Source organism: Schistocerca americana, chromosome 11 (genome assembly GCF_021461395.2).
Source record: "Schistocerca americana isolate TAMUIC-IGC-003095 chromosome 11, iqSchAmer2.1, whole genome shotgun sequence".
In the NCBI taxonomy this organism is placed as follows: Eukaryota; Metazoa; Arthropoda; class Insecta; order Orthoptera; family Acrididae; genus Schistocerca; species Schistocerca americana.
In genome coordinates, this window is record NC_060129.1 from 187,756,091 (window position 1) to 187,828,179 (window position 72,089).

General features: G+C 41.2%; 1 protein-coding gene across 3 annotated transcripts; it reads right to left on the reverse strand.

Annotated features, from left to right (window-relative positions):
• Positions 1-12,238: 12,238 nt before the first annotated feature.
• Positions 12,239-39,995, reverse strand: LOC124554038. 3 transcript variants are annotated; one of them, XM_047128073.1, is made up of 3 exons: positions 39,750-39,995; positions 35,884-35,971; positions 12,239-12,567 (listed from the first exon to the last, which is right to left on the reverse strand). In XM_047128073.1, exons 1-3 carry the CDS (start codon positions 39,801-39,803, stop codon positions 12,299-12,301), a joined length of 411 nt encoding a protein of 136 aa, XP_046984029.1. In that variant the 5' UTR covers positions 39,804-39,995; the 3' UTR covers positions 12,239-12,298. The 3 variants fall into 3 exon arrangements, with proteins under 3 accessions (XP_046984029.1, XP_046984030.1, XP_046984031.1); XM_047128074.1 differs by lacking the exon at positions 39,750-39,995 and adding an exon at positions 37,304-37,449; XM_047128075.1 differs by lacking the exons at positions 12,239-12,567; positions 39,750-39,995 and adding exons at positions 29,582-29,968; positions 37,304-37,449.
• Positions 39,996-72,089: the final 32,094 nt, after the last annotated feature.

Below are 72,089 nucleotides of genomic sequence, written 5' to 3' on the forward strand. Positions count from 1 at the left end.
AATTTCACAACTCATACTGCTTTTTTAGAATTGTTACCAAAAAGCGCTCTGTGAATAACTTGTCACACATTTCAATTGTTTTTTAGTTCTTTTTTTTTTAAAGGATATAGATTATGTAAAATATTGACCTGCTATTCAAAATTACATTTTTCTGCTCATGTATTGTCGTAATGATGTTATGTTTCCAAATAAATTTAAAAAAAAAAACGCCCGTCCCTCCGGCGCATAATTTTTGGAAGTCGGGATTGCGCTCGCGCTAACCTGACGAACTTGAAAAGAAACCAGCCAGCGGGAAGTAGTGTACAGGTGTGACGCGAGATAGCAGCAGCTGCCTGGAGTGTAGCCGGACTCATGTAGTTCTAACTGCCACCCACAGATGGCAGGCGTGAGTTGCAGAGCATGATTCCTTGGGTGAACATAGCATCCTCCGGGAAAGTATGGTCACCTAGCCAGTGGGCGCCATTTTCATCCCACTGCGCCGCTGGTGATAGATTTGCAGTTGCAGTATATTTAGCCATGTTTATTAAAGAAGCGCACTCAGCTGTCTAATACACTGCTAAAACTGATCAGTGGCTTCAAACGGAACATGTCGGATATTTTGCAACAAAACAACAAATTTATAGCGAAATAAGTCGAAAAGCATTTGTTGCGGGGAGCATAACAGTTTTTTGCCTGCAGTATATTTCGCAGTTCTTGATGCGGTATCGAGTTTGAACATCTGCTTCCGTAATTAGCGTGAAATTGGACCTATCCAATAGTCAGTAGGGCATAAGGGAACCAATATTAGGCCGCAAGTGCAGGGAAAAATCAGTCGTTGATGTAAAGCTCTATATCGACTTATTTTTTGTTCTGCTATGAAATGAAAGCATTGCCTTCACATGTATATGCACGGTACCTTAGTAAACAGAATTGATAAACGTGCCTATATGATTACGCATGCTTTATAGTTTTGTCAGGTCTATTCCACAAATTTTTTTCTGCAAATTCATGGCAATAGGATAATGATTACTGAAGTACAAGAAAATACAATATGTTTAAAATGTGTTCAAATAAAACTAGTCCTATGACTAAGTAGGCTGTATGACACAGTAACAACTGTATTCATATTAATGTAGGTACTACATATTCTTGACCAGGTTGCACAAGAAATAGACGTCTCCCGGTAACAATGTTTACTGAATGTGAGGTCGTAGGTTCGGTACTTGCATTGTGCATAAATGTATTCTTTTTTTACATTATATTGTATTGAACGAAGTACGATTTTATTATGAGCATCCTAAATATACGTTTAAACTATACTCTAAGATTTCTATTTTGTAATTAAATTACTATTAAACCATCCTATTAGCTCTTCTCACTCTTCTTTGATGTTCAAATGCATTGCAAACTAGGTAACAGAAATGTATAAAAAGACGAAAGGCCAGAAATGGATAAAATTAACTGAGTGTTTAAGTATAGTTCCTGCAACCTTTCCCACCGCAACTAACATAAACCCAAAAATAAGAAAATGTATAAGAACTCATGCTGCAGTAGCCAGACATTGAAATTAAAATAAACAGCCTGGAGATGCTCCTGGAAGTAGCACGAAATTAGCTGAATTAGGTATAAACAGCAGTCTCACAGGGAACTTATAAACATCATTTCTGTCACTACCAATAAAGGAACGTGGTTCTAGGTTTGCTGATAGATTTGTTCATTAAATTTACATTTGTTTTTTAATACAGCTTTCAAATAATTGATATATCATTATACTGTATGAAGGTAAATCATATGGTGGAGAATTCACTGCAGCAGAGATGAGGCAAGTACATCTCATTTAAAATAAGTTGCAATTGCAGGACCAAGAAAGGAAAAAAGAAATATGTTTTGGCTTGAATGCTAAGATGGACTTTTGTACTGCAAAGACAGTCTATTAATACAAAGGATGAATCTTTCCCAATACCTTTTAACAGAAAGGAGCATGGTCCATAATAGCAGTGAACATCTATGCTCAATATCTGAACATGTTCGAGGGAATGTATTTACTATATGGTATTACTGAAAGTGTTGTTCTACTTTGAAGACAATGTGTGCACTATTAATCGTAATATGTGTTATTAAAAATCTCCTTAAGAAATGTGTTATTTTTACATTTATATTGCCTTAACTAGACACTGTGTAGAAACAGGTCTATCTAAATATCTTTAAGCTTCAAAGTAAAGCTGCGTTACTGAACTAGAACAATTTGTATAGGCTTCTTATTAACCACTGATTTCCTTTTGGAATGGCTTAAAACTTCCCAGATAATTTTATATAGGTAAAATAATGTGTTTTCCACGACTGACCTAAATTTCGCCAGAATGGCAGTGTAAATTTATCAATATAAATTTTAAAATATCACAGCAAAAGGTCAATTTGTCTGTATTTTTACTATCAAAAGCAATCACTACCTTTAACTATAACATGGGTTGCAACAAGTAACATTTTGCGGGCAGTATTTTCAAAAAATGGTTTAAAGTGGTGCAAAGTTACCCGAGTCAACCGCATTTCCATTCACATATTCATGGTTTTCAACATAAATTTCTAGATTATGAAGACAAATAAAAATAGGTTACAATACAAAATGTGCATGGCATTTACTTTAAATGACATTCAAATTTTACCATGTTTAGAAACAAGTGTTCTTCATAACGTACTCACCAACAGATTTTGCATATGTGCTATTTCATTCTGAGCTAGGAAAGAGTACAGAGTGCAAGCTAGTGTTCTTTCTGGAAGAAGGTATACTTTTTTCCTCTCTACAATATTACATGAAATGTAGGTCCATCATATGTATAAGAAGCTATTAAAATCCAGAGAAAAGATAAAAGAAATCAAATGAATCACAAGGAAGAAACAAAGGTAGTGGCAAAGCAAAAAGTCAAATATGTACACAGGTTGAAGGACAAAGTTTTTATTTATATTGCATAATTCCAAACCCTTGACAGGGAAATACTCTACTTGCAAAATGTAACAAATATTACACGAGATAATAAGAACATTCCATACTCAGAGAAAGAAACATGGAACAAAAATAAAAATCACTGTAGATTAAACATAAATGAGATCATCTGAAGAGAACACGTTAACGACATTTTGTGCCAAAGTGTTAATGACAACCAAAAGAGAACCATCCTTATCTATCCCGTGAGATTTTTTTTTTTAAATAAAAACACTAATTCAGCTACTGAAGCATCTGTCTCTTCTGTGGGTTGCAGGGGTTACGACCTCTGGGGAGGTGGGTGGGTTTCGTTCATGGCTGTGTGACTTAGCCTGCTGCGCGCCGCGCAAGTCACGTGACCAGGGCTGTACACTGAGCGCTACGCCAGGGGTATCCACTGCGCCAAGCGAGGCACAGGGAACAAAAATGTGATTTTGGAAGTCACAGTTTCTGCACTAATTTTCTGGTGTCCGTGCTTCTACTGCCTTGTGTCACTAGACGCTGATATTTTTTATTTCCCTCCCTTCGAAGCAGATGAACTCTTGTTGCCAAGAAACTATGAATTATTTTCTCCTGTACACTGTGGCAGACTGGGAAAACTACTTTCTCCTTCACTGATGCAACCACTGAAGTGGCTATATCAGAGAGCAACAATTCACGTAAGAGTAATATCTTCTTGTTGCTTCTCAAATACACCTCTGCCATTTGAAATACACAGAAAACCTCACTTGATGGCTCAATAAGTGAGGTCTGTGTAAAGGACTTTAGATGTAAAAGCATGTTCACAGACATACAGACATTCTCTGTAGATGCCGTTAGGCTCTCCTCGAAAAATTTGCAAAGGTCATGGTGCTTCATAACTTGCCTCACATTGTGACCGTACAAGTAGTATAGATACTGTTGCTCATAATCACACACCACATTACAAAGTGCCTCATCAACTTCCTCAGCACACTTATCCTCATCTTCACTTACAGATTCCCTCACTAGTTCTGTCTGGAAACTACTGTCCTAAGTCTCATTATTACCAGTGGCAGTAGTAAAGAACTGAGAAAGTGTAATAACCCTCAGTGCTGAATTCACTTCTCGTAGTGTTGGTAGTCGATTTGTGCAGTGGAGCATTGCAAAGAGATTTTCCAAGATACCTTGTGTAAATCTACTTATTAGGAAAAATTTAAATTTCTTCTCATTCAGGAATGTGTCCTACAATTCCAAAATACCTCCAGCTGTCAAAACCACACCAGACTGAACTGGTTTCCAGGCACACTTCACACCAATTTTCAAGTTTTTAAATTAACACAGAGTGTGCTCAAGACGACAGAGAGCCTCGCCGTATGTTCGTTCATCAGAATGAACTCAGATCCATAACTGCTGTTCTAGATGTGATGAGGCAACCCATTTATGAATGTGCTTTAGAAACCATGCTGTGGCTAAAACTTTTTTTCTGCAGTTTCACTGTCTTGAACACGTACTCAATGGCTGCTGCAGTTTTTCAGTTAATTAGGGCAGTAGCTAAGCCAACTTTCATTTTATCATAACGGTGTGGCACCAAACACCCTCGCACAGTTGTGGTGCTAGTTTAAGACTTAAACCGTTGTCTATCTCATGCAACTATGTATCTCATTACAAGGTAGATCATGTTCCTCAATAACATTTTGTGAAAGGAAGACTGATTGCCCACTGACTAAGTGGTTCCTCATATTTCTCAAAATGGTGGTGTACCTGCAATAAAATTAGCTTCCTCTTATCACAAGGATACTGGTAGAAATTGAATAATTCTGAAAACCAGCCGCAACAATTCCAAATTCTCACCATACAACTCGATTTTGCCCTCCCGTATCTGACAACATAGTGAACATTGATACCAAGTGCCTAGTGCTTATTATGATGTTTTAGGCATGAAAAATGGAAAAAGATGGCCCTGTGTAATGGTAAACTGTTGTTTGTTTCCATCTTGAGGTAATACCACCCAGCATAACAATTAATGCATGAGAACCTATAGTTGTTGCAAGGGCAAGATTTGATGGAGGTGTTGTATCCTATAGTGCTGCCAATGCTTCAATCATATTCCAATGATGGAGTGATACTAACCTCATACATCATGAGAACGGCATGATTTTCCTCTGGTAACATGAGGTAAAGTTTGACTTTCAGGGAACTCACAAGCTCCCTCAGCACACCAGGTCTAAATTTGATGTTCTGTAGCGATCATATTGGGGTTCTGTCTGAAGTAAATGGTAATTTATTTTCCAGCAGGACTTTGTACCCCATACCACCACAAGCTAGTCTAATTTTTAGCCTTGTCTGCAGTGTTCCCACTGCATGTCCCCTTTGTTCATACTGCAAAGTGATCTGCACCGAACAAACCATGCAGACTGACAATTAGGTTGTCTTTTCCTAAATACACTCTTCTCTCCCTTGTCTGAGAGGGGTCGAGTTTTCTCTTTAAAGCTTCAATTCCAGTCTGAAGCTGTTGGACTAGGTTCTTCAGGGTGGTGACTTCATCTTCAGTTGCGCCCAAGTTCTCTGCAGGACTGATGTCATTGGTCACATTTGAAAGCTCTCCAACCTCTGGAACACAAAGTCGCAATATTACAATCTTCGAAAATAAAAAGCATTTAATACTGTAATATGTTTTTAAGTAGCCTGTAATTGTTTCTCAGTAGGACGTGGTATGTGATTTGAAGATTCATAAGATGCCAAAATCTTAGTTTCAAAGGACAAAAGCAAATCTATGACAATCTGAGTGGTAATATTCCAAGTATGCTCTTAACACCATGAAATGGTGAAGTAATGTCATATCCTAAAGTGAAATTGTAGGTGAACAATTATATTTAATTCCAAACAAACACTATAATAGTGTTCCCAAAAATCTGTAAGCTCTTTGCTAGGCACCACGGAAATCTGACAGCAATAGAATGTAAAAGAGCTTCACTTACAACACTTCAATAATTACGGAGCATGTGAGGCCCGAATACTTAAATTACAAGAGCTGTGAGGCCAGTGTTACTTCCTGATGTGGGTTGTAGTGGGGATTACAGTTAAGTGCAAGTAATTATTATTTAGAATAAAAGATTAAATAATCAGAAACAAACCAAACCACAACATTAGACATCTTAGCACCTGTTGTGCCCCTTATTGCCAACAAATGCAAAGCTATGTATAAAGAGTTTTAGAAACATATATGGTTTGGAAAAGCCACAGGCTTTCAAGTAAAATTTAGACAGCTGTGGTAACAAACCAAAGCATCGACTTTCTCACTTAGGTATAATGTTTAACTGTAAATTATAATACGGTATATACAGTGTCCAATGGCAAGCAGTAGAAACAATATAGCAAAAGGTATCAGAAAAGACATAACTGTTTATTTCATCAAATAATAATACAAGTGGACTGTGTATGTAAGAGATGTGGTCCCGTTCGCTAAATTACCTTGTGGGAAAGTATTTTGTTCCCACCAACAGACCCAGGACACGCCAGTTTGAAAAATATACAGCTGTTATAAATGAAATGTTCGAGTCTGCTTCTGTACACAACTGAGAATACGAAATATAATTTCTAAAGGAGAAACACTACGCTACATATCTACTACTACTTTTAAAAAGTATATGCTTATTTTACTCAGATGACAAACTATTTCCGGCAACAAATACTATGATACAAGGAAGACTACTGTACTGTCTGCAAGCATAATGCTGTGAAGGGATGTTTTGTGTGTCCTACTGATCAAAACAACAAATGTGAACTGTTAGCAGTCATACAAGATTTTCAGAGTGTCATAATTAAGGACCAAGTGACAGCATAACATATGTAAAAATACTGAAGCAGTGAACATTTATTTCCAGTTACCTGTATCCTCAGTACGTTTCTCTAGGAGGCCAACAGGTTTCCTCTCAGCATGAGCTTTGCATACCAGTGTTGGCTTACAGTCACCAAAGATGGTCGGCACAGCATTTGGTTTATGTTTCACCACTCCACCAGTTCTGTTGGTTTCAAACTGGTCTCGTGTAAAGTGATTCTGGTAAACAGAAACAGTACTATCAGCCAATTTTGTTACAAACTTCGTTATTTAAGCGATATAAAAATTTCAAAACTATACATTATAACTGCATAACATAATATAAAATATATGAATCCGCAATATCAATAGAACTCAGCACATGCTACTCATAACTACATACAGTACAAGAAGCTCAGATACCTATGAATTAGGTACAGTAGCTATACGTAAACAATGTAACACTCGGCTTCGAGCTGCAAACTAACTGAAAAACAATTCATTTTACATAACTAACATCTTTTAGGTAATGTGCCTCCATTCAAGTTTAATTTTCATCAGGTTTAGGTTTCCTGTGTAACAACAAATATTGTATGATGCATGTAGTCTAGACCTACCTACACTGTGTGATCAGAAGTATCCGGACATCGCAAAAAATACACGTTTTTATTACAAGGTGAATTGTCCTGTCACCTACTGCCAGGTACTCTATGTCAGCGACCTCAGTAGTCATTAGACATCACGAGAGATCAGAATGGGGCCCTCTGCACAACTCACGGACTTCATATGTGGTCAGGTGATTGGGTGTCACTTGTGCCATATGTCTGTACGCGAGATTTCCACACTAATAAACATCCCTAGGTCCACTGTTTCCAGTGCGACAGTGAAGCGGAAATGTGAAGAGACACGTACAGCACAAAAGCGAACAGGTTGACCTCTTCTGTTAACTGACAGAGAACGCTGACAGTTGAAGAGGGTCGTAATTCGTAATACGCAGACATCTATGCAGACCATCACACAGGAATTCCAAACTGCATCAGAATTCACTGCAAGAACTACGACAGTTAGGGAGGAGGTGAGAAAACTTGGATTTCATGGTCGATCAGCTGCTCATAAGCCACACATCAAGGCGGTAAATGCCAAACGACGCCTCGCTTTATGTAAGGAGCGTACAAATTGGACGACTGAACAGTGGAAGCATGTTGTGTGGTGATCCAATGGCAGGGTGTGGGTATGGCGAATGCCTGGTGCACGTCATTTGCCAGCGTGTGTAGTGCCAACAGTAAGATTCGGAGGTGGTGGAGTTGCTTTGCGTGGCACTATCACAGCACAGGCCTACACTGATGTTTTAAGCACCTTCTTGCTTCCCATTGTTGAAGACCAATTTGGGGACGGCGATTGTATCTTTCAACACGATCGAGCACCTGTTCATAATGCAAACCCTGTGGCGGAGTGGTCACACGACAGTAACGTTCCTGCAGTGGACTGGCCTGCACAGAGCCCTGACCTGAATCCCATAGAACATCTTTGGCATGTTTTGGAACGCCGACTTCGTGGCAGGCCTCAAAGACCGACATCGATACCTCTTTTGAGTGCTGCACTCCATGAAGAATAGGCTGCCATTCCCCAAGAAACCTTCCAGCACCTGACTGAACGTATGCCTTGGAGAGTGAAAGCTGTCATCAGTGCTAAGGGTGGGCCAACATCACACGGAATTCAAGCATTACCGATGCTTGGTCATTTTCAGGGATGTGTAATTATAAATATACTGTACTGTTACAACTGACGTTGCAATTCAACTATGCTATTCTTTTCATTTAATTCAGTTTTTGGCGAAACGGTTTGTCTATACTATTAAATGCAAGTAATAGGTACTTTACAGAGGCACGTCATTAACACGCCAATTATTTTCACAAAACTGACTGAAAACAACGCATTGTTAATTGATCTTTAAAGTACAGATAGCCATAATAGCGTATTTTTCGGAGGACACAACAACATATATTAAAACATCCAAACACTGCACTTTCTGTCTTCAACAGTTGGACCTTCACACTAACTACGAAACGAAAAACAAAGTTTACCTATTACATCTTTTGTGCTGCAAAACAATACGCCTTTATAGCAGTCAGTACATTACAGATTTATTATAAATTCTGTAGATTTCATTAAGGATTGTCCAAAAAAAAAGTAGGCTAGCAAACGCATACAACTTTTAAAAACAAACTTCAGCAGCTTGAGTATAACCACGTGTAATGAAGTACCAAATCTGATCACGAAGTGAGTCAAAATACAGCAAGTTTGTTACACAGCAAATCTTAAACCTGAAGGTGATTTGCACTAATGAATAAAAACTGTACTTTCCACACACAAGCGAGAGAGACTTGTGGGCTGCCAGTTGGCTCTGCTGATTTTCATCAGCCATATTCTCCTCCTTGTTGCATCTCTCACTTCAGAAGGAATTCTGTACGTTTTCCTCCCTTTTTGCCTCGAAACGGACATCTGAAAGCACAGCACTGAGGCACTATTCTATTTAAAACTTCGAAACTACACAACAGAGCCAATGCTTCACACACAATGCTTGGGCCCACAATGGCTGCTGATGTTGTAGTGTGATTTCAGTCCATCCTGAACTGCGCACGGCGACAAAAGCAGCAGAATAGGATGGCCGTACTTCCATTTATACAGAGCTGTACTGCCCTGGTAATCAGGCCACAACTCCAGCACCGCAAAGTTGAGTGCATCTCAACTTACACTGCTGCCAACTTCTGACTTTCTAGCAAAACGGCTTCCTCATGTAAAAACGAACAGGTATGTTTTAATCCCTCAATTATGCAAGTGGATAGATTGGCAAAGTTTCACAAGTGTGACAATAGTACGAGACGTGTAGGTGGAACAGATTCTGTAAGAATGCCACGTTCACCTTTGGCATTATGAACAACCCACGTACAGTATTTTATCGTATATTCTACACCAGTCTCAAAATAAATTCTCACACTTGTGCAATTAGTTGCTAATCATTTTCAACTGTTTGCACTGGCTGAATGCTACCATCAGAACTTTAATCTCAAAAAGAGCATTACCTATATCTAAATAGCAATGCAGTTTCATTAACAGTTATTTAATGTAACTCCAGTTTATAAGTTACTATGTTTAACCTGATAAAACAGTTTTTGCCCTTGCATTTGTTTTGAGTTAATTGCATGAATGAACTCTTCAATTATTTTTGTACCATACAGGTTGCGGATTCTTTGGAGCATTTGGAATTAAGTGTTTTGTGTGTAGTATGTGTCAATATGCATTCTTGTGCCCTGCTATTTAGTGAGTGTATTTATACAGTAGGCTTGATGTGACACAAAAATGAGATATAATTAAAGGGAACAGCCATGGGTACCAGGATGGCCCCCCTCGTACGCCAACCTATTCATGGGTCGCTTAGAGGAAGCCTTCTTGGTTACCCAGGCCTGCCAACCCAAAGTTTGGTACAGGTTTATTGATGACATCTTCATGATCTCCAACCTCAACTCCTTTGGTTGCAACAGATTCACCTGGTCCTACCCCAAATCCCATGCCACTTTCCTTGACATTGACCTCTATCTGTCCAATGGCCAGGTTCACATGTCTGTCCACATCAAACCCAACCAACAAGCAACAGTACCTCCATTATGATAGCTGCCACCCATTCCACATCAAACGGTCCCTTCCCTACAGCCTAGCTCTTCGTGGCAAACGAATCTGCTCCAGTCCGGAATCCCTTAACCATTACACCGACAACTACCCTCCCGACCTGGTACAGAAGCAAGTAACCAGAGCCACTTCCTCATCCCCTCAAACCCAGAACCTCCCACAGAAGATCCACAAAAGTGCCCCACTTGTGACAGGATACTTTCCGGGACTGGATCAGACTCTGAATGTGGCTCTCCAGCAGGGATACAACTTCCTCAAATCCTGCCCTGAAATGCGATCCATCCTTCATGAAATCCTCCCCACTCCACCAAGAGTGTATTTCTGCCATCCACCTAACCTTCGTAACCTCTTAGTTCATCCCTATGAAATCCCCAAACCACCTTCCCTACCCTCTGTCTCCTACCCTTGTAACCGCCCCCTGTGTAAAACCTGTCCAATGCACCCTCCCATCACCACCTACTCCAGTTCTGTAACCCAGAGGGTTTACACGATCAAAGGCAGAGCCACGTGTGAAAGCACCCACGTGACCTGCCTACACTGACCTGCCTACACTGACCTGCCTACACTGTGAAGCTTTCTATGTGGGAATGACCAGCAACAAACTGTCCATTCGCATGAATGTGTTTGTCGGTAATGAGGATCACCCTGTGGCTAAACATGCCTTGGTGCTCGGCCAGCACATCTTGGCACAGTGTTACACCGTCCGGGTTATCTGGATACTCCCCACTAACACCAACCTGTCAGAACTCCGGAGATGGGAACTTGCCCTTCAGTATATCCTCTCTTCTCATCCGCCAGGCCTCAACCTCCGCTAATTTCAAGTTGCTGCCGCTCATACCTCACCTGTCTTAACAACATCTTTGCCTCTGTACTTCCGCCTCGACTGACATTCTGCCGAAACTCTTTGCCTTTACAAATGTCTGCTTGTGTCTGTATGTGCGGATGGATATGTGTGCGTGTGTGCACATGAGTGCTTACCTGTCCTTTTTTCCCCCCTAAGGTAAGTCTTTCTGCTCGCGGGATTGGAATGACTCCTTACCCTCTCCCTTAAAACCCACATCCTTTCGTCTTTCCCTCTCCTTCGCTCTTTCCTGATGAAGCAACTGTTGGTTGCGAAAGCTTGAATTTTGTGTGTATGTTTGTGTTTGTTTGTTTGTGTGTCTATCGACCTGCGCTTTCGTATGGTAAGTCACATCATCATTGTTTTTAGATATATTTTTCCCGCGTGGAATGTTTCCCTCTATTATATTCAGTAAATTTTCATATTTACGTACGTCTCTTTGGGACCTATTAAGTGAAACAATCTTTAATTGATGGCAGTATGTGTCAGCAGTGATTTCAATAATTGCTAGCAGCAGGAATGAACAGATTACACGATTCAACTAAACTTCTCCATATCTGAATTTATAGGTTTGAATATTTCAGGCTAAATATAATTTATAGATATGAGATTATTGCATTTGCTAGTACTACTGCTAAACCTACTGCTGCAGCTACAAGTTATAGAACCATATATATCATAAATTTGTGAGTGCATTTATTGTGATGTGCAGATACTAAGTAATGAATTTTTTGCCTACACTGCCTACAGCACCATACAGGCTATTATATCTAAATCATACTGAATGAGGTGGAGCAGTGGATAGCACAATGGAATCGTATTGAGAAAGACAGTGGTTCAAAGCTGTGTGCAGGCATCCTGATTTAGATGTTCCATCATTTCCCTAAATCACTTAAGCTAAATATTGGGATGGTTCCTTTCAAAGTGCATTACCTTATTTCCTTTGCCATTCTTTGCTATTCTGAGCTTGTGGTCCGCCTCTAACGACTTCATTGTTTACGAGAAGTTAAACACTGACCTCCTCCTCGTATGTCTAAATCATTATTTTGTACATTTGGAAGAGATGGAAGCTCATGACATGAAAGTGATGCCGTAGCAGCTTCCACGAACAGTGCTGCAGAACCTGCAGAAGGAAATGGCATGGAGCTTCCGTGTGAATCAGACTGAATAGTGGAGTAGCTATGGCCACCACAAACGATGTGGAATCAGGAGGATGTGCTACACCCACATCTTCCACACCAACAAAACTAAGGAGACTGAAGATTTCTATTTTCGTGCAGCACAACTGCTTGCGCAGATACCCTGAAACAAAATGAGAATGGTGATGTGGCCAGTTTCATAACATATATGACAACACTTTGTGAAAGCAATTAAAAGGAACAGAACAAGACCACTGTAGCGCATCAATAAATTTAGTGTATGTTTCGTGTATGCACACTATTTAAGCAAAATTTGACATCTGTCTTGGAAATAAACTAAATCCTAATTACTTCCTGAGAGAACAATGCGTGTGTTTCCACATGACAGTTAGATGCGTTCAAAGTGACTGCTGTCAGCGATTGTAATTGTGTAGTTCTGTACAACCATGGACCATGCCATTGGTGGGAAGGTTCGTGTCACGTGGCAAAACAAATAGCCGTACCGAAGGTGCAGCCACAACCGAGTGGTATCTGATGGGAGGTCAGACAAACGTGTGGTTCCTGAAGAGGGACAGCAGCCTTTTCAGTAGTTGCAGGGCAACAGTCTCGATGATTGACTGAACTGGCCTTATAACATCAAGCCAAATGGCCTTGCTGTGCTCGTACAGCAAACAGCTGAAATTAAGCGAAACTACAGTCATAAGTTTTCCTGAAGGCATACCACTTTCCTTTATTGTTAAATGATGATGGCATCCTCTTGGGTAAAATATTACAGAGGTATAATATTTCCCCATTTGGATCTCCGGTCAGGGACTCCTAAGGAGGACATTGTCATGAGGAGAAACAAAACTGGGGTGTTATGGATCGGAGAATTGAATGTCAGGTAGGTTGGAAAATTTAAAAAGGGAAATGGACAAGTTAACGTTAGATATAGTGGGAATTAGTTCAGTGGAAGGAGAAACTGGATTTCTGTTCAGGTGAATACAGGGTTATAAATACAAAATCAGATAGGGCTAGTGCAGGAGTAGGTTCAATAATGAATAAAAATTAGGAATGTGGATAAGCTACTATGAACAGCATGGTGAACACCTTGCACAGTAGTACAAGTTTATAAGCCAACTAGCTCTGCAAATCATGCATTGGACAAATGTATGATGAGATAAAAGAAATTATCCACATAGTTAAGGGAGAAAAAATTTAATATTCATTGGGGACTGGAATTCAGTAGTAGGAAAAAGGAAGAGAGGGAAAAGTAGTAGATGAATATGGAGGTTTAAGAATCATGAAAGAAGGTTGTATATGTCGAATAGACCAGGAAACACCAAAATATTTCAGATTGATTATATAATGGTAAGACAGAGATTTGTGAACCAAGTTTTAAATTCTACGAGTTTACCAGGGGCAGATGTGGACTCTGACCACAACTTATTTGTTATGGAATATAGATTAAAACTAAAGAAATTGCAAAAAGGTAGGAATTTAAGGAGATCATACCTGAATAAACTGAAAAAACCAGAGGTTGTAGAGAGTTTCACAGAGAGCATTACAGAACAACTGACAAGAACAGGGGAAAGGAATAAAGGAGAAGGAGATTGGGTAGCTTTGAGAGATGAAATAGTGTAGACAGCAGAAGATCAAGTAGGTAGAAAGAAGAAGTCTAGTAAAAATCTTTGGTTAACAGGACAGATATTGAATTTAATTGATGAAAGGAGAAAACAAAAATGCAGCAGATGAAGCGGACAAAACGGAATACAAACGTCTCAAAAATGAGATCGACAGGACGCACAAAATGGCTAAGCAAGGATGGCTAGACAGCAAATGGAAGGATGTAGAAGTATATATGACAAGGGATAAGATAGGTACTGCTTACAAGAAAATTAAGGAGACCTTTGGAGGAAAGAGAACCACCTGTGCGAATATCAAGAGCTCAGATGGAAAACCAGTCCTACGCAAAGAAGGAAAAGCAGGAAGGTGGAATGAATATATAGAGGGTCTGCACAAGGGCGATGTACTTGAGGACATTGTGGAAATGGAAGAGGATATAGATGAAGAGGAGATATGACACTGCATGAAGAATTGGACAGGGCACTGAAACACCTAAGACGAAACAAGGCCCCGAGAGTAGACAACATTCTGTTAGAACTACTGATACCCTTTGGAGAGTCAGCCATGACAGAACTCTACCATCTGGTGAGCAAGATGTATGAGACAGGTGAAATACCCTCAGCCTTCAAGAAAAATATAATAATTCCATACCCACAGAAAGCAGGTGCTGGCAGGTGTGTGACCTACTAAACTATCATTTTATTAAGTCACCATTGCAAAACAGTCAAATGGAAAAACTGGTAGAAGATCACATCAGGAAGATCAGTTTGGATTCTGTTCAAATGTAAGAACACGCAAGCCAATTCTGACCCTACTAGTTATCTTAGAAGCTAGGTTAAGGAAAGGGAAACCTACGTTTATAGCATTTGTAGGCATAGAGAGCTTTTGACAATGTTGACTGGAAAAGCTCTTTCAAATTCTCAAGATAAATACAGGGAGTGAAAGTCTATTTACAACTTGTACAGAAACCAGATGGTAGTCATATGAGTTGAGGGGTGTGAAAGGGCAGCAGTGATTGAGAAGGGAGTGAGACAGGGCTGTATTTTATCCCCAATGTTATTCAACCTGTATATTGAGCAACAGTAACAGAAACAAAAGAAAAATTTGTAGTAGGAATTAAAAAGGTTTTTGACAGCACTGCAATTCTGTCCACGACAGCAAAGGACCTGGAAAGGCAGTTGAACAGAATGGACAGTGTCTTGAAATGTGGATATAAGATGAACAACAACAAAAGCAAAACAAGAACAATGGAATGTAGCCAAATTAAATCAGGTATGCAGAGGGAATTAGTTTAGGAATTGAGACACAAAGTAGAAGAGGAGTTTTCTATTTGGGAACCAAAATAACTGATGATATAATATTTAGACTGGCAAGGGCAAGGAAAGTGTTTCTGAAGAAGAGAAATTTGTTAAAATCAAGCAGAGATTTAAATGTCAGGAAGCATTTTCTGAGAGTATTTCTATGGAATGTAGTCATGTATGGAACTGAAACGAATGAAAAACAGTTTAGACAAGAAGAGAATAGAAGCTTTTGAAACATGGTGCTACAGAAGAATGCTGAAGGTTAGATTGGTAGATGGCATATCTAACGATGAGGGATTGAATACAACTGGGGAGGGGAGGAATTTGTGGCACAACTTGGCTAGAAGAGGTAAGTTGGTAGGAACATTCTGAGAGATCAGCAGATCATCTATTTGTTAGAACTTCAAGTTTAACACGTATATTTAGGAACAACACAACAACACATATATGTCACTGAGTGAGTTGACCTGTGTACATGTTGGCATTCGATTAAGCACTGAGTCTCAGTCTAGTGGCCGCTGCTCGGCTGGCCGCTTAGGTGGCGCAGCTGCTGCATGGCTGGCAGACAGCACCGCACGTAGAGGACGCGCGTAATTGCGCGGCGGCACTTTGAATAATCGGCGAGTCACAACACTTTTCCCCCCTTTGAAATTGTTGCACTGGTCTTGATGGAGGTGTCCTGGAGATGGCTAACGTCCATAGGCGTTGTTTGACTCGCCGTAAAGTCTCGAGGAGGCGGCTTCCCGTACGGACGGAAGTGTCCCCGATGATAACGGGTCGAGATGACAGGAGACGTGGGCGATGTGTCGGCGTCCATTGGAGGAGGAGGCGAGTAGATGTACTCTGACAGAGGATGATCCTCCGGTTCCTGCATGGGCACGTCTCCTGGTGGCGTCCGGTCTGGTGCTGGCATCGCGATGATGGTGAGAGGGCTGCGTTGTGAATATTGAGAGATGCCAAGATCCCGAGCATCAGGTAGAGCCAAAGGTGGTGTGGCGGCATTCGGAACAGGCGTTGCTGGCACCCGAGGCCGAAGCTGGTCCGAATGACGCACTGCAACACCCGTGTCCGTCTGGATTTCATACAGGCGTCCGCCACGGTGTCGTAAGATGTGGCCCGGGCTCCATTTTGGCCGCCTGCCATATCCCCGTACCCAGACGAGGTCGTCGGCGGTGAACCGGCCAAGTGAAGGCACCCGCGGCCGTGAGGTGGGAGGCCGCAGAAGATGAAGTAGCGTGCGGGGCTGTCGGCCATGTAAGAGCTCAGCCGGGCTGTGATCGCCCATGGGGGTGAAACGGTAAGAAGCCAGAAATTGGAGAAGTGCATCATCAGCAGCAGAAGAAGTCAGGGGTTTCCTCCTCTGAGCCTTAAATGTGCAGACCAGTCGTTCAGCCTCACCGTTGGATTGTGGATGGAACGGCGGGGCCGTGACATGCGTAACGCCGTGACGAGCACAAAAATCCGCAAAGTCGGAAGAGGCAAATTGCGGACCATTATCAGTAACAAGAGTAGAGGGGAGGCCTTCCAAAGAAAAAATGCGGGCGAGAGCACTGGTGGTTGCCGCGGTGGTAGGTGACGTGCAACGGACAATGAAACGAAAGTTAGAGTAGGCGTCAATTACAAGGAGCCAATAAGTACCTAAAAAGGGTCCCACAAAATCAGCATTAATGCGCTCCCAGGGCTTCTCAGGCGAAGGCCACCGTGACAAAGATGACTTCGGGGCAGCGGCCTGTGACGCACAAGGGCCGCAGGCAGCGACCATGTGTGCTATTTCAGAGTCGATGCCAGGCCAGTACACATGACGGCACGCCAGAGATTTTGTGCGAGACACACCCCAGTGCCTCTGGTGAAGGAGGCGTAAGACCGAAGCACGCAAAGACGCAGGGACCACAACACGCGGCGAAGCATTGTCAGTGGAGGAGGATAACACCATCCCTAGCCGTGAGGCGGTAGCGCAAAGTATAGTAGTTCCGCAACGGATCAGAAGTCTTAGCGGACGGGCGATCTGGCCAACCCGTCTGAATACAGCGTAAAGCCCGGGAGAGGGTAGGGTCGGAACCTTAGCAGCCGCCAGCCTGTCCCCAGTGATGGGGAACCCGTCCACAACCCGCTGCTCGGCAACATCCACGTGGAAACAAAAGTTCGTCCCTATCGAATGCCTGATCAGGGCCCATGGGAAGGCGAGACAAAGCATCAGCATTCGCATGTTGAGCCGTTGGCCGGAAATGAATCTCATACTTGAAACGGGACAAGTAAAGAGCCCAACGCTGGAGGCGGTGTGCAGCCTTGTCGGGACGCGACGTTGATGGATTAAACAAGAAAACAAGTGGTTTGTGATCCATAACAAGATGAAATTTTGAGCCATAGAGAAAAACACCAAACTTATGAAGAGCATAAATGATGGCCAAAGCTTCTATCTCAATTTGAGAATACTTTTGTTGGGCATCCGTGAGCGTTTTGGAGGCATAAGCAATGGGTTGTTCCGAACCGTCAGAAAAACGGTGCGCAAGGATTGCCCCAACCCCGTATTGAGAGGCGTCTGTGACAAGAACAAGATGTTGGCCAGGTCGATAAGTAGCGAGGCACGGGGCCTGCTTCAGCATAGTCTTTAATTTCTGGAAAGCCGCGTCACATGACGCGGACCAGTGAAAAGGCACGTTTTTATGCAACAGGCGATGCAACGGCTGAACCACCGAAGCAGCAGATGGTAAAAACTTGTGACAGTATGCTATGTTCCCCAAGAAGGCCTGCAGTTCCTTAACAGATGTAGGGCGAGGAAGGGCATCGATCGCAGTGACAGTTTGTTGAAGCGGACGAATACCATCCCGAGAGAGTTGAAACCCCAAGTACCTGATAGAGGCCTGAAAAAATTGTGATTTCTGAAGATTACACTTCAGACCGGCAGTCTGTAAGACATTAAAAAGTGTGCAGAGATTTTGAAGATGTTCGTCAGTGGTGGAGCCAGTGACAACAATGTCGTCCATGTAATTGATACACCCAGGGACAGGGAGCAATAATTGTTCCAAGAATCGCTGAAAGAGAGCAGGGGCGCTAGCAACCCCGAATGGCAAGCGTTGGTATTGATAGAGGCCGAAAGGCGTGTTAAGGACCAGAAACTGCCGGGAAGCAGCGTCGAGAGGAAGTTGTTGATAAGCTTCTGACAGGTCAATTTTAGAAAAATACTGTCCTCCAGCGAGTTTAGTGAACAGTTCTTCAGGACGGGGCATAGGGTAAGTGTCGATGAGGCATTGAGCATTTACAGTGCCTTTGAAATCGCCACAGAGACGAATATCACCATTGGGCTTAGCAACGACAACGATAGGAGAGGACCACTCACTGGAAGTGCTAGGAAGCAAGACCCCTGACGCAGTGAGACGATCCAACTCCCGTTTTACCCGATCACGAAGGGCCACAGGAATGGGCCGAGCCCGAAAAAACTTAGGCCGAGCAGTGGGATTGAGCGTGATATGAGCTTCAAAGTCGTTCGCGCGGCCTAACCCAGGAGAAAAAAAGGGACGAAAATGTAGTCGACAAGGAATCCAGTTGAGCATAAGGAATAGCGTCAGAGACAATATTGACAGAGTCATCTATGGAGAACTCAAAAACGCGAAAGGCATCGAAACCAAAAAGATTTTCTGCGTTGCTCTGGTCAACCACAAATATGGGAACAGTGCGAACGACGGATTTGTAAGGTACCTCAGCATTAAACTGTCCCAGGAGAGAAATCTTCTGTTTATTGTACGTCCGTAATTGCCGAGCGACAGGGGACAGGAGTGGAGAACCCAGCTGAAGATACGTCTGAGAATTAATTATAGTGGCGGCAGAACCGGTATCCACTTGCATGCGAACATCTCGACCACAGGTTTGGACAGTGAGGAATAACTTCCCTGAAAGGGAAGAAGTGCAATTGACAGACAACACAGAATCAGCGTCATGTTCATGAACATCATGTAAGCGGTCGGATTTGCAAACGGAAGACACGTGACCTTTCTTTTTGCAATTGTGACACACAGCCCAACATTGGGGACAATCCTCGCGTGAATGTTTCGTAAAACACCGCGGACATGAAGGAAGTTGCCGGGGATTTTGCTGCAGTTTCTTAGTGGGTTGTTTACGGCTAGGCCGGGGCTGCGCGTGGGAGCGCACTGCGGCCACGTCGGCCGGCGGGGACGCGCCGCTCGCGTCGTCAACAGCGCACAGAGGTTGTATTTCCCCGACGTCACCCCACGCTTCTATTTGCGCCCCAGCGGCGCGAGAAATTTCAAAAGACTGCGCAATGGAGAGAACTTCATCTAGAGTCGGATTCGCCAACTGAAGGGCACGTTGCCGAACTTCTTTGTCGGGCGCCGACCGGATAATAGCATCCCGGACCATGGAAACGGCATAGGATTCTTTGTGAACGTCAGTAACTAATTGACACTTGCGACTGAGGCCGTGAAGTTCAGCAGCCCAAGCGCGATAGGATTGATTCGGTTGTTTTTTGACAACGATAAAAGGCAACACGAGAGGCTACCACATGCGTTCGCTTTTGAAAATAGACAGACAGAAGTGAGCACATTTCAGCAAAGGACAAAGACGCAGGATCCTTCAAAGGAGCCAATTGCGACAACAACCGATACATTTGAGGTGAAATCCAGGAAAGGAACAGAGACTTACATGGTTGTTCGTCCGTGACATGAAATGCCAAGAAGTGCTGTCGAAGACGTTCTTCATAATCAGACCAGTCTTCCGCCATCCCGTCGTAAGGAGGAAAAGGAGGCAGAGACAACGACGAGAAACGCCCCGCATTTGACGCCGCGGCGAAATCGCGAATCGCCGCTGTTAGAAGCGTATGCTGATCGCGAATCGCCGCCGTTAGAAGCGTTTGCTGTTCAAGGAGATTTTGCAAGAGCTGCTCGACAGTAGCCATGGAACCCTGTGAGTCAACAGTGAAAAAGAAAAATCCACTACCTCGTCGCCAATTGTTAGAACTTCAAGTTTAACACACATATTTAGGAACAACACAACAACACATATATGTCACTGAGTGAGTTGACCTGTGTACAAGTCGGCATTCGATTAAGCACTGAGTCTCAGTCTAGTGGCCGCTGCTCGGCTGGCCGCTTAGGTGGCGCAGCTGCTGCATGGCTGGCAGACAGCGCCGCACGTAGAGGACGTGCGTAATTGCGCGGCGGCACTTTGAATTATCGGTGAGTCACAACACTATTTAGTACAGGAGGGAAGCAAGAGGGTAAAAATTGTAGAGGGAGACCAAGAAATGAATTCAGAAGTACGTTGGTTGCAGTAGTTACTCTGAGATGAAGAGGCTTGCACAGGATAGAGTAGCACGGAGAGCTGCATCAAACCAGTTTTTGGACCGAAGACAAAAACAACAACAACAACAACAACAACAACAACAGCTCTGTACTACCAAATGACAATACATGCGGCCCGTCTGAAGTCTGTGTGACATGGCGTACATTTATGGGTACAACTATCAGGTCATACTCTCTTGTATTAGTCCATGGTGAAGTGCTATATGCTACACTGGTGTCCAGAAATGCTATATTATTTGTAAATTTGAGTCACTCTATGGGAACCAGATTTTATAAGTGCACAAGTGAAATAAAACACAGCTGTGTGATTTATATGTTGATGCTCCACTGCTCTGGCTTGCAGTGCAGATTTTGAAAGGCAGTTCAGTTAATTTCTTAGTTGCCACTTGACTCTTAGAGGGATGTGTAGCTGGTACACATTTCACAGCCACATTCTTATTACAGCTGCACATAAGGTGGTTTGAATTGATTGGTGATTACTGTAGAGCTCAAAACCAATCTCCTACATTCATAAAAATGTGTTGTACACGAGCAACATCATTACACAGAGTTACTGTATAAAATTCAGTTATCTCTGTAGCCACTAGCAACGAACTGTTAGTGTTAATGCAAATAGTGTTACTATTGGCAAGTGTAACAGCAAATAAATGAGAATGCTGTATGTACAAAAATTATGACTGATAAACACTAGTATATTCAATACAAAAAGATTGTAGGAATCTGTTTTGGCTTTTGACAGGCTTAAAATTAAGTCTAAAAGTACCTTTGTAATGGCCACAGAGAATAAAAATTTTGTCACACAATTTGTGTGATGTACTATCGTTATTATCAGAAAATAAGCTGTTTTCAAGAAAAGTTACTCCTGTTTTGTCTATAATTGCTGAGTTAAGTGATAATTTATTAGGTGAGTATGCTTACTTGGGAAAATATCTAGAAGTGTGATTGGGAATATGAAATAGTGGCACATAAATTAAATACAGAAGGAACTGCCAATGTGACCTCAAGGAGGGTATGTGGTTGCTCCTACGGCAGTAGAAGTAGCGAGTTGTTTTGGTGGAGTGGTGTGTCAGTACGGCAGACTGGAATGGTCAGGTCAGCACACATGTAGGAGTAACTGGGGTGGGACTGGTTACGGGTGTTGCAGATGGATGGGGACTGAGGATTGGAACAGTGCTGGTACAGGTGGCTAGTTCTGCAGTGGGTGCAGGTAGGAGGGTTTTTGCAGTTGGGAGTTAAATGATCATTGTAGAGGAGTACATTTGTGGCAATGGTAGTTTCTGACCAGGGATCAGGAAGGCTCTACTTTGTGTTCCGGTAACAGATGAACACTGCATTCTGAAGGTGGTGATCTATGGTTGAGGGGTCTTCAGAAAGGATGCAAATGAACAGTATCAGGCCAGAACGTTGATGAATTCAAAGAGCTTTTTGGATCTGCATGTCAGGATTAGGACTTAGCTTCTACACAACTTCCCCCACTGTGATCTGTGTCCTCCCGCATCAATCGCAACAATAGAAGTCAGCAGGAGGTGGGGTGTTCGGGTCATACTGGACTGGTTTTGAGGGGGCAGGCATGTGGACCAAAGATGGTAGCAGGTAGGCATTGTTTAGGGGGGTTTGGAAATCAGAACCAGAGGATTTTACGATTACCGAGTCTTTGCTTTGTACAAGTTGTGATACGTTGCCCACTACTCTTTTTTCTTTACTGAGGTAAAGTGTTTTAGCAGTGGGTAATCTCAAATCAGAATGTGAGAGGATTAAGGATGTGATGTAGGAGATGTGTGGGCTGGGATGGGATTTGACTGCATAGGTTTGGATGTGTGGGGCTAATGTGGGGGTGTCACAGATATGTTGGGTACCTGTCTTAGGTGGATTACTGGGATCGTTTCAGGATGGGGTGTCAGAGGATATTGACTGTGGAGTGGGACAAGATTTTGAATGCTTTTTCGTATTTTTCTTACCTTCACCAGGTGGATTGAGGCCAATGCAGATGTAGCCAGTGTGGTAACAACTATGGCACAGGTTGTAGGTGTTGGCTTGTTGTTGCTGCTGGAGTAGGTGGGGACGCTGGGAAGCTGCTTCCGAACCCAGATGTAGTGATGATGATGGTGGAAATGGAGCAGCAGTGAGGGCTGAAGGCACAGCTGGCTGGTGCAAATGTGAGACAGGTGGTATGGTCGGCAGTGTTGGCAGCACTGGCAATGGAGCTGACATCATCTACAAATGAGCAGTCGGTTACATGTGGGAATTCAATGTGTGTGTGTGTGTGTGTGTGTGTGTGTGTGTGTGTGTGTGTGTGTGTGTGTGTGTGTGAAGGCAGGTGGAGTCATCTGAGTACCATGTAGGAGTGAAAATCAGTTCCTGGCCAAAATGTCTTTTGGAATAAACAACAATAACAAATTCCACTCTTATGTCAGTTGAGCCCCGTGGCAGTATTTCAGTGGCCTCCCGCCTTGTCACTGCTTTTGTGACTTCAGCCTGAGATATGAATATTGCAGTTCTGTGACACACACACACATAACATTTTAATGCTTACTTTTGCATGCTTTGCACTAGCGTATGTTACAAAGGTACTTCTCACTGTCTTTCCTTCCTTTGAGTTCCACTTACAGTGTGTATCACTGTACTTCTCGCAAGTCTCGTTTCCGTCACTGGGAATCGTTTATAGTGGAATCAATCTACACTATTTGACAGGAAAAAAAACAGTTTGTAGACATTTTAGCAGCATTTGTGTGAAGTGCGGCACATTTACCCATCATGTTTTGCTTAGAGTGAGAGGAAAATTAGCTGATGTGGGATACAAAACCCAAGACTTTTAAACAATAGTTTGAAGTGCAAAAATTTTCTTGCACTGGTGTCAAGTGCATGCCCTGTGCTCACAAGGATGATACACCAATTTTGTATATTATTTATATGTGTGAGTTGAGGTGGTTGACAATTTTATTATTTATGAATTGAGTAAAACCTGCCAGTCAAGAGTTTCTTTTTCTTTTTTTTTATTAAGCCAAGACAACTCTGTGTTTCGAAATGTAGCCTCCAAATTTGCTGCAAACAGTTGGCATCCTTTAGGGATATGTTTGCGATTCAGATATATTAGCATGTGGTATCTGTAGTTATAGGTACATGACATATTTATGGTTAATATAAATAGCAATTTCAGAATGTTTCATCTATCATTATCCATTGCATTGTATACAGAATTGATGAGTTGTTATGTGTGACACATCATGTGTGGATTTTGGTTTGGTTTGGGGGATTAAAGGGACCAGACTGCGACGGTCATCGGTCCCTTTTTCCAAAAAAAAATTAAAACCACCCAAAGAGAATAAAAACGAACAGCAGGAAAAACGTCAGACGACACAGGACAAGAAATACTCCTACAGAGATCAGACAAAACAAATTAAAATCACACAGAGTGTGACGGTGGTTGGCCGACCCTAGAGATAAAAAGGAAAAGCCAACCACCGAGAACACATTAAAAACTCAGCGGAAAATCGTGGCCTGGTAGAGCCGCAACAGGGTAAATCGGTCGGCGCCCCAGCGGGTGTGGCTCAAGCATCTCAGAGCGTTTAGATGCCGCCAACACGCCTGTTTAAGCTGCCGGATATGAGGCAGCCAAGTCAACCGGGCATCGAAAACCACCCCCAAAAACCTGTGTGATTCCACCACTGAAAGAAGTTCGCCGGCAAGATAAAGCCGCGGCTCCGGGTGGACAGTGCATCGCCGGCAGAAATACATTACGCAGGTCTTGGCTGCCGAAAACTGGAACCCATGAGCTACAGCCCAAGACTGCGCCTTGCGGATAGCGCCCTGTAGCTGACGTTCAACAGCTGCAATGCCAGTAGAGCTGTAGTAAAGGCAGAAGTCGTCAGCATACAGGGAAGCGGAGACAGAATTTCCCACGGCCGCAGCGAGCCCGTTAATAGCTACTAAAAACAGGCAGACACTTAAAACAGAACCCTGTGGCACACCGTTCTCCTGGACGCGGGAGGAACCATACAAGGCCGCGACTTGCACGCGGAAGGTACGATACGACAGAAAATTGCGGATAAAAATCGGCAGAAGGCCCCGAAGACCCCATCCATGAAGCGTAGAAAGGATGTGATGACGCCATGTCGTATCGTACGCCTTCCGCATGTCGAAAAAGACAGCGACCAGGTGCTGACGGCGGGCAAAGGCAGTACGGATGGCCGACTCCAGGCTCACCAGATTGTCGGTGGCGGAGCGGCCTTTACGGAACCCACCCTGAGACGGAGCCAGAAGGCCCCGTGACTCCAGTACCCAATTCAAGCACCGGCTCACCATCCGTTCAAGCAACTTGCAAAGAACGTTGGTGAGGCTAATGGGACGGTAGCTGTCCACCTCCAGAGGGTTCTTTCCAGGTTTCAAAACGGGGATGACAATGCCTTCCCGCCATTGCGAGGGAAACTCCCCCTCGACCCAAAGACGGCTGTAAAGAGCGAGGAGGCGCCGCTGGTAGTCCACTGAAAGGTGTTTCAGCATCTGACAGTGGATGCCATCTGGCCCAGGAGCGGTATCAGGGCAAGCGGCTAGGGCACTGAGAAATTACCACTCACTGAATGGAGCATTATAAGATTCTGGGCGGTGGGTGCGAAACGAAAGGCTCCGACGTTCCATCCGCTCTTTAATGGAGCAGAAGGCCAAGGGGTAATTGGCAGAAGTGGAATTCAGAGCAAAATGCTGTGCCAAGCTGTCGGCAGTTTCGCCGGAGTCTGTACAAACTGCTCCATTCGGTGAGAGCGCAGGGACGCTGGCAGGGGTCCGATAGCCATAGAGGTGTCGGATCTTGGCCCAGACCTGCGATGGAGAGACATGGAGGCCAATGGAGGACACATACCGCTCCCAGCACTCTTGCTTGCTTTGGCGGATAAGGCGGCGGGGCCGCGGACGCAGCCGTTTGAAGGTGATGAGGTGTTCAATGCAGGGATGTCGCTTGTGACGCTGTAGCGCCCGCCGGCGATCTTTAATCGCTGCAGCGATCTCAGGCGACCACCAAGGCACAGTCCGCCGCCGAGGGGACCCAGAGGAACGGTGAATGGCAGACTCGGCGGCAGTAACGATGCCGGTGGTGACCGATTGAACCACTGCATCAATGTCATCATTAGAGAGAGGCTCAATAGCGGCAGTGGAGGAGAACAAATCCCAGTCAGCCTTATTCATAGCCCATCTGCTAGGGCGCCCAGAAGAGTGACGCTCTGGTAGTGACAGAAAGATCGGAAAGTGGTCACTACCACACAGGTCGTCATGCACACTCCATTGGACAGACGGTAAGAGGCTAGGGCTACAGATTAAAAGGTCAATGGCGGAGTATGTGCCATGCGCCTCACTGAAGTGTGTGAAGGCACCATCATTTAAAATCGAGAGATCGAGCTGCGACAATAAGTGCTCAACGGTGGCGCCTCGACCTGTTGCCACCGACCCACCCCACAGAGGGTTATGGGCGTTGAAGTCACCCAGTAGCAAGAAAGGTGGCGGCAATTGGGCTATCAGCGCAGCCAGGACATGCTGCGAGACATCACCATCCGGTGGAAGGTAAAGACTGCAGATGATAACAGCCTGTGGCGTCCACACCCGTACAGCGACAGCCTCTAAAGCTGTTTGGAGAGAGATAGACTCGCTGTGAAGAGAGTTAAGGACATATATGCAGCCGCCACCAGACACCCTTTCATAAGCTGCCCGGTTCTTATAATAACGCCGATAGCCACGGAGGACGGGGGTTCGCATTGCTGGAAACCAAGTTTCCTGAAGAGCAATGCAGAAGAAAGGGTGAAGGCTGATAAGTTGGCGGAGCTCAGCTAGATGGTGGAAGAAACCGCTGCAGTTCCACTGGAGGATGGTATTGTCCATTGCGGAGAAAGGCGTGACGGGACTGGGAAGGCAGATTACGCCGCTGGGTCACCTGCCGCATCCGATGGAGCACCCGTGCAAGTGCTATCCATTGCGTCTGAGGGATCGGCGAGATCGAGGTCCTCAGCGGACGCAAGGATCTCCACCTCATCCTCAGAGCTTTTAGGTAGCGGTGGAGTAGGTGCCACCGCAGGTGTCTTGGACTTACGGGTCTTCAAAGTCGCTTTCTCTCTCTGTTCCTTTGGTTGCCGTTGGTGAGAGGGCTTATTGGAGTCAGTCTCTGGGACCGAAGAGGATCGCGAAGCCCGTCGACCAGCGACCTGTGGCTTCTTCAGCCACTGGCTTGTGTCTGCTGTGCCGCTGGTAGGAACCTGGGAAGGGAGTGACCCAAGGGATCCCTTCCGAGGGAGAGAAGCCGAAGAAGACTTACGCTTCTCCGGCTTAGAAGTGGGGACTGGTATCCCCAATGGTTTAGTGGGTGCTGCTCCCGAGGTAGATTGTGTGGGAGCAACAGCGAGAGAAGGGGCCCCCATTGTCAAGGGGGCAGGTGAGGTCCTCTGACTCTGATAGCTGACTGTATATCTTGCAGCTGAAGGAGCTGGAGTAGGAGTGACAGTGGAGGCATAAGATGACATCATGCGCACGGGATGTAGCCGTTCAAATTTCCGCTTAGCCTCAGTGTAAGTCAGTCGGTCCAGGGTCTTATATTCCATGATTTTGCGTTCTTTCTGTAAGATACTGCAGTCCGGCGAGCAAGGGGAATGAGGCTCTCCACAGTTGACACAGACGGGAGGCGGAGCACATGGAGTATCGGGATGAGATGGGCGTCCACAATCTCGACATGTGAGGCTAGAAGTACAGCGTGAGGACATGTGACCGAACTTCCAGCACTTAAAGCACCGCATCGGGGGAGGGATATAGGGTTTGACGTCACACTGGTAGACCATCGCCTTGACCTTCTCTGGTAAGATATCACCTTCGAAAGCCAAGATGAAGGCAGCGGTAGCTACCCGATTGTCCCTCTGACCCCGATGAACACGCCGGACGAAATGTACACCTCGTCGCTCTAAGTTGGCGTGCAGCTCGTCATCGGACTGTAAAAGGAGATCGCGGTGAAAAATAATTCCCTGGACCATATTTAAGCTTTTATGGGGGGTGATAGTAACAGAAACATCCCCCAACTTCGTACAAGCGAGCAAGGCTCGTGACTGGGCAGAGGATGCCGTTTTCATTAAGACTGACCCTGACTGCATCTTGGACAAGCCCTCCACCTCCCCGAACTTGTCCTCTAAATGTTCGACAAAGAACTGAGGCTTGACAGACACAAACGATTCCCCGTCAGCTCTGGTACAGACGAGATACAGGGGCGAATACCTGTCGCTCTCATTCGTAGCCTTTCGTTCCTCCCATGGTGTGGCGAGGGAGGGGAACAATTTGGGGTCATAAACGTTACCTTTAAAATGGGCCCTCGAACGCTTAGAGACTGCTGGTGGCTGGCCACCAGCAATAGAAGATGTGCCACGCTTCATTGCGTGTCATCCACCCTGATGCCACCTACTCCGACCAAGGGCCCTCCCCACGGGCGCCACCCAGCCACAGCAAAGGCCACCTGGCAGGATGGCCACTGCCGGGAGTCCCGATGCCCCAGGGAGATGGGCATCTACTCCTTGGCATACATGGGGAGTTAACGGCGCAGGCATCAGTAGAGCGATCCCTGTGTTGTCAGGGGGCTACAACCAACAGGGTAAATGGCAGCCCCACCACAACGGACTGGCTACCGCGCTGGATGTTAGGTGACATGTGGTCCATGGTCGCCGTCAGTGCAGAAAGTGGCCCTGCACACCGCTTGGCAGAAAGTGCACGCAGGAGCGTATCCATGCCCATGAGATGTAGAGCGGGCAGGACTGCAACGCAACGACGAAGAAGCTGGCGAAAGTTCTCAACACAACACGGACACAATGCACCAAGTAAGGCGCCCTTCCCCAATCGGCTCGCTCTTCGGAAAAATTTTGAGATATGGAGGTCAAACCCGACAGGGGACTATCACATAAGGCCGAAACGTTTGAGACTCCTTTTAGTCGCCTCTTACAACAGGCAGGAATACTGCGGGCCTATTCTTACCCCCGAACCCACAGGGGGGGGGGGGGGGGGGGGGGGGGAGAGAGATCATGTGTGGAGACACAGAAAAACAGAGTTTACAATTTGTAGCCACAACTACTTAAACAATATAAACATTTCAGTGAATTTTCTGTAAGTTTTTCCCAGACAGTTAAAGAAACAAATTTTTGCCTCTCTTGGCATATTTGTACAGATAAGTGAGGTCTTTATACTAATTATAAGCATCCTATTGTTGAGCAGCTGCAGTTGTGAGTAGCACGAGAAGAATCTAACGTAAATAATAGTGAAATGAGCAATGTGTGTGCTGCTGATTAACGTATCAGTCTGTACTGTAGGCACTTCACGTAATCATCATTTCTTCTGAATTCTCTCAACTTAAGTGAGCACAAAAGATGTTTCCAATCTCTGATATTGAGAGCTTTTATGTATATTTTTTCTGCACTATTGGATGTAAGAGTACAGCTTAAATATATAGAAGAGTAAAAATGGATCAGGGAGCTGACTGGCGGGGTGGACATAATTACAAATGTAATGGGAATGTATCGGAGGTGGGCAGGACATGTAGCCGAGGGAATTAATGGTTGACTGAACAAGGAAGGTTTTCTTGCATTCAAAGACACACGGTGAAAATATGGACATGAAGACTTCCTGTGGGACTTCCTTGTGCATTACCTGCTGTAATTTGACTACATCCCTTTACCTTGTTTTACATTTTCCAGTGGTTTCTGTTTACTTGCATCCAGAGTCCTACAGGGCATGCTGAGTGATTCAGCTAAACCCTCAACCTCAGTACTTTTGAAGCCACTACCCATAAACTACATTAATTCAAATGAAGCAATGTGTTTACTGTTGCCTGTCACTGTTTGATTATTTCCTTAATGCGTTTCAAAGATTTAAACAGCCATTATCAGGTGGATTATATGTATTAATATGATGTGCATATTGTGTTACTGTCTATAGGGAAAGAAATCAGTATTTGGAACATGGCTCTGTGGAGATCTCTGACTAAAACCTGAATGTAAATATAAATGTACAAATAAAACAGTTGCAACAGAATACCTCTGGTCCCAACAGGCTAGTTTCTGTATCATAATACATGACAATAAACTGACATACTTTGTAAACAAACATGATGTTTAGAAACTGATAGATACAAAGAACATACACTAGAAACACTATTTCAAAATACTAAGCATATACAGTAAAACAGACCATTATGTCTGAGTAAGTCTTTAAGTACTGTGCATATCTGTGGTTGAGCACATGACTAGGTATTTAGTATTTAAAATTGTACAGTACATGACTCTTCTTTTAAGTATACATAACTCATACTTTGTATTCATTTCCGTGTTCAGGTGACCTGTTGAAAACATGAAACGTTATAATTATATTGCTAAAGGTGGTATAATTATACATAAATAACAATTTGGTTTGGGATTCAGACATAGAGGATGAAAGGAGTGACAGAAAAAGAGCGGAATATTGGTTATCCAAGAGCTATGGGTTTGCTAGGTTTCATCTGTAGCATGTTATAAAAAATTAGGTTGACAAGGATCAAACTGTATTGTCATTTTAAGTAGATCTAATGAGTACTGGAAGCATGTTAGTCAAACATTCATTTGGAAAATATTAATAAAATACAAATTATGAAATTCATGGTAAATATGAAGCGGAGGAGAAAGGTATATTGTGTGTGTGTGTGTGTGTGTGTGTGTGTGTGTGTGTGTGTGTGTGTGTGTGTGTGTGTGGAAAGCAGAAATGACAAACACTTTTGTATATGTTGTGAATTAGGATGGACTCAGCCTGTTTTCTTTGATATTTGTATATCTGCAGTGGTTCAAGGATGCCTAATTTTCTTCCCAATTGTGTTATGTGTGACAAAATATATTTTTATGCCTTTACGTATCACGATATTGGCAATCTGATATGAAATACTACCCACAAATGGTACTGTACGGAAGATCTTATTTTATGTTTGTTTTGTGTGCTGTGATTCTTTTGCAACCATTTGAGGTTGGAGGTGGTGTTTTATTATTTCAATTTGTTGTTCACATTTATCTTCAGAGTGTTGTAGTTGGGTTGCTGTTCCTGTTGACAACATACCAGAATGGTGCCATTTTGGGGCTGTGGGATGACAAAAGAAGTTGTGGATGGCAGCGTGTTGTTCTAGACTTCCAATAAATTTCAATTTGATGTCAATTAGTACTTATTCTAATGGCCAGGTTTAATAAGTTTACAATGTCACCTACTTGGTTCTCAACTGCGAACTTTATACTTTTATTTGGAAAGCTGAACAATTAGGTAACTCAGTGCAAGTTAATTGTGATGTATATGACACAGATTGAAGGTATTACATTTTAGTTATTGTATTTACATATTTGGATTTATGTTCAGGTCTTAGTCAGCGACCTCTGCACAGCCATGTACTAAATAGTGATTTGTTTCTTTACACACAATGCCTCAAGCTACCCTAAAATCTTAACATAATACACACCTTTTAATATAAATAAATCCATGTGATGACAAATATTTGTCTGGACTGTAGCCTTATATGCAAGTGAATCATGAACAATAAACAGTATAGACAACAGGAGAATAGAAGCTGTTTGAATGTAGCGCTGCAGAAGAATGCTAAAGATCAGATGAGCAGACTGAACCAGCAATTAAGAGGAATTGTTTTTCAACAATGTCACACATGTACACTATCGTTTTATTTTACCAATTTCCTGTCTGTGACTAGTTTTGCCAACTGCGACCAGCAGCGATGCCTCATTCCAGATCAATAATGCGGCGGATCCCAAAATTAATCGCAAAGACTGGAATATCAACTAATAAAATAAAAACATTTTAGTATGGCCATGGCACTCCTATGCTGTCAAACAGTTTATCACTTGCTGGCCCTCAAAGTTCTCCAATGAAAATAATGGAGAAGATCATGATCGATAAAGAGGTATATAATCTGGGAGGATAGAAATTTACAGCACCCCCTGCCTAAAAGTACAGTCACGTTAACAGGAAACATCATGAGGTTTAAAGTAACAGTTAATTGGGCACTGGAGGGATGTGTTGGCAGCAAAAATCTTTGAGAGAGACAAAGCCTTCAGTACTGTAGGTAGATTCAAATGGATGTAGGTTGCGGTAGTTATTCGGAGACGATGAAGCATGACGGACTAGATTGGAGATATGTATGAAATCAGTCTTGAGTGATGACCACAACAATATTTAAGCAGCAGTAATGTTCGTACGAAAAGCAATCAAACTGATCAAAGGCGAGAAACACTCGCATGCTGGCTGACCCTCTGTTATTTTCCATTTCTCAACATCAGTGAAGATTCCAACTGCAGCCTTTGGTCCACCAAATTTGTGTATGTCTATTCTGCCTGAAAATTTCAACAACTGTTACATTCCTTCAAATAATAAGAAATTATACAGAATTCATAAACGCATAAAGCCACTGAGAAAGTAACAGAGTCTAGAATGAGTTTTGTATTTGTTTAGCTTAAATAGTTTTGTCAAGTAACAGCAGAGTATGGGAGCTGATCTGGAGAAAATAAAGGCAGTAACAGCACACACTAATGTGGAAGTTTGATGCACCACGACCGGCCATGAGGTAACACAGCTGTCAGCCATGTAATCAGGGTGCCATGAGAACTGCTTTTGATTGGAACAATGTCTCACATGTATGCCGTTCCTGTCACTCCAATTTGCAGATGTGGATAGGCTGATTATCACCTGCATCTGAATAGTGTGGGTAGGGAGAGATACTAGATGAGCACCTTCCAGGAAGTGTAAGGCAACATCTTTTGGTTAGAGTCAGACTACAGACAGAATGCTTTGATACGAATCAGAACTGCACAGAACCATAAAATATGGAATATTTTCCACAAAATTTAAATTAGTTTGTTTCGTCAGAACATTAGGATGTTGAATGAAGAGGTAGATGAGCTTCTTTTATGTCAGGAAGGTATGTGAAATTCTAATGTGCGTTTTGTGCCTCTCAGCACCATGTACTCTGAGTGATGGAGAAATGCGATATAAGGGATTACAGGCTAGCTAGCGTCATGTATGCCTACAGGGAAATACAGAAGCGTCCGATTCCACCCGTCTGCTTTGACCCATAGTGTCACAAATATGGCGGAAACGACCATACACTACGACTCCAATATGGCGCCTATGACGTCATTACGCAAACGTGACCACAAACACAAAAATATATTGAAAAACCAACACACACACATTCCACAAAAAACCTAATGAAACTAACGTGACAAGCATGGGAAATTGGGGGGTTTCTGGGTGGGGACAAGGTAAATATAAACAAATTTAGACACACACCACCATACCAAACCAAACAAAACGACGAATAAAACCGAAAACACAAAACTCCCCAAATTCCACTAAACAATATCCTCCTGGAATCGGACACTTCCCTTTACCTATATAGCTCAACAGCAACTCCCGATAGTGGAACTCCCACAGCCACAACCACACATTGGAATCGAACACTTCCCTTAACCTATATAGGTGAACAGACACTACCGATACCAAATCATAAAACCCAAAACTACAACCACGTCCACAATCATCACTGCCTCAAAAACAACAACAACAAACCAACAAAATTGGAATCAAACACTTCCCTTGATCTGTTATCCTTATGAAACCACATACAGCCTTCCCTGGTCCAAGACGCAGGTACTTTGGTAAGCCTAAGTTCTTGACGACATACTGAACACTTCACAACTTCATCCAAAAATCCGACAAAATTCTATTAGAGACAGCGCACTGTCCCCCTTCGTCGCCGACAACCAAAAACTGTTGACCTTGTCAGTCATATCCATACCTACCGAAGACATAAAAAAAGCAATTTACCAAAATTCACACACAACGAACAGAAAATAACTACAATAATGTCAAAATAACAAAACTAAAATCGTTAACTCAAAGAAAAATATTCCACTGAAAGCACAGTCCTGATACCACACACGAGCAATGCTATCACGCAAATGAACCCCATAAGCCACGTAACACGCTACCCACAAACACACCACCATAGAGAACCGCCGACCACAACAATATGCCAGCTATAAACACGCCAAACTAAACCAAAAACATCACCAAACCCACCACCTGGGAGCACCACCGATCACATCAAAACGACACCTACACACATGCCACTCTCACAAACTAAATTCCACGCCATTGTGACGTCACACACCACAACAGCCTTATGTCACAGGTCAAAGCCAATGGGTGGGATTGGATGTTTCGCTCGACCCGTCTACAGTTTACTTGGAAAAAGGAGGAGTTTTAACACAAAAGCAAAAATATAGAAGCAAGAAGTTTTTGTGTAGATCACAATGTAAAAGCATATGCTTTTCAGTTGTTACTACAGAATCACTTCTAATTATAACACGCCTCAGGGGTCTAGGAGACTTAAGTGGTTTAGGAGAAATCTAGAGGAATTATTGAGCTTTCTGTCAAGAAAGGTGAATCAGTCATTAGTTTGCGAGTATTTTAATGCGCCTTTCTTAGAAGATTCTGGCAGGTAAAAAGTGCTAGAACCATTATTTGGGTGTTTGAACCTGATTTTGGTAGTGTAGTTTGCAACTTGTGACCAGGGAGACAGTAGGACCCCAAATCGAAACATTTACTGACACAGCTCAGGTTGAACAAGTGATGTGCAACAAATTGTTAATGGAAAAGGGAAATTATTTGAAGCCCTTGATAGTATAAGTTATTATTCAACAGAACTACTGGGTTTTAATGAGAGTCTAAAATATCCTGACAAATTAATAATGCAGACATCTTTAGCGTATTTCGGCAGACTAATGCATTATGGAATGACTGCATGCTTAAGAATATAGCAAAGAGGTGAACTATTCATGCATCAATTAGCTACTGAATTTACACCACGTTTCTCATTTTTTTTTTAAGTATTGCAAACATTTCTATAGCTATCAAAGTTTCACAATCAGTAATTTTCATGGTTATCCGTATGGGGCTGGATGAAATAATTTTATACTTTTTGCCCCGTTTAAAAAATACAGTACAATGAAAATTCATCTTTAAATAGTTACTGAAGCTAGTTTTCACGCCACGGCATACACCAGCTTCTTTTATTGGAATACTCAAGTATTTTTTAATGGTCAATTTATGATCACCAGGCTGGTTCTCCAGAACATTTAACATCCTATTATATAAACCATAAAATCGTAAGTACAGTATTCCTATAGTATTTCAGGCAGTTGTGATTGAGCAGCAAATGATAGTATGAATACAATGTGCAAGATACTGAAGATACAGCACAAATTTTTCCACGCTACCGTCTCCTACGGGCGTACTTGAAAACATCTTCCTCTCAGCAATGGCCTTGTGTACCATTAGAGGTTTACAATGGCAGAAACAGGTTCCTGCAGTGCTGGTTTAAGTATCAAAAACCCATTAGTTCCTTTGGTTTAAAATGGCTCTGGAATAAAACGATTTGATTAATCAGTGAAACTATAATTGGCTGATTTCATTATGTCTGCTGTGTATTAAAGGTGAAGAAAATTCGTAACTGTCCATTACAGTTACATTTGGAAAAGGACAAGATATCCATCTGCAAAACTTCAGAAATATTACTGTTAATGACAACACAGAAAGTGCACATACTGGAGCAATACACATGACACCTCATCTGTGGCGTTCCACTTACTGAATTGCTCTAAAGCAATTTAATTTTTATTTTAAATACTTAACATCTCTTATTAACATCCGTTCTTTGGTGTGTGATTTCCATTAAGTTTAATGCATAGCAATATTTTACACACAAGTTAAAGCTCTATTTGAACTTGACATCATTTACAACAACAGCATCTCACACAAACAGTTGTAAAATAACGAGAAATTAAGAACTCAACTATACTCTTCAGATTATATTTGCTTTCCTTTTAAATTTGACTCGTTTCATTTTAATTCGTCACTTCCCGTGGTGTTACACCGAACAGAAATAAACAAATGACAAAGGCATGCTTCAGGAATGGCACACTACAAGTTGAAACGAGATTCTGTTTTGTTGTCTCCGTTACTTGTGACATTGTTTCCTATGTTTCCAACAAGTATGCACCAGTAAAAGCACCTACACTGTACGTTAAGAATTTAACCTCAACATTCAGCAGCTAGTTACGTCACAAGCTGTACAAGTTAAAATACTGCAAGTCTTTCCTACATGATACAGTAGGCAGGGAAACTAACATTTTCTAATCTACGTTTAAGTGTGAAAACTGCACTTACTCAACACAATGCTGTTTGCTCTGCAGATGTTCATCAGCCATATTCTTCTTATTGCTGCTTCCCTCTCTTCTTGGCTTCGAAAGTACACCTAAAAGCACAGCATTGTTGATTTATTCAAGACAAAAATACACAGTATTTTCTATTTTAAACAAACATGTCACGAACTGAAGTCAGATGTAAGCTGTGTGGATTCAATGACAGCCAGGCAATATGCAAGCGTCTGATTCCACCCGTCTGCTTTGACTCATGACGTCACCAATATGGTGGAAACTACCATTCGCAACAACTCCCATATCGTGCATATGACATCATTATGTAAACATGACAACAAACATGAAAATAGATCGAAAAACCATCACACACATCTTCCTCCAAAAATATAATTAACTAACAGGACAAGCGTGGGAAATTGGGGTGTTTCTGAGTGGGAGCAAACTAAATATAAACACACAGTACTGTACCACATGACACAAAACAACAAAATAAAATGAGCCCGCAACCTTCCCAAATTCCACTAGACACTATATCCTCTGCAATCCATCACTTCGCTTGACCTATATAGCTCAACAGCAACTCACGATACCAAATCACCAATACCAACAACCAACTCACAAATACCCCATCAACAAAACCACCGAAAAGAAAAACAACTTACCACAAAAAAGTTCTGGCACTGCACTCTAGGTCAGACACCACCAACTCCCCGATCCGCAGCCACCACCCACCACACACCACCACCCTAACTAACAACCTTTGGCCTATGCATCCTACTAACTGCCCTTAAAAAAACCTAAAAATACAATAGCCCTCAGGGAAGCTCTTCCACCAACAGTACTCATCTAAATGAGACCGAAGGTTAAAAGAGAGCCTCTTCTCCCTCCCAATAACTGACTTAATCCCCGCCCCCCCCCCCCCCCAAAATCCCTCTATGGTACTTGCACAGGCCCCGGTCTCATAATTTTTAATCTCAAGCCTATGATTGCCTACTGAATGATTGTATCCCCACTCACCCAACCCCCTATAAGATGAAAACACGTCTGACACTATGGTACTCCCCCTTCTATGAAATCCTCAATTAATCCTACTAATTCCCTTCTTGTTCGCCCCTCCGAAACCCTAGACACACATTCTCAAATAACCACGCCCCCCAAAAACAAAAGACTTACCCCTCCCATACTACTTCCTCCCAAACTGCGACTCGTCAACCTCTACCACCACCCCAGGCCCACCCAACTTACCCCTGTACTTAACATACCCCGAACACACTTCACGACAAAATGAAAACCAATCAATCACAGTCCTCTCACCCACACCAATCCAATGCACACAGAAACTGTGAGAGGATTAATAACAAAAATGATAAGTCATTAACACAATTTCTCGCATGCCCAACCTAGACTTATTGAACCAGGAATCTCACCTTGTAGAGCACCATAGGTTATCGCTACGGCACCTCCACATGTAGCTATCCATGGTCCAAAACACCGGAACTTTCATCAATCGCATTTCCTCCCGACAGACCCTTCACCCCTTCAGTCAACAGCCAAAAGCTGGAGACACTTGAGGGACAAGGCACTGTCTCCCATCTGCGCACACAAACATGTACTGTTCAATTTGTCAGTGATATGCATACCTAACAACGGCATTAACAAAGTAATTAAAAAAAATTCACACACGACGAACAGCACACAACACTACAATAACTTAGACACAACAAAAACTAAATTGTTAACTCACTGAAAACTATTCCTGTAAACGCACGGTCAACAGCAATACAGAACGCATCGAGGACTAACACGCAACTGAACCCAACACACCACATCAAAACACCACCTATAAACACACTAAACTCCGCACCGTCCTGACGTCACACACCACAACAGGGTGGAATCTGACACTTACGTTGACCCGTTAAATATAAGTTTGTTCTGTCAAAACATTAGGATGCTGAATAAAGAAGTAGATGTGCTTTTACATGTCTAGGTGTGTGAGATTCTGATGTGTGATGCTTTGTGCCTCTCACAACACCATGTGCTCACAGTGATCGAGACGTTAAATATAATGGATTACATACATTGTGTATGTGTACAGTTAACTTTAAAAAAGGAGGAGTTGCAATACAAAAGCAAAAGTATAGAAACATGCAATTTTTGTGTAGACTGCAATGTAAAAGCACCCGAGACTCTCCGTGATTTAGAAGAAATCTAGATGCATCACTGAGCTCTCTGTCAAATAAGATGAATCAGTTGGTAGTTCATGAGGATTTGAATGCACATTTCTTAGATGATACTGAGAGGTAAAAAGTACTAGAATCAATTAAGTCCATGATATTTCCAGAAATATGCATATTGTGATGAATTAATAATGCAGATATATTTTACGTATATCTGCACAGTAACGTATTATGGAAAAATTGCATTTTAAACTTTAATAGCAATGAGGTGAATCATTCGTGCATCAATTGTCTACTGAATGTGCACCATGTTTCTTGTTTTAAGTTTTACAAGCATTCCTGTAGCTATTAAGGATTGACCATCAGTCATTATTGTGGCTATCTGTATGGGGATGGGTGAAAATACTTTTATTACTTTTATACCTTTTGTCCCATTTAAAAATTACAGTACAATAAGAACGGATTTTTGTTTAAATAGTCACTGAAGCTAGACTTGCCACCCCCCATCCACCCCCCGGCCCTAGTATATGACAGGTAATGCAGCTCACATCTCTGGTTACAATACCCGGCTGGTGGGTCAGTATGTTTAACATCTATCAATTAAACCATAAAATCGTAATTGTTCATATAGTATTTTGGGCAGTTGACATTCAGCAGCAAAAGATAATATGAACAGGATGTGAAAGTTAATGAAGCTATAAGACTAATTTTTCTATGCTACCTCCCTCCTAGAGGCATATTTCAAAAACATCTTCCTCTCTGCAATGACCTTGCGTACCAGCAGCGGTTCACATTGATAAAAAGAGGTTGACGCAGTGGTTTAGGTATCACAAATCCATCTGTTCCTTAGTTTCAAATGGCTTTGCAATGAAACTATTAGATTTATCAGTGAAATTGTAATTGGCTGATCTCATTACGTCTGCCGTGTATTAAAGGTGCAAAAAATTTCGTAACATCCATTACAATTATATTTAGAAATGAGAAAGATGTTCGTCTGCAAAACAACAAAACTTTAGAAATATTACTGATAATAACAACACACCATCTCCACACGTTCGAGTAATACACAATGATACATTCTTATCTCTGGCATTCCACGTACAGAATTTCTCGAAAGCAATTTAATTTTTAATTTAAAAACTTAGTAACTCCTCTTAAGTAACTTTCATTCATTCCTTGGTAGGACCTAGGTAATTTGCGTTATGTTTAATATGTAGCAATATTTTACACACGTGTTAAAGCTCTAATTGCACTTGATATCGTTTACAGCAGTAACCTCTCACACAAACAGTTGTAAAATAACGCTAAATTAAGAAATCAATTATGCTCTTATTCCGTTTGCTTTCTTTTTATGTCTCTAGTTTCGTTTCCATTCATCGCTTCCCATGATGATGCACTCAACACAAGTAAAAAAATTAGAAAAACATGCTTCAGGATTTGCGCAACACATATTGAAACGAGACTCTGCTTTGGGGCTCAGTTAATTCTGACATTTTTCTGTGTGTTCCCAACAAGTGTACAACTGTGAAAGCACCGATAATGTACGTCTGAAGGCTGAATATAACCTCAACATTCTGCTACTAGTTACGTCATGAACTTGAAGTTAAGATACTACAGATCTCTGCTACGTGATGTACTCGACGGGGATTCTTAAATTTTCTAATCTACGTCAATGCGTGAAAATTGCACTTACTCCACACAATGCAGTTGCCTTTATGTTCTGCCAGTTAGCTCTGCAGATGTTCATCAGCCATATTCTTCTTCTTACTGCATCCCTCTCTTCTTGACTTCGAAAGTACAGCTAAACGCACAGCATTGTTGGTTTATTCAGCACGAAAACACACAATACTGACTACTTTAAGCCAACATGTCACTAATTGCATTCACATGCAAGCGGTGCGGATGGAATGACCATACTTCAACGTGCATTGCAGTGACTTCGACCTGCCATCTGTCTGCGACGGTTGGTAATGCCGCTGGCAGCTGCTGCCCTCTCACACCACTCCGTTACACCACAGTCTAATATAACAGTCGCGACACTCACTGCTGTAAAAGTTGTTGCCGTTTAACAGGTGGAGCGACACTAGTGCTCAAAGCGGCAGGTAAGGTGAACGTCAGATGCGTCGTAAGCATAATGTTTGTTTGCATCCATTTCCTACGTTATTTCCGAATTATTCGAGTTAGTTTCTTGCCTCCAAGAGTTTGTGTAGTATCAGAAGGCATATATGTTTCTAAAAATGATTCTAAATTAAGCGCAAGTATGGACAAAAACCATGAATATAGTGGCAAGCTACAACACATTCGTGAAGAAACACTTGTGACATTGGACAGAATTGCAGCTTACCACGTCGATATCAAAAGAATATAAACACACAGTCACATGTAAGAAGCACAGACATGTACCTCTACATGCAAAAGCGATGGACAGCTCGTTTATCGTTCTGTAGGCCTACTGTGTTTGTCATTGTCGCCTGTTGCCACAAGTACGACCTTCATCTTTATATTATTCTAAGTGGGACAAGCAACTGCCAAATAGTGGGAGAAATATGCTGAAAACATTATAATGAGCTGATTATATTACATTTCACGCAAAACCAAATATTTGAATAATTTTCAAACAATCTGTCTGTAGGCACTTTCCTTGTCCCCCTGATAGTTTCACTCGAAGTCTAGCGATCTGCACATTCTGACACTACACACGCTTTTGTAAGACACGAACAGCTGCACTTAATCTAACCACTTCATCGTCAAAGCAGGTCTGTGTTGATGATTCTCACGAATCTGCCACTAATACATGGAGAGTTGAACTGGCTGCTTCTGTGTCATAGGACTGTTTTACAGCTTTAGATTGACTGTCGAACCTTTGTGGCAGTTTCCTCTTCATCGTCAGTTGAGGTGGCTTATTTGAAATGTCAAACAGTGTGAGTACTGCATTCCACACGAGTTTGTTATTGTCTGCGTTCATGAACTGGTTTTGTTCGAAATGTATCGAACAAAACCTAATATTATTATACAGGTAAACCGGGTCTTTCTTCATAAGATCTTCTCGTCTGCTATTAACTAGCCATTTTTTCCTCCTAAAACGAAACATTCATCATTTATACACACAGAGTTTGCAAGTGAATCCTGACGATACACTTTAGTACCATGATGGTATATACCTCTCAGGATCCTTAGAAAATCTGAAAAAGACAGCTGTGGTGTCTTCTTCCTATTGCTGCTGCAATTTATTGCGCTACAAATGCTCCCGATGGTAAAAACCATTGTGTAAATCAAAATAAACAGTCACTATTCGATTTCACGATCGCGCCAGACTCACAGTTCAACCTACCGGCCGCTTGGGGCGCTGCTGGCGCTGAAGGCAACAAAATCTAGGCGAAGTGTCGCGACTGTTATGTTAGACTGTGGTTACACTACGTGTGGGTTCTGCGCCATTATACCTCGTGTCGTCTTCTCTATCCATGGTCCTCCACAGCTTAATGCAACGTACCAATTTCGGGAGATTCATTTATCAACGGACCAGATAAAGATTTGGATTCTTGGAACTGTTTCCCTAATCAATTACATATCAAAATATGCTTCAGATTCAAATAGAGTAACACCACAGTGACGCACAAGCAACAAACAGATAAAACTTATAAAACCAAGAACGAGTTTTTTCATTTTTGGGAACTGAAGACAATGATTGTCGACTGGATGGGCAGGGAAGAAAATAGTAGGGGAGTAAAAATGATTTGGGCTGCTCGGCAGTGTTTCCAACTCCAAGCGAGTATTCTTAATCTCCGATTTGTCCGAAAAAGGAAGTTTGGAAGCACTACGATTACCAGTTATGACTTTTAGTAACGAGATATGTCGGTGCACTTTATATGCGAAAACTGTTCAGGAACTGAAAGTTAGTCTCACAGAAATGTGGAGCTGCGCACTGTGAGCTGGTGTGATGAGACAGGGACCTACAGGAATGATACAGTGCAGCATATTCAAAGCTGGACGGGAAGTCAACGAATCGAATAAGGAAGATCTTTCGTTCATTCACAGACGGTGGGAAGCACATTCGAGTTACACTGTGAGCACTCGAATATACATCTTCGAATCCCTCAAAAATTTTTCTTCTTCTGTATATCTTACAACACCAGCTGTCACTTTTCTTTCTCTTTATTGTATTTCAGTGCCCCATATGGGGCGGGCTGGCAGCAGCATAGGCGTCGCTCTTCGGCCAAGAGACAGTGCATAACGGAGACATTTAAAACAACATTAAGGGGGAAATACGGCGAAGGAGACATATTAAAAGGGAAATGTGATGGGAGATAGCGTAAAAAGGGGTGACGGTAAAAATAGTGATAAAAATCTAAAAACTGTACTCAAATAAACACACACTGTGACGGTTAAAAGAACCACAAGACGAAGGACGGCCGGAGCATTAAAGTTGCGATGGGTGGCGTAGCACAGAACAACCACTGACTGGAACTCTATATACAGGTCCAGCACACGATTAAAATCAGCTCTTGACGTCACGAGAGAATAGCACCCGGGGAACGAGATGAGGGGATGTGCCACGGTGCAGCGGTGGGGGTACACCGCCCTCCCTCCTTTCTTGCAGTCCATGCCACCGGCTTCTACCCCGATCTGTGGAAAATTAGAGAATGATGCAACAATCAGAAACAGTTCTCGACTGTTTGAACATGTAACAAACGCCGAGTAACAAATGAACTTTTGTAAATACGTGCGACGTACTTTTCTGACAACTAGTGGTGGGCAGGAAATCGCGTATCTGTTAGAAATCACAGTGACTGAGAAGTCACGGATATCACAGTAGCAACTTTACAGAATCTAACTGCGATTTCAGTCGCAGTTAGCAGCCGCAAGTAGTATTTCATATTCAAAGACGTGAGCCATCTATTGGTCGAATTTAGCACTGCTTTCTGCGATTTCAGTGACAAGTCGCAACTAAGAGTCGCAAGTAGCAACTAGAAAGCGCGGTTAACAGTGGCATCTGTGGGTCAAAGTTCATACTACGTCCATCTCTGCGATACACTATTGAGTCCAACTGCGATTTCCGTGACAAGTCGCAACTAAGAGTCGCAAGTAGCAACTAAAAAGCGCAGTTAGCACTCCCATCTGTTGAGCAAAGTTCATACTACGCTATTTGCTACCGAGTCAAACTGCGATTTCTGTGACAAATCGCAACTAAGAGTCGCAAGCAGCAACTAAAAAGCGCAGTTAACATACTTTTCCTAGTGTCATCTGTTGACCGACATACGTACTTCGTTATGAGAGCCTTGTGCCTCACGAGATCGATGTGCTGTGTGTGCATATGAAGGGCTTATTTCAATAGTGGTACAAGTCCATTTTTGTTCATTTTGAGATACAGAGTCGTAAAGTTAAATGAGCGCTGACAAATCTGCATTTGAGATACCAGAAATATTCAAGCATATGGCTTCTTGCTAGAGATGAACCTTTATTTATGTTTGTTTGGGTCATTAATTTCAGAAGCATTATAGACAGAAAAGTGGAGGTAATGGACTTGTACCACTATTGAAATAAGCCCTTCATATTATATGACGACATGCACATTCAGCATCAGTTATGGTTGGTCAAATACTGCTGTGACTCTGAATGTATTATATTAATAAGAAGCAACATTGCCTTTTTCTCCTGAAAATATCAAGTAACGTAACAAATGTGTTTGATTCTGCTTCCAATATGACAGTTTTGGTTAATACTCCACATGCCTACAGGACTTTGCAATGTTAACACAGCAGAACTCTGACATCTGTGTAAGTGTAGAGAAATGAAAACAGTCATATGAATGCCTCACTTTTGTTCCGACACAGTTCAAGACTCGGGAGAAAAGTTTTACACCTGGTGTTCTACATGGCAACTTCACACAAAAGAACTTTTTGCCGACACTACTACCACCTACATAAGTAAGCTTTTCCTGTGTTACTTTCAAGTAATGCACTTAAGCTATTCCTGATTTAACTGGAAGATCTGTACTTCCCACTTTCATATCAACAGCCTCAAAATGCATATTGTAGACTTCGGGATATGTTACAGGTCAGTGTCACACCAAGATTGTGGAGAAAGGGGGGGGGGGGCGGCAAGTCACTCTCCAACAAGTGTTTACCAATAAGTAAGTGGCGGAAAATTATGGGTATAGGATGGCTTAAACATGTGGAAAATGAGATTTTTATTATTCACTCACTGTATTTGACATTTATTATTCCTTTAAAATCGCACAACAACTTCAATAAAACACAGTTTAATCATTCACACACTTATTTCACAATTATTTCACTTTTAAACTGCAAATCCTCTAAGAGCTGTCTTGAATCTTCACGAGTCTCTCTCAAAAACCAGCCTTGATGTGGATAGATACGTACAGCAACCAGTAATCAGAATCAGAACTGTGTCTGCAAAAACACAAGGATTATTAAACAATTTTTGCTGTCATTAATTACTAGCAATGTAATTGACAGAGTAGATTGCTAATATTTGCTATAATAAATATCACATTTGCAAGAACGATCTCACTGAAGTAATTAAGTCCATCGAAACGCTTAGAAACTAATCTCTCATCTGACGAAAACGGTCTAAAGACGCAGTGGCAATTTCTTCAGATCTGTTGACAATGATATTTTGAGTTATCACTTTACTGAGTGAATGAAATGTAGTTCAGGTACCTGTGAACATAACAATATGTTAGAATACATTTTCTAAGTACGAACTATTACGGTACTCTACGACTACTTACATATTACTTACACTATTAATATTTTCATAGTTGTTTCTTTAATACAAAATTAAACCCAATGGAAGAAAAAACGTAAAACACACTTGCCAATGACAGGTTTGTTGAGATGCAATTTTCTGTGTTGACAGATGTAACATACGGTGGTAAGTCGCAGAAATCGCAGGAATCACAGAAATCGCGGAAGTAGCAGAAATAGCAGTGGCGGAGGGATACACGACCTATGTTCCTTAACTGCGACTCTGAACTGCGACCAATCACAGTTAAGAATAACAGATACTGAAAAGTAGCATTCACAGAGATCACTGATATCGGAAAATCGCAGTTTGGCCCACCACTACCGACAACACATGTGCGTTATTACTGTAACGCAGCGTTAGTAATACGTGTCAACAGGAATTCTCATTTACAGCTCCATCGTATAGAGTGGTTTAATCAACCACATCTTTCAAAAATTCAACAGCATAATAAACATTTGTGATAAGCATGCACCAACACGTTTCCTTAGTTGGCCAAATATCTAAAATATATTACCAAACTTGTAGCTGGGTATAAAAAAGTTCTTGCCGCAAACACTGTACAGACATGGGCGCGTACAGCAAATTTATTAGTATAAAACGATAAGCAAAAATTTGGTTTCACGAACCAAGTGTTTATTACCTTTCAGAATTTCCTGTGACAGTTCTAAATCAGAAATGAGGTGATATACGCGTGATGCTGCCGAACGGACTGTTGCTTATCGTCGTCAATAGATGGCACACCGACTTGCTGCCTTGGTTAACACGCCACAACAGCAGCGCCGCAAAGCGGAGACCAACTCAACTTACTGTGCTGGCAACATGGCTGCCTCGTGGAAAACGAATTTTTAACTCTAAGCTTTGCAACCCGTAGGATCGGCAACAGAGTTTAATAACATCGAAATATAGTGTTAACAGTGGTGGCGAAACAGATTGAATGTCCATTAAAAATGGCGCCAAGTGAGAGTTTAGATTGTGTTAGCTCTGAATTAAGTTAGGAACAACGATAAAGACTGATCAATATGTGCAAAATTTAATGGTAAGTGTGATAGGAAGTGTTTTCCCTTTAACATTACAAAGAAACAGTGGAGGAAGTATGCATAAAAAATATAAATAATGGAAGAGAAACCAATATAGTAAAATGAACCGAAAGATATGTTCATAAAATTAACAGTGGTGTTAGAAATACCAAACACTAGGAAAAAGATGTTTCAAATAGCCCTACCGTACAAAACTGATAACTGTAATAATGGTCAATATATGTTAACGGAGTTGCCTTGCTATTCAGACACACATAATGCTCTTCTAGAACTTCCAGTTTCAGAAAATAGAATAAAGCTGGCTTGCTCTTCTAGAACTTCTACTTTCAGAAAATAGAGTGTTATATATATCAAGAATCAGGAATTTTATTCACCATAGATCATTTTACAATGACACTGGCTTCGTCATACAGGATGTACTGGTACATACAGAATAATAAATAAACAAGTGTCAGTATATTATAGAATACATTTCAAGCATGGCAGTGTACCAAATTATATCAGGATAGCTTCTAAAAGTTAATGAAATAAGCTATACTATAATCTAATATAATATACTATTGCATCGTTTATTGTATACACTACGTAATCACACATGATTAACCACAGCACACAATAACATGTTTAACTACAGACAACTTTTAAATGCTAACATCCTGCTCAGGCATCTCAAAGAATTCTTTAATGTCATAGAATGTATGATCTGAAAGCCAGCTGTACCACTTAATTTAAAAAAAAAAATTATGTCCGTAAACTGAAAATGAATTGGCAGTTTATTGAACATTTTGAGTGGGTTAACTTTGAGGCAATTTCCTGTTCTAATCTGTGGCGCAGTATGTCTAAATTACCCTTCGCCCAGGTGTTGTGTTCATGCATTTCCCCTCGGGCCGTAAATTCTGAAATATTATTTTTAATATAAAGTACAGACACATAGATGTATAAATCTATAAGTGTGAGTATTCTGAGTCAGGAAAAAAGAGGACGACGGTGCTCCCTACGACCTCTTCTGCATATTATGCGTAAGACTTTCTTTTTGTAATTTCAAGATGCTCTTGATGTGAGGGGAGTGCCCCCATATAATCAGACCATATGAAATATTTGACTGGAATAGTCCAAAGTATGTCACCCTAAGGTACTCTAAGCTCACTACCTCCCTTAGTTTCAAGATGAGGTATGCCACCCAAAATATTTTTTCACATACATGATTGACATATTCCTCCCAAAAGAGTTTAGAGTCAATGTGAATACCTAAGAGTTTTACCAACTTATTGCCTACTTTATTTGATGTTCCCATTAAAAGTTGTTGGGCTTTATCACGATTGCACAAGAACTTATTGGCTGCAAACCATTCTAGGGCCTTATCAAGTGTTTCTTTTGTTTATTCAGATCTGAAATATTCTGATGTGTGGTAAGTAGTGTTATATCGTCAGCATAACACACGACAGGGTGGGCCACGTTTTTAGGTAAATTATTAATAGCTGCAATGAAGATGAATGGTCCAAGATTAGACCCTTGTGGTACACCTGTGCTGATTTCCATTACGCAAAGAAGTTACATTTCTGGCTGAAACGAATTGATTTCGGTTACTTAAATATGAATTTACCACAGCTAAAGTGCTCCCTCTTGCCCCATAAAACACAGTAGTATGTCAACAGGAATGCAATCGAAAGGTTTGCTTAGGTCACATAATACCAGTGATCCCGTGTTATTGTTTTCAAAAGCTTGCATGGGGGCTTAATTATTATTAATGAAAATTCTTTTTATTTTTCGTAGCTGTATGCCCGATTACGTTGTGGCTTGTAAACGGTTGGCCCTGACTAGTATTATTACGCTATCTGACTGCAAAGAACAACAACAAAGAATGAAATGAAAATTTTCGTTAACACAATTAATTAAGTCCCCAGCAACTATGAAACCTACGAAACCAAAGCACAAGTATAACTGTTCTGTATGTGGAAGTATGACTCAACGCACATCTGGCACGGTTCTTCTTCAACAAGACAAGAATTTTTAAATATCATTTATACTGAAGTAATTAAAAAATAGAAATACCCTAATTGCGTAAGAAAACCAGAATTACACTCTAATACAAGAACACAAGCCAGATGCTTTGTTGACTGAACCTGTAATGACGCATTATTCAGGACATTGAAATAATGAGAAAAAAAGAAACGGAGTTTGTTACCTCATTTATATTGATGAAAATCACTCTAATCCTTACAATATATCTCCACACCGACTCTCTACTACCACATCTCAACAAGACTCTTCAGTATCACATCTCAGCAAGCACTGCCTGCTAGCACATCTCAACAAACACTCCTCACTACGACATCTGAGCACAGACTACTACGAGTCCTCGACAGGCACTGACTGCTACGATTTCTTAACAGGCACCGACTACCACGAGCTCTCCCCAAGCACTGTGTAGTCGGCTTAATAATACCCTTTGGCACAATCTATGGCGCAGTGGCTCTGTGTAGCCACCTTTCAAGCTGCTAAGGTTTGGTCAATGATTTCCATGATGGCCCCTGTTGTGTTTTTCTCTTTGCAAAAAACAAACTCATTGCTACATAGGATATTGTGTTTTTCAAAGAAGCTGCTTATTTCTGTGTGTATCAGTGCCTCAAATACCTTTGAGAAAATTGGAACAATGGAGACTGGTCTGTAGCTTTGAGGAAGATGTTTGTCCTCTATTTTAAAAACTGGGACAGCTTTTGATACCGTAAGTGCATCTGGAAAAACTCAAAATTCTTCACATTATTAAAAATAAAAGCTAATGGTTTGGCGATTCAGTGTATTGTTTTTTTAATTATGTTATTTGATTGCCAATAACAGTCCATACTTTTATAACCTGAAAATTTGGATACAGCTTTTATAACATCAGCAGGTGTGACAGCCCTCCATTGAAATACCAGGTTAACAAACAGTGGTGTGCCAACAAGGTCCATTGTAGATTAATTTGTTGCTTTAATACTGTTACTTATTTCTTTAACTGAGTTTAAAAAGTACTGATTTAATTCATCAGGTTCAAGCAGAGCTGTTTCTGTACATTTGGTGTGTTCTCTTGTTTATTATCTGCCATGCTGCCTTGCATTTATTGGGAGCCCTTTCTATATAGCTTTCCACTGCTTGCTTTTTTGCCAGAAGAAGTTTAGCTTTGTAGTAGTTTTTGCATTCCAGATACGACCTATGAATGTTCTCACTCTGTTCTGCTCCTTGGTTACCGGCTTTCTTATGCATCTGGTACAGCATATGCATGTTTCCTTTAATTTCTGCTAGCTCTTCTGTAAACCAGTTTAGACTTTTCTTTTTCATTTCACTTGAATATCTTTTTTTTTTTTTTTTTTTTTTTTTTTTTTTTTTTTTTTTTTTTTTGCTGTTGAACAAGAATACCGTGAATCTGTGTACTTTTTAAAGAAGATATGAAAGTTAATTTCAGCTTCTTTTTTCCCTGATTGTCAATTATATATAAAGTCCCAATCTGCACTTCCTAGTCTATCAACAAAATTCTTCCTTTTGTCCTCATACCATTACTACTTTAGGTTCTTCCGTTTTAACTGGCTGCCTCTTACAGAGTGTGAGGAGTAGTGGCTCATGATCTGCAAGTCCACTTCATGCAAGTCTGACTGTAAAATCTTCCCTGTGGAAATTCACAACAATATTGTCTATGTAGGCATTCTTACATGTGGCACAGTTATTTGTACAATAGAGGTCTAATGATCTTAGCATATTCAAAAATGTCCTAGCAACTGGCCTCTGTGTGTTTACTATTTCTATATTGAAATCACCACATATACCAATTCTTGTTTTACTCTTCAATATCTTTGTAACTATTGATTCACATTTTTCAATAAACGAATTTACATCACCATCTGGCGACCTATTTTGACTAACTACCACTATATTTTCATTCAATAGTTTTACACAACTAAACTCCCCATCTAGTTCTGAGGAGTACATAGATACATCAATTCTGGAAAACTTTATTCATTCTTCGACAAAAATTCCAGCACCACCATTCTTTCTCTGTTTTCTACATATAATGTCTCCCACAACATACCCTTGGAGAACAAACATATTTACTTGTTCTTGGGTTAACCAGTGCTCAGATACACATATAAATCTACATTCTCAGTGTTACATAAATGTTATAATTCTAAAATATTATTTCTAATACAATGGATGTTAACTTGTAGGAAAGTAAGTAGTTTGTCTCTATCTGTACTCCTCTGAGAGCAATTTGACTCTATACATAAAGTTGTAGGTTCAGTTAATGTCTTTAATCTTGATGCAGTGTGATCATCTGTGTTATGATAGTAACATACCTGTTCATCCACTTGATGACTCACTTTGTTAACTACTTTCTTCTGTGAAACCACTACTGATCCCACCAAAAATTCTGGTCCCTTGGTTGTGGTTTCTTTCTTCGGGTTGACTTCTGTATTCTACATGTTGGCATTCTCATTCCTTGAGCTTGAGCTGCTATTCTTCTTTTTGCAAGTAGTTCTCTCTTCTTAAATGGTGTCTTCTTTCCTGCCACATGATTTGCTGCTTCTTCTGACTTTTGCACTGATCTCTTGGGTATATTTATTTCTTGAGTAATTGTCCTCTCCACACATACAGAATTCACTTTTAAGGATTCTGCTGTTATTTGTGCTGGACTTGTTTCAGTAACAATTCTCACTGATTCTTCATCTGAGACTGCAGTATCCTTCCATTTAAGTTCTATTGCTGTTTTGTACACTTCCCCGTTTTTTTCCACTGATTCATAAATCCTTGTGGTGATTAGTCCTTTACCAGTTGCATTTAGGTGCTGTCCATGTGCTGTATATAGCTCCTTATTACTAGGAGTATTAACAAAACAAGTGTTATGGAAGCCTTTCACTATTTTTCTGTTTGTGGATTGAATTTCTTGGCTTACACAAGACCATTCAGGTAGGTCATGCCTGTGTGACACACCAACTACAATTACATTTGTCTTTTGTAATTCTGACAAGTCCTTATGTAGTGAACGAATTGCCAAGTTTGCTTCATTCTTCGCTACGTCATTATCCCCTGCCCAAGTAACTGCAAAATCTTCATTTGTCAGCTTATGCAGGTCATTGCATTTTTTAAGTATTACACAAGTGGGGGGACCTGGTATCACCTTCCCTTAAAATGTTTCTTGCACGGTCTCTATCATAGGCAACGAATATTTTGTGTCTCCTACTCACTGACTCCCTCTCAGGAGCCAAGTCTTGCTGCATCCTTAGATTGCTTTCCTTTTTTAGCAGCGTTCTGTGTTGTGGTATGGATGCAGTGTTGTGAATCGTGTTTTATGTTGGATGCCTCAAGTCTGTCGCTTTTACACATTTCTTTCTTGGCTGATTCTTGCTTCTGTAGTTCACTTGTTAGTACACGTATAATTGTTTTCGAATACTTAAGTTCCTTTCTTATAATTGTGAGTTCATTCTTTAACTTTTCGCACACACACGTTTTTAACAGGTCTGTTTTGATTTCGTCCATATCGTCACATTCAGAACGAAAACAATCAGTACATTTCCAGCTTTTCACACTATTCGTTGCATTTACACACGAGTAATGGAATTTCCTCTTACACTTTGCAAAACTCACGCCTTTCCTTGTTGTTGTTACAGGAACACGGTTTATTCCACGCTTCCTCATTTATTTCGTAAATAGTATTCATATTTTCGGCCATTGCACACGAGTTAGTAACAAAACACAATATGTCACACTATTCTTTCAACATATCACCGTATCTTCAGTTACAGTACTCGCATAGAACATTTACCAATCCACATGTACACACCATAATATGTTTAACTTAATCTCGTTAAACTATCAAAGTAACTTATTTTACGCACAACATTATCAGTATACTGCCATTCCAAAGACTATATATATAGGATAAACATAATAAATTCATGACATAAACTCACATATACACAGTTTTATCACTGCCTTACATAAGGCGATAAAGCCTGCTTCGAACAAGAGAAACCAGTCATAATGCTGCCCTGCTGAGAAAGCTTGGTTCTGTACTGCATGTAGAAAATTAAAAACTGAAATGTTGCTTACAAGCATACTCCATCCTCTTTGTCTACTTTCTAATTGGTCAGCCTGGTTATTTATATCCAATAATCTTATGTTGCATGAACTCTTTACTCAAATAAGAATAATTTATTGGTAAGTAATCTTTAAAACATATTTTAACTTTTTAGAAATCCTCTACATTTTTTATTTCTTTTGGCAGTTTGTTATATATCTTGACTCCTTGGTAAAGCATGGCGGTTTGATATTTACCCTATTCATTCTAGCCAGGTACAAGGAATCGTTGCATCTGGTTCAATGATCATGTATGTAGCTGTTTGCTGCGTTTGCCCCACTATTTATTTTCTATAAAATCGGCAGTTTGGGAATCTGCAGTTTGAAGACATTTTATGCATTCTGTGGATTTCCAACACAGAATATTATGCTATAACTGATGGTAGAACGTATGAGTGCATAATTGTTACTTTTAGGCATAAGCTAATACACACTGTGGTTAATATTCATAAGATGTAGTATGCTGTGCTAATTCTTTGTCCAAGTATACTGATATGTTCATACCTTTTTAATTATTGATCGACATACATAGGTAAAAATTCAGTGCCAGCTACACACTCTAGGGTTCACTACGTCATTTAAGTTTTGTTATATTATGTTTTTTATTTATGTAGCAGTTCACATCATTGTCATTTTTACATTGTGAGTTACATTATTCTTATTGGACTAGTTGCAGACCACCATAACTGTTATACAGTTGTTACTTCCAATATTTCTGGTGTCTGTCTGTAATTATTATATTACTGTCATCAACAAGTGACAGAGTTTCTCCTTGTGTGATCCATTCCAAATAGCTTTCATTAATTGTTTTAGTTGCCTTAATGTCTTACCATTTTGGATTCGTTTTGCTTCATGCAGCTATTTTCTGCATCTCCTTTTGTATGTGAGAAAGAACTGTATGAAAGTTGGATCATTGTTATTTTCTTTAATGGAACTGAGATATTTCAGAGTTTTGTTTCTCGAAATAGATGTCCTGCATGTACAAGGTGTACAACTCTGCTTCCGCCGGTTTTTTCCCAACATTTGAGGTTTTAATGAAATAAATTGGTCACACATGTATCATTTAAAATATTTTCCATCTCTGGCTGCTACTTTCTCCCATCTTTCAGGCAGTGTGCCGGCCGGAGTGGCCGTGGGGTTCTGGGCGCTACAGTCTGGAGCCGAGCGACCGCTACGGTCGCAGGTTCGAATCCTGCCTCGGGCATGGATGTGTGTGATGTCCTTAGGTTAGTTAGGTTTAATTAGTTCTAAGTTCTAGGCGTCTGATGACCTCAGAAGTTAAGTCGCATAGTGCTCAGAGCCATTTGATCCATTTTTCCAGGCAGTTTACGAATCCTGCCTTGAAGAAATTGTTCATCTTTTGAAGCGATCCAAAGATTTATCCAATTTGTGACTTCTTCATGAGATCGGAAGTGTTGGTCAACCATACCATGCTCCATTGATCTAAAGAGGTGATAGTGAGAGGCAGCAATGTCTGGAGAATACGGCGGATGGGGTAGGACTTCCCATTTTAACGTTTCCAAGTACGTTTTGACCTCTTTCGTAACGTGGAGCCGAGTGTTGTCGTACTGAAAAATCACTTTATCGTGCCTTTCGCTGTATTGCGGCCGTGATTGTTTCACGTGGTTTTAACACCTCATACTATACAATGCCGAGCTGGTCCCACCAAAAGCAGAGCATGATCTTGGAGCCGTAAATATTCGGTTTGGCCGTCGACGTGAAAGCATGGCCAGGATATCCCCATGATTTTTTGCGTTTAGGGTTATCGAAATTAACCTATTTTTCGTCCCCAGTAACAATGCGATGCAGAAATCCCTTTTGTTTTTGCCTCTGAAGCAAATGTTAAATACACAAACGCCGTTCAACGTCTCTGAGTTTCAGCTTCTGAATCACGCCCATAGCCTTGAGACGTTTTTAAATGGCATGCTATGTCACTCCCACTAATCGATGCAATTCTTCTTGAGTTTGACGCGAGTCTTCACTCAGCAATGCCTCCTATTCTGCATCTTCGAAAACATTCTCTGTCCCACCACTATGCCGGGCTACGACGTTAAAATCACCGTTCTTGAAGCGTTGAAACCACTAATAACGTCCTTACCATAAGTACGTGAGTGCATTCGATGAGACTCAGCCGCTGTTTTCTTCGTATTAAATCGAACAGTAACACATCCCGCAAATGACCAGAATTAGGCGCGTAAACTGACATTTTCAGTCAGGAACAACTTTATGATGCAGACACAAATCAACTAATGTTTGCATGAGGTTATGTTGACCGAGGTCCAAGCTAACTTTCTGACGTCTGCGATCTGTTTCTTTCGACCGATACATACCGTTGTCGCCACATATCGGCAAATGGCGGAAGCAAAGTTGTAGTTTATGTCGAATTGCATTCAACAGCGTTGTATATAACAGTTGAATAATTTTGTGATTCTAGTTGAAGTTGACAGTGTCATTAAGTGCTGTACTTACGATGGGAACATAACTTCATTCAGAAATTTCATCCAGCCTTGCTATGTGACTCAGTACTTATTGTGCCAAAACGAAAACTTCTACATCTACATACATACACCGCAATCCACCTTACGACGCGTGGCGGAGGGTGCCTCGTACCACAATTAGCATCTTCTCTCCCTGTTCCACTCCCAAACAGAACGAGGGAAAAATAACTGCCTATATGCCTCTGTACGAGCCCTAATCTCTCTTATCTTATCTTTGTGGCCTTTCCACGAAATGTAAGTTGGAGGCAGTAAAATTGTACTGCAGTCAGGCTCAAATGCTGGTTCTCTAAATTTCCTCAGTAGCGATTCACGAAAAGAACGCCTCCTTTCCTGTAGAGACTCCCACCCAAGTTCCTGAATCATTTCCGTAACACTCACGAGATGGTCAAACCGACCAGTAACACATCTAGCAGCCCACCTCTGAATTGCTTCTATGTCCTCCCTCAATGCGACATGATAGGGATCCCAAACGCTCGAGCAGTACTCAAGAATAGGTCGTATTAGTGTTTTATAAGCGGTCTCCTATACAGATGAACCACATCTTCCCAAAATTCTACCAATGAACCGAAGACGACTATCCGCCTTCCTCACAACTGCCATTACATGCTTGTCCCACTTCATATCGCTCTGCAAAGTTACGCCCAAATATTTAATTGACGTGACTGTGTCAAGCGCTATGCTGCTAATGGCGTATTCAAACATTACGGGATTCTTTTTCCTCTTCATCTGCATTAATTTACATTTACCTGTATTTAAAGTTAGCTGTCATTCTTTACACCAATCACAAATCCTGTCCAAGTCATCTTGTATCCTCCTACAGTCACTCAACGGCGACACCTTCCTGTACACCACAGCATCATCAGCAAACAGCCGCACATTGCTATCCACCCTATCCAAAAGACCATGTATGTAGATAGAAAACAACAGCGGACCTACCACACTTCCCTGGGGCACTCCAGATGATAGCACCAGCTCCGATGAACACTCACCATCGAGGGCAACGTACTGGGTTCTATTACTTAAGAAGTATGTGCCTCTTCACTTCTGCTGCCCCAGTTTCTGTATTTCCCAGATAAGTTTTCATATTTGTGTAGATCTCTTTCTGACCAGTTAAGTGAAATAATTGTTAATTGATTCCAGTACATCTGAGCAGTGACTTTAATAATCACCAGCAGCAGGAGTGTACAGATTACTCGATTCAGCTAACAGTCTCCGTGTCTTAATTTGCTGCTGTTGGGTATTTCTGGCTAAATGCAACTGACATTAATGCAGTTTTTACATCTGATAGTACTACTACTAAATCTACCACTCTAATTACAACTTACAGAACCATTGATATCAAAACTTGACGCGTGCGTTTATTGTGACACATATATACTAAATATACACTCCTGGAAATGGAAAAAAGAACACATTGACACCGGTGTGTCAGACCCACCATACTTGCTCCGGACACTGCGAGAGGGCTGTACAAGCAATGATCACACGCACGGCACAGCGGACACACCAGGAACCGCGGTGTTGGCCGTCGAATGGCGCTAGCTGCACAGCATTTGTGCACCGCCGCCGTCAGTGTCAGCCAGTTTGCCGTGGCATACGGAGCTCCATCGCAGTCTTTAACACTGGTAGCATGCCGCGACAGCGTGGACGTGAACCGTATGTGCAGTTGACGGACTTTGAGCGAGGGCGTATAGTGGGCATGCGGGAGGCCGGGTGGACGTACCGCCGAATTGCTCAACACGTGGGGCGTGAGGTCTCCACAGTACATCGATATTGTCGCCAGTGGTCGGCGGAAGGTGCACGTGCCCGTCGACCTGGGACCGGACCGCAGCGACGCACGGATGCACGCCAAGACCGTAGGATCCTACGCAGTGCCGTAGGGGACCGCACCGCCACTTCCCAGCAAATTAGGGACACTGTTGCTCCTGGGGTATCGGCGAAGACCATTCGCAACCGTCTCCATGACGCTGGGCTACGGTCCCGCACACCGTTAGGCCGTCTTCCGCTCACGCCCCAACATCGTGCAGCCCGCCTCCAGTGGTGTCGCGACAGGCGTGAATGGAGGGACGAATGGAGACGTGTCGTCTTCAGCGATGAGAGTCGCTTCTGCCTTGGTGCCAATGATGGTCGTATGCGTGTTTGGCGCCGTGCAGGTGAGCGCCACAATCAGGACTGCATACGACCGAGGCACACAGGGCCAACACCCGGCAACATGGTGTGGGGAGCGATCTCCTACACTGGCCGTACACCACTGGTGATCGTCGAGGGGACACTGAATAGTGCACGGTACATCCAAACCGTCATCGAACCCATCGTTCTACCATTCCTAGACCGGCAAGGGAACTTGCTGTTCCAACAGGACAATGCACGTCCGCATGTATCCCGTGCCACCCAACGTGCTCTAGAAGGTGTAAGTCAACTACCCTGGCCAGCAAGATCTCCGGATCTGTCCCCCATTGAGCATGTTTGGGACTGGATGAAGCGTCGTCTCACGCGGTCTGCACGTCCAGCACGAACGCTGGTCCAACTGAGGCGCCAGGTGGAAATGGCATGGCAAGCCGTTCCACAGGACTACATCCAGCATCTCTACGATCGTCTCCATGGGAGAATAGCAGCCTGCATTGCTGCGAAAGGTGGATATACACTGTACTAGTGCCGACATTGTGCACGCTCTGTTGCCTGTGTCTATGTGCCTGTGGTTCTGTCAGTGTGATCATGTGATGTATCTGACCCCAGGAATGTGTCAATAAAGTTTCCCCTTCCTGGGACAATAAATTCACGGTGTTCTTATTTCAATTTCCAGGAGTGTATATAAATTGCTTGTGCATTTCAGACAGACATGCAGCAGCTTCCACCAGTAGTGCAGCAGTGGTTACAGAAGGAAACGACGAGGAGCTCCCTGGTGAGTGGCACTTTGTAGTGGAACAGCCACCAGCACCACAATTGAAATGAGGTTCAGCAGGACGTGCTGCACCCAGGTCTTCCACACCGAGAAAATGGAAGGACCGAGAGGGAAGCTATTTCAGCGAAGGGCAGTTAAAAGCAAATAATCTAAAATAAAATTATAATGCTGACTAGGATTATTCAGTCAAAAATCTGGCAACAGAAGTGAAAGCATTTGAAAGTTTTGAAGCGGAACTGACTTATAAAGAAAAAAAACCTTAAAAATTATTTATGCCACTTTAGTAGAGCAAGAAATTTTGTGTAAATCACATGTCTGAGTTTTTTAATGTGAGCGCTGTCATGTAAATAAACTGAATATTTATTACCGCCTGAGTGAACTGAACGAGAGTGTACTCATACAGTGCTTGGCTCTGATCAAATTGACTACTGCCAGCGATTGTAATTATAAACCTCTATGCTAGCAGATTGCGTTAAATCCGGCCAGTCTGAAGATTGTGTGATATTGCGTGGGTAGTGATGTCATATTTTGATTGACGTTCGTGGGCACAGCTGTATGAGGTCACATTCTGTAGTGGTGTAGTGCGTTTCTGAAGAAGAGAATTTTTTTTAACATTGAGTATAGATTTAAGTGTCAGGAAGTCGTTTCTGAAAGTATTTGTATGGAGCGTAGCCACGCATGGAAGTGAAATGTGGACGATAAATAGTTTAGACAAGAAGAGAATAGAAGATTTCGAAATATGGTGCTACAGAAGAATGCTGAAGATTAGATGGGTAGATCACGTAACTAATGAGGAGGTATTGAATAGAATTGGAGAGAAGAGAAATTTGTGGCACAACTTGACTAGAAGAAGGTATCGGTTTGCAGGGCATATTCTGAGGCATCAAGGGATCATCAATTTAGTATTGGAGGACAGCGTGGGGCGTAAAAATCGTAGAGGGAGACCAAGAGATGAATACACTAAACAGATTCGGAAGGATGTAGGTTGCAATAGGTTCTGGGAGATGAAGAAGCATGAACAGGATACAGTAGCATGGAGAGCTGCATCAAACCAGTCTCTGGACTGAAGACCACAGCAACAACATCAGAGAGCACTTGACATACAGTGAATACCTTCGCTAGAAGTATCCCTTGTGTTTCTCCTTTCTCATTTGTGTTTTCCATTTTCTCTTAGTTTCTTACCTGATACATTTAATTCAATCTTTGTTTATATTTTACAACTAATAGTGACTTCTTTTTTAGAAATGTTACTAAAAGCTCTCGGTGAATAACTTGTCATATATTTCAGTTGTGTTTACTTCTGTTCCTGAAGGATTTCAGTCATGTGAAATATTGACCAGTTATTCACAATTACACTTTTTCTCTTCTTATGTTGTTGTAATGATGTTATGTTCGATAAATAAATTTAAAAAAAACACCCGTCCATCATACACTACTGAAAACTTTTCCTGTTACAATAATCTTTCCACCATGTAAATCTTTCTTTCAGCTAGCTCTTTCTCTCCACCTTGGTCTGCCCCTTGAGTCCACTCCCTAGTTCTCATAAATATTCTTCTCTTCCTCCCTTTGCTTCATTGTACTATAATTAATTATTATCGAGCGATAGTGTGGCTCCTAGGAAGACTCGGTCTAGATTACTTCGTTTGCTCGTTTGTGCCACATTAAAGAGCGCAATTTCTGGTCTCCTGGGAAGAAAGTATCGAGATAATACTTGTCAGACAGATCTCACAACAAGAGGGTTACCCCTAGGGCAGTGATGTCCCATTGTGTGTACAAACTAAATAGAGATTGGACTGATTGACTGTCCCATTGGTTCTTGGTACAATATTTTATACATTATGAATGAAAACACACACAAAGAATTCCTGCGTATAATCACATATGCTTCACTTTCCTACTTAATCTCACTAGTATATCTTATCAGTTTGTAATTTACGACTGCTTAAAAACAAGTTTATTTTGTTTAGCCACACCTTTGGCATAGCTCAGCAAAGTTTATTGCCCAGTTCATTTCCTTATATGAACAGCTGTTGTAATTTGTATATACTTCATTAGTTAATGTAACATATTTTGTTTTAGTTAAAATTGAAGGTGCAATATGGTTTACTAAGTTTTGTAGCAACTGGAACTCAGCAGCTTGGTTAATCTCTTCGATGACTGGTAACCAGCTTTGACCCGCCCACCCTTGAAGTCAAACTAACCGTTTAACATACTTTTACGAACGAGGTGGTGATGACGGGGATGCAGGGAAAGAGATTTGGTTATTATTCAGTTTCCTTACACATTTAGCAATAGGGAAGCATTGCCTGGTTCGCTACTTCTATGTGAATACAAAGTGCACTGTGTAACCACAACGAATCAGGAAATGGCTTGAAGCACTACAGGATTTAACATCTGAGGTCATCAACGACGACAACGAGTCAGGACTTGGGTGGGAGAGGGGGGCCTACAAGCGTTTCTCTCCGACACAGTATGCTCTTTCTGGCCTATAATGCAGTTTACAGTGACTTGGTCGATGTATGCTACGATATTTGTGTGTACTGAAAGTGATAATTTACCCGGCACAGCGGTCTGCGGAAAACATTGAAGGCCGCCGATCTCCTACAAGGAGTGTACGCGCTGCCATCTACCGGTGACGTGAAAGAATAGATTAGTGGTTAACTTAATTGCCGCCAGATGTCCACGTTAGTTACCATGCTTTACTTCCCTTCCGTATACGTTTGTCAATCAAACTCACAGGTATGACAGATTGTTACACAATTCAAACAAAAATACATCTTTGTATAACATACGACTTATGGCAGGTTAAAAAGACATGGTTTCTTAAGGAATTTAGGAAAGATATGGCTGTTCTCATAATGTAAACGACTAATAACATTTTTAAGTGTAACGCTGACTCATTTCAATGTTGCAAAACAGAGGTACACAGCCGACACTCAAAACCCGAGCGAATTGCTCGGGCGATTCAAAACTGTGAAATTTTTGTAGGGGGATGATGTACGTCCCTTTAATCAACAACAAAAAAGTGGTAGTCTGCTGTAAAACGCAAATGCAATTTGAGGGTGAGTACAAAGTGGTGCAGTAGACGCGGGTCAGAGTCCTGAAAGATATGCTATAGCAGCTACTGCCAACCACGTCATAACGAAGCAAGAGAATCGGTTCGTAATATTTTATGATAGGGCCTTTGTATTACGTACCCGTAGTTGTTATCCCCTACGGCTGCGTTGAAAATTAGTTTAAATAAATAGTTATTGAATGATGTTTGATGTAAAGCAGATTTTCGCGTTTTATTTTTGGACTATATATTTCTTGCATCTTTTAATCATGACAAAACATTACGGGTTTCGTTCTCAAACGATGTGCTCTTTAAAAAACATGCTAGTTTACACACCGTCTCCATCACAAGAAAGCGTGCAGAGGAAAGAATACGAGGTGGCCCAAATACCTGTCAGATTTGGCCCGTCTCACCCGTCTTGCTTTACCAAAAACTTTTCCTGTTTCAATAATCTTTGCACCCTACCTCTCATACATATTTCTTCATGTCGTACCTTTCGCTTCATTATACTGTAATTAATTATTGTCAAATTGTAGTGTGGCTGCTGGGAAAACTACATTTGGTGCTTTGTACCACAATGAAACGTGGAATTTTGAGTATTCTGCAATGAAAGTCTGGAGAAAACACTTGTAAGCAGCTACACAGATATTGCTGGCGTCCTGACATCAAAACGTTTTGCCTTAGGGTAGATGACGTCTTGTTGTGAGTACGAATGGACTAAAATTGATCGGTTTGTCGTTATTTTTATATGTGATATCTCTGGCTTATTCAGTTGCCCTACCTGTTTGTATATGCATAAGTGAATTCGTTTGAGGCTCTGATCAGCCACCATTATTGCTACCTTCATCATCAGAAGTTCTCCAACTTTTCACAAATCTTTCTGTGGTCAACACACACTCCTCGAGCTGCCCTCCTTTCTTACCCTGTCCCATTCCTCTCGTTACAGTGAGGTTGACCTCGTTGTCGACGGGACGTTAAACACTAACCACCACCACTACAGTGAGGTAGTGTAATGCCTGGCATGCTCAAGTAGCAATAGGGAGGCTCAGTTATGATTCTTGGTCCGGGCATCCAAATTCGGGTTTCGTGTGGTTCCCCAGATCTCACCAGACAGGTGATAAACCTTGTAGCATGTGATAGCCAGTAGGGACTACAAAATGAGTATCAGTATAATTCACCCACATAAGTCAGCTATGCACGAAATAGTGTGTATTTAATTTTATTTAAATATGATAACAAACCAGGTGCAGATATGGTTCCTTCAGAAGTCAACTTCTTTTCCTAAAAGTCTGATCAAAACGTGTCTCTAATGACCATGGTCATCAACGGGACGTACAAAACTGCACTTACTTCTATTACAAACACAATTTTGTGTATCTGTAATGACACTGTTATAAATTTGGCAGAAGAATATGCTAGTACAAAGGTACCCTTACCCAGGAGCAAGGCACCACCCCATTTCTCCTCCAGCTCTCATCAAACGGAAAAATAAAGTATAGTCAGGTGTTTTTCTTTAAAAAAAATGATTTAAAAGGTGGCGTTTCTCAGATTTTTGACAGGAATGGACCTGGAACTTTTTTTAAGGCTTCTTAAAAGTCGCCATTTGAAAAGCTTACTTCAGTAGCTCTGACATTTTCGTTGGCGTACGAAAGTGCAGGGATAGAAAAAGTAACAGATGTATACTACTACTCATTCTCTAGGGTAATTCCAAGTATTTCATCAGTTCATTGAATACAGCACGACGCGTGCTTGGTAGAACACACACACACATTTTTCCCATAATCAAATTTTATTCATATCTTCCGAGTTATGAAAAGCCAAAGTGTTAAAGAATGTTTCTTTCATACATACATTAAACAATACAGAAAATGCAATCTTTGATTGTTGTTATAGTTTCAAGACCATGTGCTTAGCCCTTAACTGTCGGTGCTAAAAGTACCCCGCACACTGGAATTGCAAACAATGAAATTTGCATATTATGATAGGCAGCGTCCTAAATTTTGCTGAAATACACTGACACATTGCACCAGATACAGAGAACATCTGAGAATTTTTGCAGGCCATCTAATAGCAGAGAATCACCACCGAACAAAAATAGAAAATGATTTACAGGTTCTTAAAAATAGCAATGCCTACACAGTGGAAGTTCCTGGATATAAATAAACATTTTGAAATTCGGGCGCCAGTGAACAAATAAGCGCACGACGAAACAAATGAACAGCAAACAGTCACATAAACATTCTAGATCACATGAGAAACATTATATCTATAATATCTATATGCATTCGCTATGTGGACAACGTAAACGCGTGAAGCCGTCAGAGCATCTCTTATAAAGAAAATAAGTCCCTTAACACATCGTTAATGACGGAAGTAGACTGGAAGAAGCAAAAATCGTAAGTAACAATATAAATACCGCGAGTTTCGATCTGTAATACGAGAGAAAAGGAAGCCGTTTGTTTTGTGTTGCAGTTACAAATTTACCAACAAAAATGCACCTCGCTAGCATCATGTAAGGTATGTACAGAACTGTGTAAAAAACTATTATCGAAACCTGTATTCTGTGCCTAATATTCCTCACAACAAAAACATTATATGTGTCGTGTATCGGGTAAGTGCCATTGCGTGATTGCCCGCATCTATAAACCAATATAAATTTCATGCCTGATGATCACTCCTTCATGTGTAAATACATAACTTTAAGTTGAAATTTGAAAGTATCCGTAACAATAATTTTCAGACTGGAAAATTCATATATGTAACTGATGAATGCACAGAGAGAGCAGCAATTTGGGAAAAGTCAAACAGCGTCTTGCATAAGGCGGATTTTTTTTATCACCAGTCGCGGAAAGAAGAGCAGCAACACAAAAACGTGAGCTAAAAACTAATTCACACAGTATGCAAGAATTACGTAAGTTAGATCTTAACTATCGAAAGAGCAGAAAGGATGTGGAGGAGAAATAAATAAATAAAATAAATTAAAAAACAAATCTGTTGATGAAGAATGTGGATGATGACTTAAGTTGTAGGCAACGTAAAATATCTCTAGTGCAAGGATATTTTGTCTGTTAACACATTTTCAACATCATACAGATTGCAGTAAACAACAGATGAGAATTTCAAACTCAGTTTCATTAAAGGTTGTGAGCAGTGTATAAGATTTGTTGAGTTTTACCATTGAACATATTATATTTGTAAATATTACTAAACACATGTTGTTTACCTTTTACTGTGTACTTCATGAGACAGTTTGCTTCACCATTTACGGGTACTGGTATTGTCTTCATCTGACACTTCGAGCAGAAAATTCAGGACAGGTTTTTTTTGGATCTCTCTTTCATTTGAGTGTAAGGAATGAATGAGCTTCAAGTTCTATGAACAAAAGAGATCCCAGTTGCAGACTACTTTCAGTGAAACGTCAACATGTTAGCAACTGCATTATTTCTTAATTAAAATATCACTGTGGGCAAAGTAATTAAAATTCCTTTTCAGGTCACAGGATTTAGTTCTGCCAGCAGGTGAGAGGCACCATTGTGTTCACTGTCCTGTTCTTCGCTCTTGTAGAGATTGTAATGCACACAAAGGAGGTTACTGTTGTGCATTACCTGGTTGTGTAACACTGAGGTAGGCCTATGTTAAGAGAGAACATTTATTTGCATCAGTGCATATCACTTTGCAATGTTTCGATCCTTAGCGTGTCAAGCTTCTCCATCTATATCACTGTAAACTGAAAATTTAAAATCTCTACAGCGATGGTGCATTGGAATATGATATTGTATGCATCTTAAGTGAAAACACAGACACATGGTCTTGCTATTTATGGGCAGTTTATTGCCATTATGTGTATAGTATGGTTTGCTGACAGATAAGATTCACACATACACACAAAGTTATAATTAATTATTCCCAGTCCACTTAGATATACATACATTGATGATGGCTCAGTATGTAATTGCTCACCCGCCATTGTCTTTACATTAATGCACTCCTTGATACACTTCACAATGTTCACATAGGTGTGCACCCTTACCATTGAAATAGTCCATTCTCTTGTGCCCAACTGTCTTTTTTTCGCCTTCAAGTCTGAGAATTTATGGACTCAGCCTTTGGCAGCAACTCTGAACTTTGTGGTTTTGAATCAGTTGCAGGAGTATGAGACCTTAGTTAGTAATACAAAAGTAACCAGAGCAGATTTTTGGAACTAATTCATTCTTGTATCAATAGGTAGGTTTTGTAAAACACAAGGCACCACTTTTTTATATCATAACTTCATGTGCGACAAAACTTCTCCGGTTTCTGATCATTGCCATTTATTCGAAATTAACGAAAATTTCATATATTTCCCTTGAAATCCAAAACATGGGAAATCTAAGAACTTTACCATATTCAGTGAATTTGTGTAGGCCTAATTCAGTTTTATCAGAACAGAAACAGCACAGGATATAAAAATGGTGGGTGTCTTGAAAGTGGATTTTAACTAAACGGGCTACTAACTTTTGAACTGAACTATGGAAATTGAGGAGCATTTTTTCAAAACTAGATAAATGCAACAGACACAGTTGTTTGTAAAATGAGTTTTCCTTTTTTCACCGAGATGTGTTTGAATCGTTACACGACTAGTAGATCTCACTGACGTTAATAAAGCATTGTAATGAAAAATATTAAAATTTAATTTTTATAGCGGTATATGATGGTGTGATTTTTCCACAAGTTGATAAATGCTTATAATTATTTCTGGTATCAGTTAAATTGCCTTCTTTAGTCTCTGTATTTTTTTGTACAGCTAATATTTTATGTTCTGTAGTGTTTATTATGTACCTGCATTGTTGTGAAATGCATATTTTTGCATATATTATTATATACAGCACTTGTTAATTATAGTTTTTTTTTTTACTTTATTGAAAATATAAACAGTACTAATAGATAATAGCATAAAACGATAATAACAGTGATAACGGGTCAACGGAGGCGTCCGAACCCACCCCTCGGCTTTGACCCTTGACGTATGGGTGTTTTGGTGTGTGATATCACGACGGCGCGGAGTTTAGTTTATGAGTGTGTTGTGTTTGTTGATTTTATGTAATTTTGTTGTGGTCAGTACTGTCCTCTGGTGGCATGTTTATGGTTTGAATGTTATGTGGTATATTGGGTTTATTTTTTTATCTATGCTTGAACTGTTCAGTTGTTGATTACGACTGTTCTTCAACAGAAATTCTTCAACATAAATTGGTTGCAGTGAGTTAAGAATAAAGTTTCCGTTGTGTTTAAGTTACTGTAGTGTTGTTTGCTGTATGTCATGTGGTAAGTCGTTTAATTTAATTTGTGGCTGCTTTTGTTAGGTATGGATATGACTGATAAATACAGTGGTGCTCGTTTGCGAGCTGAAATGGGGGGCGATATGTCGTCCCTCATTAAATTCTAGCAATTATTCGGGCTGCTGGCCGAGATGGTGAAATGCGGCATATGTCGGCAGAACGTGCGGTTGGCCAGAGTTCCGGCATTTCGGCCAGGGACTGCTACTTGTGGCAGTGCCGAAGGGACAACCTTTGGCGCTCCATAAGCCGTGGTACCTGGTTCGAGAGGTCTAGGTTGGGCATGAGAGATCGTTTTAATGAGGTATTATTTTTGTTATAGATCCTCCCATAGTTTTTGTGCACACGAGACTGGTGTGAGCGAGAGGACCGTTTTTGACTGTTTTTCGTTTTGTAGGGAAGTTTGTTCTGAATATATTACGTACAGGTGTAAGTTGGGTGGGCCTGGGGGGTGGTGGTGGCGGAGGTTGACGAGTCGCAGTTTGGGAAGAGGAAGTACGGGGGGAGTAAGTCTCTGGTTGGTTTATGGGTGTGGGGGGCTGTTGTTTCTGGGGGTGGTTATTCAGTGTGTGTTTTTAGGGTTTTGGAGGGGCATACGAAGAGGGAATTGGTGGGATAGGAGTACAGGGAGGAAAATAATAAATAATTTCCCATGCTTTTTCATCTTATTGGGGGTTGGGCCAGAGGGGTTATAATCATTTAGTTGTTAACCATAGTTTAGAATTCAAGAATTATGAGATAGGGGCAGGCACAAATACGATACAAGGGTTATGGGGGGGGGGGGGGGGAGGGGGGTGGTTAAGTCAGTTATTGGGAGGAGGAAGAGGCACTCTTCTAACCTTTAGTCTCATTTAGACGAGTATTGTTGCCAGAACAGCATCCCTGGGGGCTATTATATTTTCCATTTTTCTTTTTAATGGCTGTTAGTAAAATGTATAGGCCGAGGGTGGTTGGTTAAGAATGTGTTGTGAGGGTGGGGGGCTACAGCTCTGGTGAGAGAGAGAGGGGGGGGGGGAAGTTGTTGGTAACGTTTGTGGATGTAGGGTGGTGGTGGTTTTTTTGTGATTATGTTGCAGAAGATCTGTTTTATTTTATTTTGCGGGTTTTATTTGTTGATGGATCTTTGATTTTGGAGAGAGGGTGAAGGTTGGGTGTGGTGGGGGGGGGGGGGGGGGTTGGTAGATTGTGGGCGATTGGGAGTTTGTTTTGGTTGTGGTTTTTTGTTGGTGGTTTTTTTGTGTATTTTTCGCATGTCTGATATTTGGTAGGGTATTTCTGTGTTTATTGGTCATTGGTATTTACTGCATGTGTTTGTGGTTGATGTTTTGGTACTGGCACTTGGGGTCGATTCTTGTATCTTTGGGGAAGTACTCGATTTAAATTTTTTTGGTATCGTTAGTTGTTTTTGAGTTATATAGGTCAAGGGAAATGTCTGATTGCAATGCGCTGTCGTAGTTAAGTGTATTTAGTATCGTGAGCTGCTGTTGATCTATATAGGTCAAGTGAAGTGTTAGATTCCAGTTTTGTTTGTTTATGTGTTGGTTTTGTGTATCAATAGTTGTGATGGTGGTCTAATTTTTGGAGTTTTTGAGGTTTTATATTGTGGTATCGGCAACTGCGGTTGAGCTATGTAGCTGAAGGGAAGTGACAGATTCCTGAGGATATTGTAGTGGAATTTGGGAATTCTGTGTTGTCCATTTATGTCGTCGTTTGGTGTGGTTTGGGATGGTGGTGTGTGTTTATATGTTTTTATATTTAGTTAGTCCCACCGAAAAATACCCAATTTCCCACGCTGGTCCCGTTAGTTTGATTATATTTTTGGAGGAAGATGTGTGTGTGTGGGTTTTTTAATTTATTTTCATGTTTGTTGTCATGTTTACATAATGATGTCATAGGTGCCATATTGAAGTCATTTTTAATGGTCGTTTCCACCATATTGGTGACTTCATTGGTCAAAGCAGATGGGTGGAATCTGACACTTATGTAATCCCATGATAACTGTTTTAACATAATTGTGTAGCTTATATCATTGTTATCAGCACCACATAAAGTATGAAATGACTAACACAAAAAATATTGCATGTTACAATCACGTTGTTATTGTTAATTTTCCCTCTTACATCCATATGTTATTCATCTAGGACGTCTTTGTAAAACTCCTTGCATCATCTGTAATTTCAAAATACTTAGCAAGGCAGACATATCTTTCCTCTTTTCTTTGCTGACTATATTTTGTTTTGGTAAGAAGGTGGATGTTAATACTGTTGGATGGCATGATTTCTTTCAACTGAGGATGTCAACTTTTTGTGGATCTCCAGAGTGTGTATCACTTACTGACATAGTAACATTTTCTGTGCTTTCTTGTATGAGATGACATGCTGGCTGTTCATTTTGAATGATAGCTTGGATTTTAGTACTTTCTGTGCACTATCTATTAGATTTTTAACAGTCCTGTCTGTGTTTTAGAACTTTGAGTGTACCATGCTCTTCTAAAAAATTGTAATATTCTTTAGGAGACAAGATGCTTTCTTTTTTTCTGTAAGACTTCTCATTTCTACCAAACACTCTGTCTGGGGGCATATAGCTATTGAATTTTGTGCTCCTTTCCAAGAACACTGCAAGCATCACCACCATTCAATTGTTTTTATTGTTGCTGCTGCAAGAATCTGAGAACATATGTATAGTATTGGTGCCATCATTTGGTTGTTTTTTTAATCTAAGTCCAAAAGAAAGTCCAGCAAAGACAAAGCTACTTGATTGTGTCCTCTTGAAGATTCTGTCTCCAGCCAAATGTAGAAAACGATGCTTTCACTTTTTTGCTCCTTAGTGTGGATCATGATGCAAACATTGTATAACCATACTTTACTACCATAGAAAACCTTACTGACTGATAATTTTGGAACAAGCTGGGTTTGTTGCAAGTCAAAGCTAATGTTAATGACAATAGGATTATCTTCTTTCTTTAAACGGTAAAATCGCTTTTCATGAGTTTTATGTATTTTGTGTCTAATTCGTAGTTCATTCTTATCCTCCAGACATGTTTATATCTTTATTTCCTTTAAATCAACCTCACACTTGGAGCAGATATCAGTATGAAGTTTTTTGACTGATAGATTAAAAGTTTGTAAAATATATGCTTGTATGTGGATAAGGAGCATAGTTTCAGTCCAACATTGTGTTGTTTCTTCACAGAATCTCATGAACATTATATTGAATGTGAGATCTGCAGGCAAATAACTTCTTGTAGACTTCCTCCTTCCATGATGGCTCTCTCTGCATTTACATTTTTTATATAATTCTTCATGGCCTGGGTCACCACCTTATGATCCTTTCCCATTCTGTCGCCTCCTCTCCCTTTCCTTGGCAACCTTCCTCATTCAACTTGCTTGCTAGATAGGATGTTTTCTTCATTTTTGCTTCCTGGCTGACCACTGCTTTGCGCTGAGGTGACTGGAAACTTATCTTGATCCACTCTGTGTAATGTCACGTGATGATGAAAGTGCAAAATATCATCATAGCAGAGTTCAGCAGCTTTACATTCATTCCTTTCTTTAGCTTTTGAAGGTGAAATGTGAAGTCCATGCTTTTTGCTTTGCAATTCAGGACAACGTAAGCTCTTCTAGGATTGAAGTTTTCTTCCATTGAAACGTTCTTTGAAGCGTATGCTGTTTTCAGAATGACAAGAATCATCATGCATTCTGCTTCCACTTGCAGTACTTCTTTGTAGACGTTAACATGAACGTCAAGTGAATACTTGTCTAAAAGTATGCTGCAGATGTTCTGACAACAATGAAGTCTGGTTGCAACACTGTTCCCACCAGTAAATATTGTTACAAGTATGCGTAACATCGCTTAATGCAACCGGTATACTCCATTGTTATTAACTGCTTGCTATGGAAAGAGAGTGGAGAAATGGAAAGAGAGACAAGGTGCCTTTGTCGACTTGTGCTGTAACTCTAAAATTGCATATATTGTTTTTTGCTAAAACCTAGTGATTTGGAGTGTTGCTAAAACTTGGTACGTGGATTGGTGTAAAAGGCCAACATTATGCCATTCTATCTATATCCAAATCCCGCTCCAGCTACTGCCGGGTCTGGGTGCTGACAAGTCCTCTCCATGTGGCTCGGTCCTCCCACCACTTTTCTTCCTCCACTTGCTGCCAGGTCACACCTCTCCTTTCAACAGATATTCTCACTCCCATATTCCACCGTGTTCTTGGGCGCCCTCTAGGTCTTTCGCCATCCATCTTTAGTTCTTCCATAATTTTGGGGAGTCTCTGCCCATGCATCCTCTTAACATGCCCATACCATCTTAATCTCTTTCTTTCAATTTCTTCTCTCACACTTTTTTGTTTGCGGTCCTTTCTAATCTCTACATTCCTTACTCTGTCCATTCTTGTTTTTCCCTTAACTGCTCTGAGAAATTTCATTTCCCCTGCTTGCAGTCTGCTCCAGTCCCTTTCTGTCATTGTCCATGTTTCTCCGCCATAGGTGACAATAGGGATGTAATAATTCTTATACATAAGGAGTTTTGCTCTTTCTGAAACTTCATTATTCCAAATCAGATGTTTTATTGGTTGGTAGAAACTGCCTCCCTTTTGTAACCTCCTATTAATTTCGTTAGTTATTCTTCCATACCTAGATATTTCACTCCGTAAATAAGTGAAACTTTCTACCACTTTGAGGGATTCTCCATTCAAGGTAATATTTCCGTTGATTCCTTTCTCCCTTCCAAATACCATTACTTCACTCTTATCTTTATTTATTTTTAATCCATACCTTTTCATTATTTCCTTCCACGCATCAAGCTGTAACTGTACATACACCTCTTTATCACCCCATATTACCATATCATCTGCAAAAATCATCTTTTTGTCTTTTTCTTTTACTATATCTTTAACTGCCCTATTCATTCCCTCCATCATAACATTAAAAAGCGCAGGAGATAGAATACTTCCTTGCTTAAGTCCTTGTCTTATTTCGAAGTATTCAGAGTTCCCCAATGGTGTTCTAATTCTACAATTGTGGCCTCTGTACATTGTCTTTATAACATTAATGTATCCATCTTCTATATCTATCTTCTTCAGTTCGTCCCAGACTTTCCCTGTTAACTGAGTCAGACATTATGCCATTACCATATCTAATTCAATTTAGAAGTTTTTTGAAGTATTGAGCTTTGGGGGGGGAGGGGGGGGGGCAACTCAGGGGTTATTATATCTTTAATTATACAAAAGTTAAACCCATAACCAAATGGAAAAGTTGATAAATATATATATGTGCACTTTGGTGTTAATAAAGTTCTGTAGTTACGATAACAAGATAATAAGGGCGGATGTAGCATGTAATTGTCTGGTTTAAACATGCTATGTTTCAACTTCCAGGCAAATTATTTTTAAATACTATTTTAATGTTATGCGCCATAATTACAGCCAGACAATGTCTGTCCAAGGGAAGAACGTAGAGAATGCCAGTGAGAGAGTGCCCAGCCACAGTTGCAGTCATATGCATTAGCATTGACCAGGGTGTCTATTCGGTAGGGATATCGTAACTAGGATACAAAATGAGAGTCTCAGTTTCAGAACTGTATTTGTAATAACACGTTATCTACACGTTTGTATTGTGTTACAGGTTATTGGTAATCCTGAAGCAAGAATTTAGGTTGCTCCAGAATTGACATTAGTGATGAGTTGAGGTAAAGGAAATAATGCCACTTTCTGTTTCAGAAATTTTATTGGTAATACTGCTACAGTCAGTCGGGGCAAAGTTGTGCAACTTTTTAACATTTTTTGAAAGTACTGGTCACAAAATAAATTGCAACAGATATTTTAGCATTTTACGTCTATAGTTACTGAGTGTTTGGACAAGTGAAGATGTAGCTCAACTATGCCCCATTAGAATAAAATTTCTGTTTTAATGCGGGTGTAACGTTACACTGTCATCCCACATAACTATAGACCAGTCTTAAAATATAAAGAATTTTTCCAAAATCTAATGCCCTTTGTAAATTTAGATCACACCAGAAGGAAATCAGGTTTTAAAAAGAAATAAAAACAAATAGTGTCAATTCAATACTGCGGGTTTATTTTGAAATATCAAAATATTTGTATCAACCTGGCATTGTTCATTTTAATCCAGTCATCAGAAGCTCGATTCACAGCCACCGCAATGAAAGAATAATCACAAGCCTAAGAGCTTGTAGGAAATTGGAAAGACAGCTGAAATAGTAACTAGAAATCACAGGGGTTATAAAACTTTCACTTTTAGCACAACATAAGCAAATACAGAGTGGCACACGAAATGTGTTACCATTTTGTTTTTGAATATAAACTTTATTGTCAGTACAATCTGAAAGGA

Bases quoted from the DNA above. Each gene is read 5' to 3' on its own strand.
- LOC124554038 (XM_047128073.1), bottom strand. From the start codon at position 39,803: ATGAACATCTGCAGAGCTAACTGGCAGAACATAAAGGCAACTGCATTG. The intron at 35,972-39,749 runs GTAAGTGCAATT...CTGTGCTTTTAG, and splicing joins AGGCAACTGCATTGTGTGGA to GTGTACTTTCGAAGCCAAGA. The intron at 12,568-35,883 runs GTAAGTGCAGTT...ATTTTGTTTCAG, and splicing joins AGCAAACAGCATTGTGTTGA to GGTATCTGCGCAAGCAGTTG.